The sequence below is a fragment of the Salvia splendens genome, chromosome 20 (genome assembly GCF_004379255.2).
Source record: "Salvia splendens isolate huo1 chromosome 20, SspV2, whole genome shotgun sequence".
NCBI lineage: Eukaryota > Viridiplantae > Streptophyta > Magnoliopsida > Lamiales > Lamiaceae > Salvia > Salvia splendens.
This window is the reverse complement of record NC_056051.1, coordinates 9040868-9112956: the sequence shown is the minus strand read 5'-3', so window position 1 is coordinate 9112956 and position 72089 is coordinate 9040868. Positions and strand designations below refer to the sequence as shown.

The 72089-nt window shown below is 39.3% G+C and overlaps 1 protein-coding gene and 1 long non-coding RNA gene across 2 annotated transcripts; both read left to right on the top strand.

Annotated features, from left to right (window-relative positions):
* The first annotated feature begins 46148 nt into the window (after positions 1-46148).
* On the top strand, positions 46149-48392 carry LOC121781428. The gene has a single exon (XM_042179166.1). The coding sequence runs from the start codon at positions 46149-46151 to the stop codon at positions 48390-48392; it is 2244 nt and encodes a 747-aa protein (XP_042035100.1).
* Positions 48393-61624: 13232 nt separating this feature from the next.
* Positions 61625-62975, top strand: LOC121781251. Its single transcript, XR_006046163.1, has 2 exons — positions 61625-62595; positions 62790-62975. It is a non-coding gene; the product is annotated as an uncharacterized LOC121781251 (long non-coding RNA).
* Positions 62976-72089: the final 9114 nt, after the last annotated feature.

Sequence of the window (72089 nt, the reverse complement as noted above, 5' to 3'; positions counted from 1 at the left end):
TGTCTTCATTTGATCCTGTAGTGATTTTATATGCCAATTCATGAGATATCAACTCTTGTTTAACTGACTGTATCTCGAAGTTCCTCTTCCCTATCACCTCTGAAGGAGACTGACTCCTTGCAGCTGTATGTACTTCACCAAGATTTCCAGCTGGTTGTGCTTCACTATGACTAGAACTCTCCTGCAACTTCATCACAACCGTCTCCTGCGCAGCCTCTTCCATCCACACCTCTTCCTCAAATACTTCCACATTCTCATATCCACATCCAGTTGTTAATTCCCTCTCTTCGGAAATCATCACCGTCTCATTTTCAGTCTCTTCCATCCAAACCCTCTCCATCACTTCCACAGTCTGTGTCGAATTCATCATCCTCGTCTCTTTTTCAGTGTCTTCTATCGCTACCTCCTCCTTTACTTCAAGATTAGCATAATAATTTCCTCTAAAATTCACACAAGACTCTTGTAATCGAGCCAAGGAAAGTGCGTGAGCAAGTGATTTAGGCGTGAACAGTCTAACCAATTTTTGTATAGGATCCTTCAGTCCACTAACAAAAAGACACACAGCATAATGGTCTTCTATGTAGCCAACCTTTTCCAGCAACATATTAAAACGATCGTAGTAGTCGGAAACCATACCTGTTTGTTTTAGGCTCCTTAATTCGTCCATTGGATTGGAGAAATAGGGGCTACTATTGGCATGCTTCAATTCTGGAAAATTTGTGATACACTCCAACATAAATTTCTCCCCCTTTTTTTAGATTTTGGGGAAGCATTGGAGAAGCTGATTTCTGGACATTCCGAGCAATGAAGTTACTGATTTCTGCCGGGAAACGTGGTATACATTCCTCCACCGATTTATCCTTCGGCTCGGATTGGTGTGTCGCGAAGCATTGAGCACGCACGTTTAATCCGATCGAAGTAGCCGCAGAATTGCCTCCACTACCAGCCTTAAACTTCGCCATCAACGCAGTGTTTTGAACATCCAGAGCAGGGAAATCATCCCGCAGCTCCTTCAAGGTTCGATCGTACCTGCGATCAGCTTGATGACGCCTCCGAATTGACTCGTCGAGCCTCGAGAACAAATCGCCCATAGCGTTGCGAAATGTCTCCTCTACCCGCAGCAGATCTGCCGATTGAGATTGGATCGACATTGATAGGGATCGAACAAGGTAACTGATACCACTTGGTGCAGACTAGGGCGGCTGGGGTCTGAACAGCCACCGAGGAAGGCACCGGAACTTGACCGGAGAATTCACCGGAAGTTGCAGAGTATTGAGAGAGGAAGATAAGAGAGAAAACGATATTCCATTTCATTAATTGATTACCTATTGAAGAAAAGTACAATGCTATTTATAGAGGATTAGCTATTTTACTTAATAACCACCTAATTAACTAGCTAATTCTGCTGCTAACTAATTCCTTTAACTGCACTTAACCAAATCTAACTGCCTCAACAAACTCTACTCCTTTTCATGCACCATTCATCAGCACATCCTGATCGCTCATGGAGCCGAGCGAGGTGAGGAGGCTGGCCATGGCGGTGGACATGAAGATGAGGCTGCTGATCTTGGCGAGGCGGTCGGTGACGGAGTACATCCGAGTGCTGAGATCCACCGGCAGCTTCATCGAGACCGCGAGCAGCGTGAATGAAGTTGCGTTGATCGAGAAGTATCGCGACGGAAACCAGTGCTTCTTCCGCCAGAGACCGTGGAGAGTGTCGGCCGCCATCGCCGCGGCGCAGGCGAGAGAAGCGGCGGCAACGTACAGGCCGATCCATGGCAGCGGCGCTTCTCGATCGAGGAAGCCCTCTCGGGATCCTCCGCGGATCCGTCAAACGGCATCGGTAGCACGAATAAATGAAAAAGAATTGATTCAGTTTAGAAATGATAGTACTGTTTGGTTATTGAAAATAAGCTCAAATTCAGGTGAAGATTGGAAGAGTAAGCCATGCGATGTACGACGAATATGATATTCCACGTGAGGATGTGGCAACATATTTTAATACCGAGACAGCGTAAAATCTGCGTATGCATAAATGGATTGATTTCTTCTCATATATACTAATGTGTTTGACTTGATTAATTCACTTAAATTATGGCCCACTTTTTGAAATTATTAACTAATCATTCTACTCAATTTTGTCACACTCTTCTTAGAGACTATGACACCAATATGTAGTAAAGCTAAATCGAGTTTATTTACCCAACTGGAGTAGTTTTCATTAGATGGCGTACTTCATTTTCGGGCTCACTAGATGACACTAAAAACACAGAACTCTGCGACCCCATGTCATGGAAATTATAAAATTACTGTTTTTAAAATACTAGTATTCAATTATTAGATGCAATGTCATGGAATATTTAAGTAAGATAATTTATCTAATGCGTGTTAGGGCATCCCTAGACACGTGGCTTTGTCAACGCAACCTATTAGCAATCTTCCTAATATAATTGGATACACACAACAACATAAGAATTAATATGATTAATCGACAATGATAAGCCAATTGCTTCTACTTTAAATGTTCTGAGTCATCATGAGGTAAATGTTGGTCCTAGTCTCTAACAAGAGAGTGACAAAATGCTAAAATAACATAATAACATAATATGGAAATGAGGCTGATCTTAGTGGAAGGTGAGATTCATTCCTTACTTCCTTCGACAAATATTAACTAATGGAATAAAAATAATATTAAGTAATTAATTTAGATTGGTTCGTGGGATAAGTCTAGCACATTAGTCATTGATTGATTCTCATGACAAAATCTAACACACTTAGAAATCTTTTATTTTATTTTATCATACTTTATGTTCTCATTATTTATCTAATTTATTCTTTTCTACTTAACTCAATTCATATTTATTCCTTAAACTGTGCACATAGATTTGCTTGCACAAACCAAACCGGACCAACAATTCCAAACAGCTGGACGGTTCAGCAGTCACACAGTTCGGTTCAGGTTTAATGAAATGCTAAACCAGAACCGCCGGTTCAAATAAAATTTTAAAAATATTATTTATTATTATAAAAATTACTCCCTCCGTGCCCTTATAGTTGAGGCAAAACTTTTAGGCACAGAGTTTAAGAAATGAATGATGTGTGTTAAATAAATAGATTAAAAAAAGCAAGAAAGAGAAAAAAGTTACTATATATGGAAATGACTCAACTATGAGGAAACTTACCAAATTGGAAAAATGACTCAACTATGAGGGAACAGAGAGAGTAATTTTTATATTTAAAAATCAATTTTCACAAATAAATAAATACTACAAGAATTTCATAACCTATGAATTTTAAGAAACAATTCTTGATTGTTTCTCTTCTATAGAGACATTGAATATTTTATGTTTCACTTTCAATGTGGGACAAAATATGTTGAAGTATTTTCTTTTATAACTACATATTTATATTTATTCATCTTTTTTCCTATGTGGGATACAAAACATTCTCTTGTCTTCTATTTTTCTTTATTTTTTATATTTTATTATTCACTATTTGTATCTTTATTTTTGTCAGAATTCTTTTTTAAAGACAAATTTATAGATAATAATAGCTCAACTAGAATAGTTTAATTAAATTTGAATGTTGCATGTTGCTCATATTTTTATATTTATAGAATGTGGACGTGTTCAAATAATTGGATTTAAATGTAGATATTGTTGGGGTTTGGTGCCCCTTGCACATCGGACGACCTATACATAACAAATAAATTAGATACAGATCTATTTGACCGATTATGCGATTAATCAATTCACATGTTAAATAGATAATTGCATGCTAGAACGCAAATAATTCATGCTTAAAAAAGTAAATCCTAAACATGAATACTACGGTTTAGAGTTACCGATTAGATTCTCCAAAGAATTGACGATTGCTCGCGCCTTCTCCACGATGATCTTCAATACTAGACCACGAATCTTCTGACTGGTTCCCGAATTGTATCTCGATATCAAGGAGGGCTGATCTTATCAAAATACTAGGACTCGGATAAAGAAGACAGAAATATTCTCCCTGAGGAGGAGCTGAAAAATCTCATGGAGGAGAGCTGAAAATTTCGAGCTCCTCTACTAATTAGAGAGGGACGAAAATTTCATAATGAATAATAATAATATTTCTGTCTCATTTATTCTCCTATTTATATTAAGTTCTTATTGGGCTCAGTCAGGGATCTATGGAAGTTTTTGGATAGGGCATCTCCCAATTAGCTTTTTTCTAATTAAATTGAACCCACAATTTAATACAAGCTTATATTGGAATATTACAAGCAGCCACTACAGAAGTAATATTGCACTGCCCATCCAAATCCAAAATTATAAGTAATTCGGGCTTCCTTGTTTAATTGATTATTTCCCGCACTTAAGATAGAAATGTCCATTAATTAATTAGTGTCTGCTATAGACTTAATTAATTAACATCTTATTATTCCAAGAGTGGACTTAGCAAGAAACACTTATTTATTATTCATGGAATAATTAAATTCCAACTGGTCAGTTTCTGAAAAATAAAAATTTGTTCGAGCTCCCCTTGGGGACATTATCAAGCCAGACTCACCAGGTGCGCGATTCAACATAATAACAATCCTAGCACCGGTAGATATTAATTACCACTACCCAATATATCAGGATTAATGGGTTGCGAAAAACCCACACCATTTGATAATTCAAAGTAGTGCATAATCAATAACGTACGCTCAATGCTAACGTATGTTGATTAAGAAATAGTTGTTTATCAAGACCTAGTCTTTCAGTAGATAGCATGAAGACATGTCTTGCTGTTAGATCCATTCAGTGCTATACCACACCAATGTCATCTTATTTCAATAAGGGTTAGAAATAATCGGATTGACATTGCAACCTTTCGCGATAGGTAGCCAAATCCCATATAGGTTGTGAAATTCTTCTTTCTCTTTTGCAAAGCATTGCATAGAACTGACCGTGTTACCTTAAAGTGGACGACGCCCACAACCGGTCTACTAAGCAAAAGACTTAGACTTTGTTTGCTTCTTATACATTTAAATGTTTGTAAAACATCTTATAAACGCACAAGAAAACACAATGTAATAATATTAGTGATTCTATTCGTGCGAAACTGCTCGAATAATACTGAATCGAGTTAAAAGTGGATTGTAGAGTTTTTCGTATACAAGCAAGATTACAAAACCTAACAATCTCCCACTTATACTCAAAACATGCTTTCGAGTATATCCACTGCCCAAAAACTCTCCCCCTTATACTCAAAGCTGGTCTTGGTGCTAGATATATTGAACTACCATTCATTTCACATCATGTTTGAAACATGTTGCCACAAAGGCATTTTATGTGAAAAAAATCTGCTTGGTTGTTCTCTGATCATATCTTTACCACCATAATGTCTTTGCAGCGTACTTGATCTTTAATTAATTTCATCTCTCTATATGATTGCTTAGATTATGATCTTGTGTGTCCCTTGAGTAAGCCTTCGCTAGAGTAATTAAAAATAATACTCATATGCATACTCAAACTTACGATCAAAGCTATAGGAAGATACTCCTAAGGTAAACACATTGATAAGGCTCATTTCATGCATCGGTTTAAGGGTAAAATGTATGCTACTTGATCGGTTTATCGCGCAAAACAAGTGTTAAATGTGCAGAAATGCCACTTGACCAAGGCAACAAGGCCTAACTGATCAAGCAAGTACAAAAGGAGATAAAAGGCCAAGAATCAGGGGAGTTGATCAATGGGGAGTGATCAAGCAGTTAGGCGGGGACCGCTGGCTTCTAGAAGAAGAACACGTGAGGAAATGAGCTGGATATGGCGCACCATTCTGTTATCAAGGATGACGTTCTAGAAGGGGACACGTGCTAGCTTAAGAGATACAAGGACGGAGCTGAGTCAGGAATCTGTTACTTAAAAGCATCATCGTTCTAGAAGGAAGGGCACGTAGCAATCAATGAGTCGCTCATTCTCAGCATGAGCAAATATTCCCTGTCAAGATCGTTATCCAGCTGGAGACCGAATCGAGCTTATAAATAGAGGGTGTGCCATCACAAAGAAGGAATCCGACACTTTACTTTTCGTCTAGTCTAGCTTAGCTTAGATATCTAGTTTAGTTCAGCTCTCTAGCTTAGTTTAGTTCAGCTCTTTAGCTTAGTTTACTTCAGTTCTCTAGCTTAGCTTAGATAGCTTAGTTAAAAGGGCGACCGAAGGGAGCGCTGCAGAATACTCATTTCTGTTAGCGTTATCTTAAGTTTCCCGTTGAGATTCTTCTCAGTTCTTACCGCTTTCTTAGCTTCCGAAGTGTTAGCTTAGTTTAAATTTCACGCTGTACTCAGTTTTAGTTTAATCAAAGTTATTTTCGTTTACATTCTTGCATTTACTTTTCCGATGTTAACTGCAATTCACTTGACCCAGTAGTTAAAGTTCCATTGATCAAGCTAGCTAGTTAAATTCTGCCTAGAGTAAAGACAATAGTTAAAAAACCCCCAAGTTAAAGCGTGGCAGCAGCCAACCCCCACTGTTCACTACTCACACACTCAACACACCAACTTCTCTGTGGAATCGACCCCGAACTTGCCGCTTTACTGTTAAAGTTGTGAAAAATTGGGAGTTTATAAATTACTTTGGCAAGGAAGAAAGAGCGAGAGCAAGACTGCAGTGATTAAGTGGCAACGACAATTTGCTAACTGATCCGACCGGTTCGGTTATCATTTCATATAACTTGATCCGCATTCTAATCGCGTTTTCGCCTCTTTCCAAGCCCCGCCAAAATGTCGGCGTTGCCGGGGAAGCATGGTGTTACTTTATGTTTGTGCGTATTGCGTAGGTGTATATAGTCTTATTTCCTTGTTTTCTCATTTTTTTTTTGGTTTTTCACTATTGATGAGAAGGTACCAACGCGGTGGACACTAGAATCATCCCTTTCTATACAGAGAGACTAACGCTCATTGGAGAATCCAGGAAGCCGGAGTTGTCACCACTCGTTACAGAGCCGCATTAGAAGCAGCAGCAGCCGCCGAGCAAAATACACAACCTCCACCACATGAACAAGCAGGAGCAAAGATGGCCCTTGTCCCTGACGACACGGGAATTGGCTCTCTACACGCTCATGATGAGAGAGAGCCCACACATGCCATCGCCGCTACTCCTGGGATGCGGACCATCGCAATCAAATCAGGAGTACTGGCCGTTTTGTCCCACTTCTACGGCCTTTCGAAGGAGTGTCCGTATGCTTTTCTGGAGGAATTCTGCCGATACTGTGATATTCAGCCCGTGCCAGCTGGATTCACATCCGAAGATTACAGGCTTAAGGCTATTCCCTTCGTTTTGAAGGGGGACGCGGGTGTCTGGCTGTCTAGGCTACCAGAAGGATCCATCAGGACTTGGGCCGAATTCCGCATGATATTCCTCGATCGTTTCTTTCCAGCATCAAAGACGAGTGCCCTCAAACGGGAGATTACCGAAGCCAGACAGGAGTACGATGAGCCCCTCGGTCAATACTGGGACATATTCCAAGGGTTGCTTCAAGCATGCCCTAACCACAAGCTGGGAGAGAAGGAGATCTACTCGATCTTCTATGGCGGACTCACGGTGGATAGGAACGACCTCAACCTTGCAGCACAAGGGGACTTCTCGAAAACCGCATTTAACCAAGCTAAGAATATTTTGGAGAGGCTGATTGAGGCTAAGCGGTCGTACGAAACATCTCGAGGGCAGTTCATGAGAGGAGAAGTGCACGCAGCAGAGGCGCGCAACGATGAAAAGCTGGAGGCTCGATTCGAGCAGATAGAGAAGAAACTGCTGGAAGCAGTAGAAAAAATGGGGCCGCCTCCACCACCTGCACCGAAGGAGACACAGTATGTGCCGCAGCCACCACCGCCAGAAGAGCATCACTACTATTACTGCGAGTTTTCTCCTGAGGTAGAGCAAGTAAATGCCATGGGCTACTGGAACGCAAATGACAACTGGATCCAGGGGAAGCAATGGGATGCTCCATGGAGGGACCACCCCAACTTCAGATGGACTGATCAGAATCAAAGCCAACCACAACTAACCGCGACACAACAGGTACAACCCTCTGACGGGCAGTCCAACTGGCTAGCTCGAATCCTGGATAGACCAAACACTGGAGGAAATAGAATGCAGGGAGGTCAGGCAGGTTGATCAAGTGGACCTCAAGGGAACTAGTCAAGTGGAGGACAGCCTAACTGGTCAAACCGACAACAGGAAGGAGACTGGGGGTACCAGCATCAAATCCCTCAGTTTAGCAATCAAGGAAGGCAGCCAAACAATCAACTGATGAATTATGTTCCGCAGTACCAAAGAGGAAACCAACAATGGAACTCACAGTATTTCCAAGGGAACCGGCAAAATCATTTCCCCCAGAATCAGCCAGAACAGTATGGATCGACTGGCTACTACCAGCAAGGCCATGGAGGAGGCCGATTTAATTAGAGGTATAACATGCAGCAAAATGAAGGCCCAGGAGATGCGATGATCCCGTATCAGCCCCAAGATGCAATGAGAAAAATACAAGAAGCCCAGAGAGAGCAGAGGGTTGCACTAGAAATGCTGACTAAGTAGTTATCTCAAGTCCCCATGTCACTGGGTGAACTGAGGGGTAATGAAGGGAAGATTCCAGCTACAACGCAGTAGCCTAATGGGAGAGAAAATGTCAACGCAGTGTCTGTGAGATCGGAGGAAGTCTATCGGAGCTCATCTGCGAGTTCTCCTGTACCCACAGACGGACTGACCCAAGAGAAAAACAATGAATCCAGGTCCCTTGGTCAAGTCTCAAAGGGAGAGAAATCCAGTACCCTTGGACAATTCGCTGAAGAGGAGAAGAAGGTTAAGACAGAAAATGTACCTGAAGAAATCCAGAGGAATAATCTCCCATCAAAGAAGGCCGACCCAGGGGTGTTCACGCTCCCGATTTCTGTCAGAAACGTTCAAGTGGGGCACGCACTATGCAACCTAGGAGCTTCTATAAATATTATGCCGTATTCTATATACGAAAAGCTGGGGGACGCCAAGCTTGTCCATACTAATCTAATCATACAACTAGCAGATTGGTCTTCTATCTACCCAGAGGGAATTCTGGAAAATGAAATCGTCAAGGTTAACAAATTTGTGTACCCCGCCGACTTCTTCATCATCAAGATGACAGACCCAACAGTGGATGAGTCCCCTGGAGTCCTTTTGGGACGGCCCTTTCTATCTACAGCCAGCACAGTCATCGACATCGGCAATGAGACGATGCATCTAGATTTTAATGGAGAACGACTTACATTCGGCATCAATGAAAATGTAAGAAAGCCACATAACGGTGAGAGCATGCAGTCGGTGGATACAACCAACCACCCAGACCTGCAAGGACAGAAGAGAAAATTGCTGGAGGAGCTGGGGCTGAATCAAAATGTAATTGAAGGAAAAATATCAGACTTGATGGGGATCGACCCAGGTCCATGCTTGCGTTCCACCATGTCTAAAGAAGAAGTGACGCCCCACTGTGATCAGCAGCGTAGACTCGATCCCACTGTGAGAAACGGAGAGCTCACGGTGGGGCAGAAGGAGTTACTTTTCCAGTATCAACCCAAGCTGATGCTCGAGAGGAGGAAATCAAAATGGGTAGACCCTCGGACCACCGCTGGATCAAATGAAGAAATCAGACTCAAGGGGGGCGATCATGACTCGCCACCCTTATTGATGAATAAACATGGGGTGAAACCTTATCGAGATAAAACCAGGGTGGGCATGGTGGAAGATATTCCACCACTCATGCCTAACTATCACCATTAAGCAGGTAAAGGGAGTGATCGAGTAATCATGGGTAGTCTGCTTGATCAAGGATTCGTTCAAGGCCTTGTAGTTAGTGTAAATAGTTTTTTATTTTTTTATTATTTATTATTTATTAAGTTTTAATTAAGAGTCAGAAGTAAAGAAAAGGGCGTGTGCAGCCATTGGAGGGGTGTCAGATAGCGCCAACTGTCATAGTGAAAAGATGTCCTGAAGAGAAGCGTGTAGGAGAAGCCAGTTGGCGTTCTGAAAAGATGCGTCTGTACGCAAAGAGTCGCAGAGATTTGAATAGTCGCGGGGATCCCAACAGCCGCGATATCAATATAAAAGGACGCTTTATGATCCGTACCTTACTTTTGCCCAACTACCTACAGTACTACTTTGTTTGCTCCCGCCTATTTGTCAAACCCTTTCTCAAATCACCATTCACTCCACGGAAATCACCTACCAACTACCTCAAACGTCTTTCAAATGGACTCTCCTTCAACCGGACAAGACGGGAGAACGCTGAGGAAAACGGCCCGCCGTAGTATTCCGGTATACACACCGGTGGAAAATAGCGAATTAGAAGAGGCGCAGGACTTGCGCTATTATTCTGAGCGTAGACGAAAGGGAAAGTAGGTGGCCAAAACTCCTACAAAAAATCCAAGGACAGCCTCCCCTACTGCGGAGATCAGGGAACCTATTCGGGTACCGTTCACCGAAGGAGAAGAGGTAGCTGGAGAAGACGGTGGAGAAGAAGCAGAGGTTGACAGGTCAGGAGAACCTGCATACGAGAAGACGGAGGTGTTGGTCACGGAAAAACTCTTGAAAGAAATGGCCCGTTTTCCCGACCCGCAGAAGACAAAGATTATGCGGAACGCGGGGCAAAAGGGAAACATACTAAGTCAGGAAAGCGCTACCACCCGGAATCTCTTCAGGAGATAGAATCAAAGGACGATTTCCTGTCCTACATACGCACAATCGGGTTCAACTGGTTGCTCAATCACAGCACAACGAAGGTACCGGTTGCCCTGGCGAAAGAGTTTTTCACTTCTTTCACGTTCGAACAAACGACAAACGTATCTGCTGAGTCTATCTCTTTTCGGTTATTCAACGAGGAGGTATCAATGAGCATTCGAGAATGGTCTTTGAGGATGGGGCTATTCACAATAGATGGGGATATCCACGGCCTTTGGGACAAAAGACAGAGACATGCCGGGATTCACCCCGCAAGCGGCTTGGGACTTGCTTACTGAGGGGCATGGTGGACGTTTCAAACCCAGCGTCTCGAAGGGAATCCACATCGCCGACCGAATCCTTCGTTTTGCCCAAACCTTCATCGCCTACAACTTACTGGGGCAGGTAGCTGCCACCCTCACCACAGCTGAACTCTATTTCGGCTGGTGCATGTTCAAGGGGGTGAAAGTCCACTTGGGGTACTGGCTGGCCCAAGCCTACCATTCGCTGACTACCCATACATCATGCCATCTCTATCTCTGCCATCTGCTGGGTGCCTATCTACAGAGGAATATAACCATTAAAATACCTATGCCCGCTCCTATCATTCTAATGTGCAATCCCCCAGAGCTATTCAACTTGATTTTCTTTTTCAATAAGGGACTCTTGTACATGAAGGGCGATGCCGTCCACTTCTACGATGTAGAGGATGAAAGGACTGAGGCAACCGTCAGAACTGGAAGAAGGAGCAGGGCAGAAGCAAGTATACAAGCTGCAGAGCAGGGCAGCCCAGAAGCGACAACAGAAACTGACAGAGATAGCAGGGCTGAGGCACACTTTGGACACGGAGGGGAGAGTCTCGACGGAAACGGCAACGCCAGAGTGGAAGGCAAACATGGCAGCACTAGGGAGCTCCTTGAAGGACGAAATGACCGCCATAAGGAGCACCATAACAGAGAAGACGGCGACCATGGGGACCAATGTGACGGAGGCACTGACGACCATAAGCGGCGACATTGCAGAGGAAATGGCCGCTATAAAGAGCAACATCCAGGAGATTCAAACAGGTATCGCGTCCCTAAATTCTGCAATTCACAGCTTTAAGGAACCGCTAGGAATCAATACCGAAAGGATGGCCGAGGCTTTGCTGCTGATGATGAATATGGTAAAGTTCGTCCAGCAGCAAACGTTTCAAACCCAGTTGACCACTCCTGCAGAGATCCCCGGAGCAACTGCCCAGGGAACTCAGTCAGTCTTTCCTTCCCCAACGGCCCCTCTAAGCAGCAACATGCAATACTCCTCTACTGAAACTGCACAGACGACCATGTCTGGTGATCCCCCACTCCCGCTTTCCAAGCGCCCGAAGGCGTTACCAAGGAAGTCAGGTCCCTGAGGGACCGGAAAAACAGTTGAAGTACCCCCCCGATCTCTACTCATTTCAGTTGAAACAATTTCATTTTATTTTTGGTATGTATAACTGATTTTCTGCTCCATATGCATGCTGTTTTTTCTGTTTGTTGGCATGTTTTGATTAATGGCACTATCTCACACTTAACCCAGTGTCTGGTCTAAGTGTGTGAAGTTTCCCTTGTTTGTTGTGCTGTTGCCTGTGCCTAACCCTTTTTTTCACTGCATCCAGTCCCTCAAGGACGAGTTCATATACAGTGGGGAGGGGGGACGGGTTAGTTACAGTAGAATCATACATGCTATAATTTTTCAAAAAATAACAAATTCCAGTTCTCTACTCATTGGAATTGATTCCCCATGCATATTGTCTAATTCTGACTCCCTTATAAGCTCGTTGTACGCTCACTTGGATGGCGAACCACCGCAAGCAATCGTCACGACCCTAGGACAAGAAGCAATCTACGTGGAGCCCCACATTATGGTCGTCCTGCATGTGTTCTTGGGAAAGAGTTGTGACAACCCATACGAGTTCTTGCATGAATTTTACAAAATCTGCAAGGCTCTAAAGCGGCCAGCAGGGTCGAGCGAAGACGACTATAGACTGAAGGCCCTTCCCTTTGCCCTTAAAGGGGAGACGAATACTTGGTTCAAGAGGCTGCCACCAAATTGTATCAGAACCTGGTCTGACTTCAAGATGATGTTCTTGGATTAGTTCTTCCCAGCGGCCAGGACAAGTGCACTAAGAGATAAAATCCAAGGAGTTGCACAAGGTTATGATGAGACCCTGAGTCAGTACTGGTCAAGATACATGGGTCTGTTGGACGCATGCCCAAACCACCACATGTTGGAAGTAGAAATTTACTCGACTTTCTATGAGAGGATGAATGCGGAGAGCAAGAACTTACTGAACTCATCAAGTGGAGGAAGTTTTTCCAAACTATGAGTTAGTGAGGCCAAGAGAATCATGGAAAGACTTCTCTATGCGGAAAGAGCCTATGACAATCCACATACTCTCCCGTCCAGAAAAGGTATGGCAAATGTTGCAGCAGTAGGAAATAATGATCAATTAGAGAGTCGGTTTGACAAGCTCGAGAGGGCACTTTTGTCAGCAATTGAGAAGAGTAAACCGCAAGTTCCTCCAGTCAATGCCACCATGGTAACTGCCCAAGAGGATCACTATCCAAATACGACTGGGCTTTGGAATTCAAATAGGAACTGGTATCCTGAAAAGCAGGAGGACACGCCTTAGAGAGAACACCTGGACTTTAGATGGGGAGAGGGAAACTCTAACCAACCCAACACACCTCAGAATGCATACGATGGACTCCAAGCCCTAGATTCACAGCCGAACTGGTCAGGAAGAAACCAACATAATCCGCACCCACCAAATCCATATCAAAATACCACCTATGTGCCACAATATCAGATGGGAAACCAGAAATACCAATCCCACTCACCCCAACATTGCCAAAATCACCCATGCCCAAACCTAACCAGCATCACCACCCCAACCAGTTCAGTCAGTACCCTTTACACCAAAATCAGCCAAACTACCCTTACAATCAAAACCATCCCATCTATCAGTCGCATCCCAACGACCAGTATAACTTCCATCACCAGCAAAATCCCTACCTACACCACCTGAATCCCAATCACAGTCAACCCCACAACTCTAACCAATTCAGCCAGTACCCCTCTCATCAAAATCAGCCAAACTATGCCTACACCCATACCCTAACACCCAGTATAATCCCCACCATCAGCAAAACCCTAACCATTTCCTACACCAAAACAAGTCAGGAAGATCTATGGAAGAGATGATGGGAGAGATGCTTACTTTCCAGCAAACCATGAGGAGTGAATTTCAGTCGAATAATGAAGTGGTGCAAGGCATGCAAAATGCCCAGAAAGAGCATAAGGAAAATATGGACATGCTGAATAAGCAACTGTCCTACCTGGCCAGTTCGATGAACGAGATTTGTGGGAATGCGAAAAGGCTCCCAGTTACGGTGCACATACCTGACAAGGCTAATGTGAGCAAGGTGACATTGTGGTCAGGAACATCCTACAATGAGCCTGAACCGAAGGAGTCATTTGGGACATACTGACCAAGAGGATTGGTCCTGATGAAACTGAACCAGTTGTTGAACCTCAAATCAATCAAGGTCCGGAAGAGAACTCAAGGGAAACCACTAAGGAACCTGATGAATAGGATATTAAAGAAACTATTTGTCAGAAGTCAAGATTCGCTAGAACCACTAAGGCTCACCAACTGGCTGAGAAGAAGGCAGAGAGAAAACAAGGCTGAAGCGCGCATCGAGGCAAATCATCAGGCGTAGGATTGAGAAAAAGAAGGGGCCCAGCAAGGTTCATGATCTTGTAGAGATCTCAAGCGAGGAGGACAAGACTCCTTGCAATAAAAAGAAGAGCAAGGACACTGATACTGGCCAGGAAGATAGTGGACCTCCTACAAAACCTGGGGAGGACCCAAAACATGCTACAACCAAGTCAGAGACCCCTGCTGTTGCTGGACATCCGTCATCGACCCTTACTATCCAGGAATGGGATTCTCCTACAAAACCTGGGGAGAACCCGAATGCAACTTTCGCCCAGCCAGTACAGGAGGCCAACATCGACAATCCACTTGCCATCCCTGCTGCCCAGAAAGAGACACCAGAGACACCAATACCAGAAACTGACTTACAGGAAAATCAAGACAAAGAAGGAAATACAACCAAGAAAGATAGAGTAAAGACAATGGGGCAGCAAAGCAAAAGAAGGAGACCAAGAAGCCCAGGGTGGTCCTATCGACCATTATCATCAAGAAGCTGGGACAAGTGCCCAAACTGATCGGGAGCAAGGTCCCCAGCAACCATCATCTGCGTCCCATGGAAAAGAGCAAAATCAAGGGGACTTTCAAGAATCATAAGAAAAAGAGTGACACCCCTGATGTGTACCAACAAAGGAACCCGAGAAGGAAACTGCACAAGGCTCTTGACCAAAGAGGATCCAGAGGAAAAGATGACCGACCCTACAAACTGACTAGTTAGCTTTCTTTTTATTTTCAGTAAACTTGAGTTTTTTTATAGTTGTGTTGTTTCTATTTTTTGTACATGTTTTAGCATGCGTATACCCTCATTCATAACACTTAGTCTATTCCATAGTCTAAGTGTGAGAAGACGAGGGTTTACAACGTTATATGGATTTAGGATGTTTAGAAGTTGTCTTTGTTTTGTGTTTTTTTTATGTGAGTCCTATACCTTCTCCCACTTAGCCTATTGCATAGTCTAAGTGTGAGAAGTTTTTGTTGACATAGTATGTTTTGCATATTAGTTCTTGTTCCACATTGTCTATGTGTTCTCTAGAGGATGAAGTGGGAGGAGGAGATAATGGCCAGTATAATTGTATATATGTGTTGTCATGTGTCGAGTCAATCCCTAGTAAGTCGGTTTAGGTTAAGTTTTGTTTTTTTAGGACATGTGTTAAAACACGGGCTTAAAACACAACTAATCCAATCTTAAGGCGAGATGATCGATGGAAATAAAACACACCAAGAGTAGAAACCACATTTCTTAGATCCAGGCTAGTCTAGAGGATGCAAGTATGAAAAAAAAGCCCGATTAGAAGCCAATTGTGAAAGCCCTCATAAAATGGTGAGTTAAAAGCCTAAAGTGGAACCACTTTCCGCTAAATATTTAAAAAAAAAGAAAAGAAAAGAGTGGCTGCCACATGATGCCTAGGGTAAGGTGACCACGTGTAGCAAGTCCTGAAGGCATTAGGAAACCCCCCATGCATAATAAAAAACCACCCTTAGAACCCCTCTTTCTAGCCAAATCTATACCTATATATAACCCATTAGCCACTGGGACTGTGTGTGCGAGGCATAAGGCAAGAAGGCGACTGTCCAGGAGGATGTACAAGAAAAATCAACTGGGGAAAGAAATCGAGAGGTAAGGAGAAAATAGACCAGGAAAAATTCCATGTCCAAAAAAATAAGAAGGAATAAGGGTGGCAAAGCCACATTAAAAAAATATGTTGAAGAAAATGGTCGAAAACACTTGACCACAAAAAGAAGGAAGAAGGAATAAGGGTGGCGAAGCCAAAAAGAAACTACTGACCAGTTGGAGGTCAATATCAGGAAACGCCCAGCCAAAGAGAAGCAACAGCTAAAAGCCCAGATACACAGTTCTCCCACATCAAAATAAAGTAGTAGTTTTTGAACCTTAGAGCCTTAGGAACACCCACCCCAAACACTACAAACTAATAGCCCCATTACAAGCCTTAAAGCCCTCTAGGAGCCGCACGTGAGATCTAAGTCCGAAGCATCTGTGGTTAAGCAATTTGAGAGAATATTCCTAACATTTCTGGTGAGGAATGAGTGACTTAGCGAACCTAGCTTTTGGTTTATAAGAGTGGCGATCTTGACAAGCGGATAGACTAGCCAGTGAATGGGAGGGTGGTAGAATTTCAAAGTTGTTTACAGCCGGATCAATTCAACCCAATGGGGAGGATTGATTGAAAATATAGCCTGTGTAATGTGTTTATGAGTTTTTTTTTCTTTTGTCCATTTTCTTGTTTTTTGTTTTCTGTGAGTCATCTATGTGTTGAAGAGTCTTTTAAGTTTTAGAGTCTTAGGTCGGTGAGGGGAGGTAACCAGGCTTGCGAACTCAACTCAATTTTTTATTTAGCTTGTTTCTTCATACTTGAGGACAAGTATGTGTTAAGTGTGAGCAGTTTGATGAGTCTCATTCTCGGCCTTGGTTACTGGTCAGTATAAGGTGCTTTATTGGATAATATCTGCAAAATAGTTGCTAAAGTGTGCAGGTTGAAGTACTAAATCAGGAGGAAAGGTTCAGAAGGAATTCGAGTGAAAAAGCTGCAAAAAGTGTGCAAACTGGTTAGTATGAGCAGAAAATACGCAAACTGGCCAGGATGGATGCTACAGAACTGGACACGAGAAGGAAGGACTTGCTTTGAATAATCACCTATCTAAAGAAGGGTAAAATTGTCATTCCACATGATGAGAAAGCCCTAGAAATTAGGGCAAACCACCCTATAAATAGTAGCTGAACATAAAGAAAATGAGGAATTTTTACACCACTTCACTTAGGACTTATCATCACTACTACATCACTTTTGAGGAGAATAGCTGCACTAGCTCTTAGTTTCATCTAAATCCAGCAGCCTGACTTGAAGATTCCGGCTACCTGCCGGCGAGGAGCATCATGCGTGATTCATTCCAGCCGCCGTAGTTCCAGAAATTCCTCCAGTTTCTATTTCCGATGAGCCAAACAATATTTTACTTGCTTTGTTTTTAAGATTTCTTAGTGTAAGTACTTATTTTTGCTTGCCTTTGACTTGGATTCCAGTAGCTACTTAGTTGGAACATCTTTTGGGTGATAATCTTGAATGCAATGAAGTTTATTGTGGTTTTATTTTGTGTTTCAACTTGCTTATTATTTCTTTCTGCCTAGTAGCTAGATCTGGTAGTTTTACGTTGATTTCTGTTGTTTAAGTGCTTGAATCTGCTTTGCTTAGTTAGATCTAGGTTTTCTTGGAGTGTTTACAAGTTTTAATCGGGTTAAGTTCCTCAAATAATGCATGGGAATCATTTCTGCTTGCTTCTGTCACCTTGTCCCGCTGACCAGTTTGCGTAGATCTCAGTTTTCTTAGCTTCCGTTCTCGATTTCAAGTTAAATATTGCATTTACGAATTTTCAAGCTTGATCATTCATCAATGGAGTTTGTTAGATTTTGTTTGTTTAGCTTGGTGAAGAAGATAATGTCACAATCAAAGAATGAGACCACTTGTGTTGCTTTTTGCTTTTGTACTTGCACTTTTTTAGCTTTTCTGCACACCCAGGAGACAGTCTGCCAGCATGTCCTTTGATTCTCTTTACCTTTTGTCTATCCATTTTTAGTAAGTTTCGTCTAGTAGCTTCTTACATGCACACTCGTACCCTAATTTACACACGCACTTTAATTTCTTTTAGCACGCATCATTTAGAGCCCACCCTGACCTACTGGTTAGGAGGGGTATAGGTTCCATTTCATTTTCCGACTAGGTAAAACTCAACCCCAAAAAGCGTGGTAGCTAACCAACCGCTCCCAGAATGTCATCGCAAGTGTATCTCGCCTACATCCATCTCTGTGGGATTCGACCCTTACTCCAATATACTAGCCAGTAGAAGTGGGTTGAGGTATTTTCTTGTTGATAGGGAAGATAGACATAGACCCAACGACACAGCTAGGTCTAGGTACCCTCCTGGCCTGTTGACACACACACACAGAGTCATAGTCTCATCTTTTCCCTCTATCACAATCTCAGGTACTGAAGTTGATCTAATTACTGCACAAGTTTCTAATGGTATGCCTTTTTGGTAATGTGGAAAATCCGATATCTATCTGTATCTTGAGAGTTATCAAGCTGTCAGACTTTTAGTTCTTTTCTTGATCTTCATACAAGAATTCTATCTTTGAAGATTACAGAACTTATATCCTTATATCATTAGGGACAACCTTAAAACATACCTCAGTACGCAACTCCAATTACTTGGACACCTTTCCAACACGTGCTGGAACAACATTACACCTTGAGATGTGCTAGACTAGAGTCACTTTAGTCCACAACTCGTGTTTTGTAGAAGGTATTGATATTGATAATTTCTTTAAGGTGTATCTCGTTATATCTAACGTTTATCCCATCAATGATAAGATTTTAATGAGTATAACTCATCACTTAATCAAACTTGTCTTAGGAAGACTTCGATTCTTTCTTATATAACTATCTCATTCTTAAGAAGAATGCTTGGATTCGTCAATGGAGATTAGACTCCCACTACTGATCATAACCCTTCGCTCGTCTCCTTATGGTGTCAACCATTGAGGCTCGTTAGTCTTTCTATGTTGCACTTCTATAAGTTTTCTGAATCTCTTGATAAATCAAATAATTTTAACTTACAGTGCATCAAAAAGACATTCTCAACTCTCAAGCTATATAACAAAATGTTAAAATCTTGATAGTTTAGATCAGTTTGAATAATTGATAAGTATTTTCTTGGCCTTAAAACTAAGAGTCATAACTACTTATCGTTCATTGTTTTAAGAAGTTGATGTGTTGTTTGATACTCAATCTTGTTGCCTTTATTGTTAGAGTTTGTATACTAGAAATCACCTTTCGAGTGATTGAATACTGTAAAACTCTTTATTTTATTTTCCAATGGATGAAACATATTATTTTTGTCATAATGTTGTTATGTTTTACATTTAATGGATGTTTATTGCATGTTTAAATGTATAAGTAACTTAACAACGTCTAAGTCTTTGTTTTAGTAGACCAGTTGTGGGCGTCGTCCACTTTAAGGTAACACGGTCAGTTTTGAATAAAGAAATAAGAATTTCACAAGCCAGATAGGCCTAATTTACCTATCGTGAAATGTTACAATGTCAGTCCGCATATTTCTAAGCCTTACTGAAATAAGATGACATTGGTGTGGTAGAGCACTGAATTGGATCTATCAGCGAGACAAGTTTTCATGCTATCTACGGAAAAATGAGGTCTTGATAAATTATTTATTTCTTAATCAATATACGTTAGCATTGAGCATACAGTATTGATTATGCACTACTTTGACTTACCAAATGGTGCGGGCATTTCGCAACCCAATAATCCTGGTATATTGGGTAGTGGTGATTAATATCTAGCGGTGCTAGGATTGCTATTATATTAAATCGCGCGCGAGGTGAGTCTCGTTTGATAACGTCCTCAAGAGGAGCTCGAAACAAGGCCTTATTATTCGGAACATAGCTAGTTGGAGTTTGATTACTCCATGAATAATAAATAAGCGTTTCTTGCTAAGTCCACTCTTAGAATTATTAAGATCTTAATTAATTAAGTTCATAACATACACTAATTAATTAATGGATGTTTCTATCTTAAGTGCGGGAAATGGACGACAAACAAATGGAAACCCGAATTACTTATAATTTCAGATTTGGATGGGCAGTGCAATAATACTTCTGTTGTGGCTGCTCGTAATATTCCAATATAAGCTTGTATTAAATTGTGGGTTCAATTTAATTAGTAAAAAGCTAATTGGGGGATGCCATATCCAAAACCTTCCATAGATCCCTGACTGGGCCCAATATATGACTTACTATAAACAGGAGAATAAATGAGATAGAAAAGACAATTAATTATTGCACAAAATTTCGTCCCTCTCCTAATACCTATTAGGGACAAAAAATTCTCCTTCAGCTCTCCTCCGCGAGATAGAATTTATGTCTTCTTTATTTAAGTCCTAGTATTTTGGTGAGATCAACCCACACTGATATCAGCATACAGTCCGGGAACCAGTTAGAAGATCCATGGTTTAGTACTCAAGATCTTCACGTGGAGAAGACGCTAGCTATCTTCGATTCTTTGGAGAATCCTCAAGGTAAATTAGCTAATCCGTAGAAAGCATGTTTTAGGTTTCAATTACGCTAAAGCATGATTTAATTAAAGTTATGAGCATGATACATGAGATAATTGCGCGAATAGAATTTGTCTAAATAATCTGCTAAATAGATCAGAATTATTATGTAATTGATTTATGTACGCTTTCGCTGCCAACCCCTTCACTTATATTGCTTTAATACTATGATGTCTTAAGCATCAACCGTAAAACAATAATTGAGCATTAATAGCTCCCACTGCAACAGATGCCTAACTGATTAAGATCTCTTACTTAGAAGTTGCATTGTCATGTAAGTCATTGTCCTTCTTAAATGAGGTAAATCCAACTTACAAAGCATCTTCACTTCGTTTTTAAACAAACTTTGATTACAATTCAAGCTCCTTGATTCCCATATCTAGTCTTTTGTTCAAGTGAACTAGAATTTAGGAAAAGAGCAGCCTTTATGAATTGGTCATCTATCTTGTTACTTTCCTCTAATAGTAATATAACGACTATCATTCTGAAGGTTTTCTACTTTTCTGTTAAACCTTCTTGTAGTCATTTCTTATTACTTTAGGCGATGACTTGAGTCAGATAACTATTTGAGTGATCAGAAGATTTCTCAAAACATTCTGTTACTAAAAGATATTCCAATTGAATCATCTTGACAGATTCGTCCAGAGCCTTTGTCCTAGCGGCAAGGAGCTTAGACATTATTGCATGAGGTGCCCAGTTTGAGCCCTCTTGACATCAGTTGTAATTTCCTCCTATCTATAGTATAGTACTTTATTTGTAATTTCCTCCTTATATAGGAGTTAATTTAAAAAAAAACATCTTGACAGATTCTATTGATATTCATCTTTCATCGTCATTAACCAAGACTTGTCTCACTACTTGAAGGAAAATAGCTTGACCTTATTCCTTAAAGAACTTGTCAAGTACATGCATAATGCATTCTACAAACATTTTTCGTGGAATTATGTCGAGGAAATGGAGGACATGAATCATTGAGTATTGTCAAAAGGATCGGTAAAGAAGAAGAAATCGGTAAAGGAGGATTCTCTTTTTATTCATTCATATGTGTATTTTACATTAGGCCCTCATATATAGGATTATGGTAGACTATACAAGGAAGAAAACAATTAATTACATTGATTTGGTATCTCCTATATTTTGTAGAATATAATTCTCCCACATCTTCGGTAATTTGGAGAATATCCTCCGTGATCCTTGTGATCTTCTCCAACACTCCCCCTCAAGTTAAGTAATGGGATTCCCGATACTTAACTTACACAGTACTTCTCGAAAGGACTTCGAGTTCACTGCCTTTGTCAATATGTCCGCCAGCTGATCTTCGGATTTGACATAAGGCATCTCAACGATCTTAGCTTCAATGTTGTCCTTTATGAAGTGCCTATCAACTTCCACATGTTTCGTACGATCATGTTGAACTGGATTTTCCGAAATGCTTATTGCCGCCTTATTATCACAGAACAACTTGCATGTTTGGGATGAAAAAAGTTCCAACTCCTTCATAAGTTTCCGAAGCCATAGTAACTCGGTCAATCCACTCTTAATACCTCGAAATTCTGCTTCTGAGCTAGAAAATGCCAACACCTTTTGTTTTTTACTCCGCCACGTCACAAGGTTACCTCATACAAAAGTAAAGTAACATGCTGTAGATTTCCTATCGTTTGGGTTTCCTGCCCAATCAGCATCAGTAATTCTATGTATCTATAGGTGCCCATGCTTCTAAAAAAGAATCCCATGTTCAACTGTCCCCTTCAAATACCGAATAATCCGTAAAACTGCCTCTCAGTGCTCCTCTTGAGGTGCGTGCATGAATTGGCTTACAACACCTACGACATATGCAATATCTGGCCTTGTGTGCGATAGATAAATTAACTTCCCCACCAATCGTTGGTATCTTCCTCTGTCGGTCTGTTTTGCCCCTTCCTTTATCTGTAGTCCGTGGTTTTGAACCATTGGAGTATCTGCGGGTTTACAATCTATCATCCCAACTTCAGCAAGTAAATCTAGCACATATTTCTTCTGATTGATAAAGATTCCCTTCCTCGATCGCAGTACTTCTATTCCCAGAAAAGATTTCTCCTTAACTCCTTATCAGACACGTGATTTTATCCCCTCTTCGCTTGATAAACAACGTGTGGTCGGAATTGCTTTGCTTGTACCCATACTTTTTCATTACCTCTGTGAACCTGCCAAACCAGGCTCTCGGGGACTGTTTTAGCCCATATAGAGTCTTCTGCAGTCTACATACTTCTCCTCCCTGAAACTCGTCAGTGAACCCAGGTGGGGGCTCCATAAAGACTGGTTTTGGTAATTCCCCATGTAGGAAGGCATTTGTCACATCAAATTGATGAAGTGGCCAATCCTTGTTGGCAGTGATAGAGAATAGAACCCTTACAGTGTTAATTTTTGCCACAGGCGAAAAGGTTTCGGCGTAGTCGACGCCGTAGGTTTGGGTGTATCCCTTTGCCACGAGTCTGGCTTTATATCTCTCTATTGTGCCATCTGGCCTCCTCTTTATTGTGAACACCCATCTACAACCAATAGTTTTGACTCCTTTAGGTAACTTATCCTTGACCCACGTATTATTCCTCTTTAGTGCCTTCATCTCGGTAAGCATGGCTTTTCTCTAGTGTTTATGCTTTATTGCCTCATCGGCTGACTGCGGGATCTCTTCTTCGTCATATAGGGCAGCCTCGAATGCTCTTGCCATTTTTGCTAGATTTCCTTGTACAAAATTTGCCACTCCGTATCTGCTTTTCTTCCCAATCTTCTCAGGGGAATATCTTTTTGGGGGAATTCCTCTCGTGCTACGTGGAGGAAGGACATATCTCCCAGTGTCACTGTCAACTGTGTTGTCTTCTTCTGATATTTCTGCATTTACTGGGTCAGTATCAACCGTATGGACATTCGGTGTAGTAATTACCTCGGATATCGGCGGAGAAGGAGCTTGGGATAGTGGCTGAGAAGACTCGCTTGGCAAGACATGCTCGGCGGTAGTGACAAGTGATTCTGTTAGATCCTCAATCGAAGAATTTGGAAGTGGCACAACCCAACTTAGATAGTCCACGGAATTGTCGGACTCATTCTCCCCCTGACTACCAAGGCGGGTTTGGTAGAAAAATTCAGTCTCCAAGAAATTACAATTCATGGTAATGGTGATTTTTCTGGTGTTGGGATCGTAGCATCGGTAGCCCTTTTGGTTCACCCCATACCGAAAGAAGACACATTTGGTTGCACATGGGGATAATTTGGTTTTCTCCTGTTTGGCAATATGGACATAGACCGTGCAGCCGAAAATCTTGGGTTGAAGGTTCAAGTGTTGGGGAATTTTTGACAAAGAGGATAGGATATCAAGTGGGGTTTTTTTTGTTTAGGATTTTAGTGGGTAGACGGTTCATAAGGTAGACAGATGTGGCTATAGCTTATGGCCAAAAATGTTGAGGGACTTTGGATTCAATCATTAGGGCCCGGGCTATTTCCAGAATTGTCCTATTTTTTCGTTCGGCAACCCCATTTTGTTCGGGTGTATAAGCACAAGAAGTTTGATGGACCATCCCCTTTTCTTGGAAAATTTTTGTCATAGGCCCATTAATAAATTCCCTCCCATTGTCTGATCTAAGAGTCTTGATTGACATATGAAATTGAGTTTGAACCATTTTTAAAAACAAGACAAACGTATCCATAACCTCAGACTTATGTTTCATGAAATAGATCTAAGTCATCCTAGTGCAATCATCAACAAATATAATGAAGTATCGAAAACCATTCCCCCCCAGTAAAAGGTGCAAGACTCCACACATCAGAATGTACCAAAGAAAAAATAGATTGCACACGAGTATTTGAGAGTTTAAACGACTGTCTGTGGCTTTTAGCCAAAACACAGATTTCACAAAAGAAATCAGTAGGAACAGATAAGTTCGGAAAAAGCAGTTTAAAGTTACCAGGGGAAGGATGTCCTAGTCTTCGGTGCCCCAGCCAAATTTCTTGTTTCGTGGACCCGTGAGCCAGCAACGCACTACCAGTTTGAGCTATCTCATCCACATAGTAGAGTCCACAATTCTCAGTGCCACGCCCAAGTATCCTCTTCGTCCGAATATCCTGTAAAATGCAGAAATTTGGGTGCATCAGGAGAGTACAATTGAATTCTCTCGTTACATGACTGATAGACATCAATCGTTGAGATAAGGTCGGAACATATAAACAGTTCTGGAGACGCAAAGTAGGAGATATTTCAACAGTGCCAGATCCTTCAATAGTGATTAATTCCTCACTAGTTGTTTTAATATAAGTCTTGGTAGTCTTATTGATATTAGTAAAGTCATTTCTGTATGGGGTCTTAGTATCTGTTGCCCCACAGTAAAAAATCCAACCCTTCGTCATATTTGCCTGTTTATTTACGTGAAATGATGCGGAGATTTTTTCTAGGGGAGCAAAAGGATTTTCCTACTCAAAAACACATATACGGTGGCTAATATTCGAAATTTTATTACAATGGGGGTTAACATGCAATTTTGAATGTTCTCGGAGACCTATGTGCAAATCAGGGGGTTGAAATTTTAATTTTGAAAAGATAATGGGGGAGTGGCGTGATTTAAACAAAGGGGTAGGGCTTGGTTTTACACCAAACCCGTTACCTCCACACGTCGGCGCCGCTCCTCCTTCCCTCCCGGCGAAATTGCCTGCTCCCCGGACGTTGCCGCCGTCGGTTGGGCCCTTCGGGTTCTGAGCTGGTCCGCGATTGTTCGTCCCCCCACGGTTTCCAATCTGATTCCATGGTTGACCCTCCTCGGTGACTCCGATGGCCATTTTTGCTTGCGGCTGCACCGCCCTCGTTCTTTGTCTCTCATCCCACCACTCTGGGTACCCGAGTCATTTAAAACACGTCTCGTATGTGTGCTTGGGCTTTTGGCAGTGGGTACACCACATACCAGATTTGTCAGGTCGTCCTCCCGACCGGTTGGCAGCGACGGTGGAGCGAGGCGGTCCTCCGTTCCGGTATGGTGGGCGCTGATTCTGGGCAACAAATCCACTTCCGATGCCGGTGTCCCCAGATGATGTGTTTCCGGCTTCTCCGCCGATGGCTTCGCGGGTGGGAGATGACGATGCCGGTGGCATGATTTGACGTCGAGCTGCCTCCGTCCTCACCCACCCGTACGCTGACTCAACTGATGGGTAGGGTTCCTCCTTGAGGATGTCTCGTTTGATTGAATCATATTCCGAATTCAATCCGGCTAGAAATTTGAATAGCCGCTTCTCGTTTGAATGGGCTCGGTATTGGTTGACTCCCTTGTCGCAGCACGTAATTGGCTGCTTCTGACATCGATCGACATTGATCCACAGCCCGTGGATCCTCCGGTAATATGTTTCAAAGTCCATACTCCCATGTTTGATCGTTATTATTTTCTCCTCCATGTCGTAGATGAGATATTTGTCCGCCTTGTTCTCGAACGTCACAGCGAGACTATCCCATAGTGCCTTTGATGTTTGGTGATGGGAGAAATCGGAGATGATTTCGTTCTCAATGTTGTCGATGATCCACGAGAACACCACCAAGTCATCCACTTCCCACTCGTTATATCCCCGACTTCCGGGTTCTGGGGGCTCTTCCCGGATGTGCGTGTAGGCGCCCCTACCTTCAATCTTGACTTTCATAAGTCGAGACCACAATGGGTAGTTTTTTCCATTGAGCTTAAACGTCACCGTGATGTTTTTGCTATTTTTCAGTTTTGATTGCTGTTCTGGATCGGTTTTGGTATCTTCCGTATCTGACATTTTTTATGTAGGATTGGTTATTCTGGTTCTTGGCTAAGAAAAAAAGGTCGGGATTGGTATTCTCCGGCTATGATGATAACTTTCTGAGCCGAAAGGCAGCCGGCTCTGATGCCATGTCAAAAGGATTGGTAAAGAAGAAGAAATCGGTAAAGGAGGATTCTCTTTTTATTCATTCATATGTGTATTTTACATTAGGCCCTCATATATAGGATTATGGTAGACTATACAAGGAAGAAAACAATTAATTACACTGATTTTGTATCTCAAAACATTCTGTTACTACAAGATATTCCAATTGAATCATCTTGATAGATTCGTCCAGAGCCTTTGTCCTAGCGGCAAAGAGCTTAGACATTATTGCATGAGGTGCCGAGTTTGAGCCCTCTTGACATCAGTTGTAATTTCCTCCTATTTATAGTATAGGAGTTTATTTGTAATTTCCTCCTTATGTAGGAGTTAATTTTAAAAAAATCATCTTGATAGATTCTATTGATATTCATCTTTCATCGTCATTAACCAAGACTTGTCTCACTACGTGAAGGAAAATAGCTTGACCTTATTCCTTAAAGAACTTGTCAAGTACATGCATAATGCATTCTCGAACATTTTTCGTGGAATTATGTCGAGGAAATGGAGGACACGAATCATTGAGTATTGTCAAAAGGATCGGTAAAGAAGAAGAAATCAGTAAAGGAGGATTCTCTTTTTATTCATTCATATGTGTATTTTACATTAGGCCCTCATATATAGGATTAGAGTAGACTATACAAGGAAGAAAACAATTAATTACATTGATTTGGTATCTCCTATATTTGGTAGAATATAATTCTCCCACATCTTCGGTAATTTGGAGAATATCCTCTATGATCCTCGTGATCTTCTCCAACAAGTATAACTCTAAGTTTTCAGCTATGATAATATCATCCATTTACGTTTCCAGTCTACATAATTTTGGCTTTCAAGTTTATTTTCTTTAAGGATCGCAGACAAAATATTGAATGAAGATTTGACAAATAAACTTATTATCACATACTTATGCTCAATACAAAATCGCAAATAACCACAAAACAATTATGTATCTTGCAACTATAAAATTAAAATTCTGTGCCCTCAAGCAGAGGTCAATACGCATTAAAATTTTAGTATTTTTACTGGTTACAACACCGACGAATAGTCCAGAGACCGCAGCACGGCATGGCCGCCAAATGTTGCCTAAGCACGACCATCAAATTTAGCTTTATAGAATCTTGTTTCTACAACACACTCCCATAACTATGCTCATGTGCTGATAACAAAACCAAGTTATCTCATATATTCTGTTTGAACTTCTGAAACTTGTAATTGCTTAGGATTATTGTCCCCACAGCATGGGTGGCGATAATATTAGAAACTACTTTCGAGTTCATGCTATTTATATTTGAGAAGTCCGCCCTTACGAACTTGCTATTTCTTAGGATTATTGTCCCCACAACATGGGTGACGATAATATTAGAAAATGGCTTCAAAAATTTGTAGTCCAATCGATGGAGACCATATACAACACACTGTTGTAATTATCGCTTAGATATTTTTTATGGTTTTTTTATAATTATCACATAAGCAGATAAAATACATAATCCACTTAAAATAGATAAACACCAAATAAACAGATAATTCCATCTAATGCATGTCATTTAAACACACTGGACAATTATCAACAATTATTTAATCCAGTCAAGGGAAATTCAATTAAATAATTAAGTTTTTCATTGGATAATTATTATCCAAATTCATTTAGGATTTGTCAAGATAGAGTTAACTATCTTAATCTATTTAGGATTATTCTAGATTTTATTTCGATAAAATCAAATCCTTCAATTCAAGATAACGTTGATCTAGGATTATCATTATTTAAATCGTATTAGGATATTACTAGATAGAAACAATTCCATCATCATCCATAAGATAAAAATAAAATCCTATCAACCAAGATTTGTACAAATCTTAATTCTATTTAGAATAGAAGTGTAGAATATATCAAACATTACTTAGGATTTCTTAGATAAATAATTTATCTAAATCCAACTAAATAAGGATTTTCTTATATATTAATTAATATCCTAATCTATCGAGGATATAAATCCAAAATATAAGTGTCACTTGAATTAATCTTTATTCTAATCCATCTAGGTTTGTCTTAATAGATTTAAATCTACACAAATCCATAGGTTAAAAATAAAATAAAATAATATTAACATTATTTGAATCTATCTCACATTTATCTAGGAAAAAATCTATATAAATATATAAGATAAGAAAAAAAATATTATTTTATCACTATCCAAATCCTTCTAGAACTCATATATGAATAAATCCATATAAATTCATAGGATAAGAATAAAATAATATTATCGTTATCTAAATCCAACTAGATTCATCTAGGAATAAATCCATATAAATCCATAGGATATAGATAAAAATTAGATTGTCATTTTCCAAATATAACTAGAGTTCATCTACAAATTAAATCCATATAAATCCATAAAATAAGAAAAGAATCTAATTAATTCATGATTTAATTCATAATTAAATCTCGTAAAATATATAAAATCCACAAGATATATTCAAATATTAATTCTAAATTAATCTTGAATTATTTTCAAAATTGATTCCAAGGGTTAGGAAACTCTAATCTAAATTTGGAAAGTGAAGTCACATGCGCCGTTGCGCGGGTAGCGTCGCGCATAGGGAAACCCCTAATCTATCACTCCGTCAGACTCCCACTGATCCGTTGCTCACGCCTGCAGCGGAACTCCACCGAAACTGCACCTTGGACAGCACTCGTCGCTGCTGCGTCGTCATCGCTACTGCAACGTCGTCGTCTCTGCAGCCACCGGCGCTGCTGTTCGGAACAACCCTGTTGCTTCCGGCGCTGTTCCCAACCCGAATGATTCACGAAGCGGTGATACAAACGAATTGAGTTCTTGCGGCAATCATGTAATTACAACATATAACTATTTGTATGATTATATGTATTTGCGGAATCAATTTAAACAAGGAATTCAATTCCTAAAATATGCAGCGCACTAATTGATTCACAGTAGCTGCCGCCGACACATCGAAGTAAAATCACATAAACACGCCAACATGTTATGAAAAATAATCATTACAAATTATTCACGCCTAATAATTTCCTTAGTAATGATTACATAGTTTGGGAAACTAATTCCTTATCATGGTTGGAGATATAGCTTATAAAAAAAAACCCTAACCAGGCGTAATGCAACCCGAGAGAAGATAAATAAAACAGAAACGAAAATTACAGTGGAAATTCGAAACTGTAAAGATGAACTTAGCCGAATCGAGGAAGGCCTCTTTCCGCAAGACGAGACACGCCCCGGTAGTATTCTCGGTTTTGGCGTGTCGTCCCCAAAGATAAAACGGCTACATCTCGTTCGTTGCAACACCGCAGTTGGAACAAGCTCCGGCAAACAGGAAGAGGAAGAGGGCAGAGCTTTCGACAGAAAAAACAATACAGAGAGGGGGAGAGAGTTTATGCTTGTGAATGTTGTATCTAATGCAGTGGAATGACTAGCCTATTTATAGGTCAAGCCACCATGCAGGGTCAACCAAGCCATGAAGGCTCATCATGGCAGATTCGTAACCGTCGGCGGTTACAGGCGTGTGGCAGGAGTGTGCCGTTCACGTGTGGAGCGTGTGGATTTCTCACGTGGCAGCCGTGACTGTGCCACGCTTGACGATGTGTCAAGCCACTTGGATTGCTGACTCGGCGATGGTCTAAAAAGATTAGTAATGGTCCAGACCCAAGCCCAAAGACCAATTGCCAAGATCCAAGTCTAAGTCCAAGTCCAAGTCCAAGATCGAGATCGATATCGAGACCGGGCCCAGGCCGGGCCTAGGCCCGCGGCCCGCGACCGCGATCACGAGCACGGGCTCAGGCACGGGCGGGCGCGCGTGTGGGCTCTTTCACCCATCTTGATCCACTATAATTATTAAGTAACATAAAGTCACTTAATTTAAACACATTAAAAGATGTGTCACTTCTCCAATGTGGGATAATTAACACTAGTTAATTATTCCCTAAGCTCAAACTTCAAGCTTTAATTAAAAGCTAATTATGCTCTGCTTTAATCCACTATTTCTCACTCACTGGAAATCGGATTAGAGAAAGTGAATATACTACATTTATCTACGTAAAATGTAGATCGACGCTATATTATTTAATTTCACAAAATTAAATGTCTTGTCCCATTTATTGTTCGGTCAAAATCCATTGACCGGGCATATTTAATCCATGATTTTACACTCCCCCCACATGAGTGGAAATAGCCAAATGCATATGCATGCAGACACAAGCTCAACCCTCGAGAGGTATATAAGCATAAGGATAGATAGTTGTTGGCTTTGAACCCTCCATAGTCGATACCATCGGATACACATGCGGCTTAGTAGCGCGATGCTTTGAACTAATCCCCCATGGCGTGCACCGAGACAATGGTGTTAACGCTTAAACACCTCAACCTTATCCGTTCTTACGTTTTGAGTCCATTGCGGTCTTGGACACCACTTTGGATCCATAAGTGCGTTTTATGAAGCGACCACACTTCGCACTTACATAGGTGATTCTTAGTCAAGTACCTTGCCATACTTGGTCTCTTTGAGAACTCCATCTCTTTGAGATTCTTAAGACCATTAAAAGTCATAGACTTATCCTTTACCACTAGGCAAGTTCTCCAACACTCTATTGCTCTTTAGGGAATAGATGTAGTTGAGTGTTTCTCATGAACTCTCATAGCTTAGTTTTCCCATTGAACCAAGTTCTTGGGATCTCCAGTCATCATGGTTGGGTTACCACTATGACAGTTCTTTAATTTGTGGATTTCAAACCCATTCCCTCTAGCAACTTATTCATTTGATCACGGTTTAACCCTTTGGTTAGCGGATCCGCTAGATTATCTATTGACTTCACATAGTCAATTGTAATCACCCCTGTTGTGATCAAAAGTCTCATGGTGTTATGTCGTCGACGAATGTATCGAGACTTCCCGTTGTACAATCCATTATTCGCCCTTCCAATAGCGGCTTGGCTATCGCAGTGAATCATCACCAGAGGTATAGGTTTAGACAAACATGGAATGTCTTCGAGGAAATTCTTAAGCCACTCGGCTTCCTCACCAGCTTTGTCTAAAGCTATGAATTCGGATTCCATGGTTGATCGGGCTATACAAGTCTGTTTCATGGATTTCCACGAGACAGCAGCGCCCCCGATGGTAAAGACATATCCACTAGTGGAAAGTGAGTCTTTATTATCGGATATCCAGTTTGCATCATAGTACCCTTCAAGTACCGGGGGGTATCTTGCAAAATGCAGCCCATGATTTTGAGTATGTTTTAAGTATCTCAAAACCCTTACAAGAGCTTTCCAATGCTCTTTGCTTGGATTACTCGTGTAGCGTGCTAGCTTATTCACGGCGCAAGCAATATCGGGTCTCGTACAATTAGTCAAGTACATAATGCACCCGATAACCTTCACATAATCTTCTTGTGCGACAGGTTCGCCTTTGTTCTTGCTAAGGTGAACATTTATCTCTATAGGCGTCTTAGCCGGCGTGCTGTCATAAGCATTGAATCTTTTTAGCACTTTCTCCACATAGTGAGATTGTGTTAAGGTGATTCCCTCGGATGTTCTTAGAATCTTCGTTCCAAGAATTACATCGGCTAGACCCATGTCCTTCATGTCAAAATTTCTTTTCAACATGACTTTAGTTTCGTTAATCATTCGGGTACTACTGCCCATGATTAACATGTCATCAACGTAGAGACATACTATAACATATCCGTTATTAGTATTCTTAATATAGACACACTTGTCACACTCATTGATTTTAAATCCATTTGATAACATTACATTATCAAATTTTAAGTGCCATTGGAGCAGCGCTTGTTTTAATCCATATAAGGACTTAACTAGTTTGTAGACCTTATTTTCTTGTCCATGTACTACAAAACCTTAAGGTTATTCCGTATAGATCTCATCCTCGAGTTCACCATTTAGAAACGCAGTTTTTACGTCCATTTGGTGAATCTCAAGATTGTGCAATGCATCAATCGCGAGAAGCACTCTTATAGAAGTGATTCTCGTTACAGGTGAGTACGTATCAAAGAAGTCATGTCCTTCCTTTTGTTTAAAACCCTTGACTACTAGTCGGGCTTTATATTTATTAATTGTTCCATCGGCCTTAAATTTCCTTTTAAGGACCCATTTACATCCTAGAGGTTTAGCACCTTCGGGAAGATCAACCAACACCCTAGTGTGGTTTAGCAAAATTGAGTCAATTTCGCTTTGAACAGCTTCTCTCCAATGCAGCCCGTCTGGGCCTGCATAGGCTACTTTCAAAGACGTTGGTTCTTCATCCAACATGAAGGCAATGTAGTCGGGACCAAAGGATTTTGGTGTTCTAACCCTATTGCCTCGTCTCGCTACTGCCTCATTAGGATCAGGCCTAGCACTCTTGCGAGATTCAGGCTCTTTATCTAATGACTTAGAGCTTGTTATTTCATCCTCAATTCTTGCTTCAGAATTAGTTGCTACATTTTCCTGATTTTTACAAGGAAATGTATTTTCAAGAAATACAACATTTCTTGATTCAATTGTTGTTCCAACAGTCACAGTCGATATTTCAGACTTATGAACAACAAATCTGTATGCACTACTGTTAAATGCATATCCTATGAAGATACAATCAACCGTTTTAGGTCCGATTGTAACTTTTTTGGGCGGAGGAACCATTACCTTTGCCAAGCAACCCCACACTTTGAGGTATTTGTAGGATGACTTCCTTCCTTTCCACAACTCGTAGGGAGTGACATCCTTACCTTTAAGTGGAATTTTATTCAAGATATAGTTAGATGTCAAAATAACTTCCCCCCACATGTTATGTGGTAATCCTGAACTGAGTAGCAGTGCATTCATCTCTTTTAGAGTTTGATTTTTGCGTTCTGCAACACCATTAGATTCAGGTGAATATGGAGCAGTTGTTTGATGAATTATACCACTTGGGTTGCATAATTCCTCAAACGGGGCTACATATTCGCCTCCTCTATCGCTTCTAATCGTTTTGATTTTACAACCAAGTTGATTCTCAACTTCGTTCTTATAATTTTTGAACGCTTCTATTGCTTCATTTGTACTTCTTTAAAGATAAATGTAGCAATACCTTGTGCAATCATCTATGAAAGTGATAAAGTATTTTTTACCACCTCTAGTTTGCACCATCTTTAAATCACATACATCCGTGTGAATTAATTCAAGGGGTTTTGTGCTTCGTTCAACCGAGTGAAACAACAACTTAGTCATTTTTGCTTCAAGACAAATTTCACATTTATCTTGGGTATCCACTCATTAGCCTTTAGTAAATCTAAATTCACTAATCTTTTAATGGCTTTTGAATTTACATGTCCCAATCTACAATGCCACAAATTTGAACACTCAGTCAAGTAAGAGGAAGTAGATGCTTTATTATTATTAGCCAACGGCTTTGCAACACTGCTAGTTGCCACACTAAACTTGAAAAGTCCATCGGTTACATAACCTTTTCCGAGTGACTTTCCAAACTTATACAGTACAAACCTATCAGACTCAAATACAAGTTTAAACCCCTTATTAACTAGTATTGATCCTAATACTAGGTTCTTGCGGATGTCCGGGACATGCAGCACATCCTTCAAAGTGATAGTGACGCCAGACGTCATCATGAGAATCACGTTACCAATGCCGAGGACTTCGGAAGATGCTTGATTCCCCATGTTGATCTTCCTTCCTTCAACAGCAGTGTAGGAGGCAAACTTGCTCCTATATGAGCAGACATGAGCAGTAGCGCCGGTGTCGATGTACCAGCCACCCTTGTTAAAAACAAGGTTAACTTCTTCAGTGACCACAACAATGAGGTCGTTTTCATCCCAGTCTTTGAACTCCTTCTTAATGACGTGGGATGTCGGCTTCTTCTTCTTGCTGCGACAGTCTTTGGCAAAGTGGCCCACTTTGCCACATTTGTAGCAGTCGCCTTCAAACTTCTTTGTAGCCTGCTTTCCCTTTCCTTTGTCATTTGGACGATTTGGGCGAGGGCGTTTGTTGGAGGGGCCGCCCCGCTCCAACAGGTTGGCTTTTGCATCAAAAGAGCCCTTAGCCTTTTGATCGTTTTTTCGCACGTCTGCCTCAATGCGCAGCTTCACGATCAAGTCTTCAAAAGTCATCTCCTTTCGCTTGTGCTTGAGGTAGCTTTGAAGTCCCTCCAGCTAGGTGGAAGCTTCTCAATGGTCGTGCCCGTTGTAAAGTTGTCGGGTAACGCCATTCCTTCGGCAGCAAGTTCATGGATGATCATTTGAAACTCCTGAACTTGTTCCATGACTGGTCTTGTATCGACCATTTTGTTGTCAAGGAACTTAGCTATTACAAACTTCTTATTTCCCACATTATCACTGCGGTACTTTCTCTCTAGGTTTTCCCACACTTGCCTAGAGGTGTTTACAACTGAGTATACATTGTACAAACTATCATCTAAAGCATTTAGAATAAAGTTTTTACAAAGGTAATCTCCTCTGCGCCATGAATCATAGTGGGCCATGACCTCGCTGTTCGCCTCTTGGTCACTTGGCGCGGGCGACTCGTCTTCTGTGAGGAAGTTCACGACGCCCAATGTTGTCAAGTAGAACAACATCTTTTGGTGCCACCTCTTGAAGTCCGAACCTCCAAACTTTGGCGGCTTCTCGGTGGGTGGCATCATTCTTGGTGCCATTGGTGCCGGATTGACCCCATGGAAGGAGCCTATCCCGTTGCCCCCGTAGGAGCCAACAGTTGGGTTGGGCATAGAACCCCCCAAGTTCGTGTTGGGCATAGTGCCCCCCACATTCGTGCTGATCCTGAAAGATCCAACACTAGTATTGAGCCCAAAGGCATCAACACTCGATCCATTAAAGGATCCGAAGGAACCACTAAAAGTGGAACCAACCAAACCACCAAAGGTGGAACCAGTGGACGCCCCAAAAGGGTTTTCCCAAACCCATGGGACAGTTGATGAAGCGGCTGGGAAGCCAGGGGTCGGCATAATCCAGATGGTGGATGCATTGGCAGGTGCACCGGTGGATGGAGTCGGAAGAGTGACGGCGGCGTTGGTGGCCGGAACGGTGGATGCGGCAGTGGCCGGAGTGGTGGCAGAGGTGGTGTTGACGTTGGTCGACATTTCCAGCAAAGGTTTAAGTTTCGAAAGTTTTTAATTCGTTTTCTGAAAGTCTAAGGTCTTCTGTAGTGTATATATCGTCTTGCGATTGTTGGAGATATAGCTTATAAAAAAAACACTAAACGGGCGTAATACAACCCGAGAGAAGACAAATAAAACAGAAACGAAAATTACAGTGGAAATTCGAAACTGTAAAGATGAACTTAGCCGAGTCGAGGAAGGCCTCTTTCTGCAAGACGAGATACGCCTCGGTAGTGTTCTCGGTTTTGGCGTTCGTCCCCAAAGATAAAACGGCTACGTCTCGTTCGTTGCAACACCGCAGTTGGAACGAGCTCCGGCGAACTGGAAGAGGAAGAGGACAAAGCTTTCGACAGAAAAACAATGCAGAGAGGGGGAGAGAGCTTATGCTTGTGAATGTTGTATCTAATGCAGTGGAATGACTAGCCTATTTATAGGCCAAGCCACCATGCAGGGTCAACCAAGCCATGTAGGCTCATCATGGCAGATTCCTAACCGTCGGCGGTTACAGGCGTGTAGCAAGAGTGTGCCTTTCGCGTGTGGAGCTTGTGGATTTCCCACGTGGCAGCCGTGACTGTGCCATGCTTGACGATGTGTCAAGCCACTTGGATTGCTGATTCGGCGGTGGTCTAAAAAGATTAGTAATGGTCCAGACCCAAGCCCAAAGACCAAGTGCCAAGATCCAAGTCCAAGTCCAAGTCCAAGTCCAAGTCCAAGTCCAAGTCCAAGATCAAGATCGAGATCGAGACCGGGCTTGCGGCCCGGGCCTGCGGCTCGCGATCACGAGCACAAGATCGGGCGGGCGGCGGCGCGCATGTGCGGGCTCTTTCACCCATCTTGATCCACTATAATTATTAAGTAACATGTGTCACTTCTCCAATGTGGGATAACTAACACTAGTTAATTATTCCCTAAGCTCAAACTTCAAGCTTTAATTAAAAGTTAATTATGCCCAACTTTAATCCACTATTTCTCACTCACCGAAAATCGGATTAGAGAAAGTGAATATACTACATTTATCTACATAAATGTAGATCGACGCTATATCATTTAATTTCACAAAATTAAATGTCTCGTCACATTTTTTGTTTGGTCAAAATCCATTGACCGGGCATATTTAATCCATGATTTTACAATCATGTCGCCAAAAACCCAATGTAGAGGCTTGCTCGTCGTCTTAAAAAATCCTTTGTTATTCGTTCATATAAAATCAAATACACAACGAAGAAAACTCATGCATTCAACCAATTCACATAACATGAAATTAATCCACATTATTAGAGCCAAAAATTGGCTCTGATACCAATTGCTGGGTTTTGGTGCCCTTGCACAGCGGAAGACTTGTACATAACAAATAAATCAGATACGGATCTATTTGACCGATTATGCGATTAATCAATTCACATGTTAAACATATAATTGCATGCTAGAACACAAATAATTCATGCTTAAAGAAAGTAAATCCTAAACATGAATACTACGGTTTAGGGTTACCGATTTGATTCTCTAAAGAATTAACGATTGCTTGCGCCTTCTCCACGATGATCTTCAATACTAGACCACGGACCTTCTGACTGGTTCCCGAACTGTATCTCAATATCAAGGTGGGCTGATCTTATCAAAATATTAGTACTCGAATAAAGAAGACAGAAAAACTCCTCACGGAGGAGGAGCTGAAAATTTCGAGCTCCTCTACAAATTAGAGAGGGAAGAAAATTTCATAATGAAATTCTCCTATTTATATTAAGTTCTTATTGGGCTCAGTCAGGGATCTTGGGAGGTTTTGCATATTGTCTCCCCCAATTAGCTTTTTACTAATTAAATTGAACACACAATTTAATACAAGCTTAGATTGGAATATTACGAGCAGCCACTACAGAAGTAATATTGCACTGTCCATCCAAATCAATTATTATAAGTAATCCGGACTAGCTTGTTTAAATGATTATTTTCCGTGTTTAAGATAGAAATGTCCATTAATTAATTAATGTCTGCTATAGACTTAATTAATTAACATCTTATTATTCCAAGAGTGGACTTAGCATAGAACACTTATTTATTATTCATGCAATAATTAAATTCCAACTGGCCAGTTTTCGAATAATAAAAACTTGTTCAAGCTCCTCTTGGGGACATTATCAAGCCAGACTCACCAAGCGCGCGATTCAACATAATAGCAATCCTATTACCGCTAGATATTAATTATCACTACCGAATATATCAAGATTATTGGGTTGCAAAAACCCGCACCATTTGATAAGTCAAAGTAGTGCATAATCAATAACGTAGGCTCAATGCTAACGTATGTTGATTAAGAAATAGTTGTTTATCAAGACCTAGTCTTCTGGTAGATAGCATGAAGACATGTCTTGCTGTTAGATCCGTTTAGTGCTATACCACACCAATGTCATCTTATTTCAATAAGGCTTAGAAATAATCGGACTGACATTGCAACTTTTCACGATAGGTAGCCAAAAGTCATCTAGGTTGTGAAATTCTTCTTTCTCTTTTGCAAAGCATTGCATAGAACCGACCGTGTTACCTTAAAGTGGACGACGCCCACAACCGGTCTACTAAGCAAAAAACATAGACTTTATTTGCTTCTTATACATTTAAATGTTTGTAAAACATCTTATAAATAAATGCACAAGTAAACACAATGTAATAATATTATTGATTCTATTCGTGCGAAACTGCTCGAATAATACTGAATCGGGTTAAAAGTGGATTGTAGAGTTTTTCGTATACAAGCAAGATTTTATCATGCTCGAAATATTCTTTTCAGTATACCAAACCTAACAGATATGTTGCTCAAATTTCTCAATATATTGATTTAAACGTGCAAAAAAACACAATCAAACTTATAAGTTGTAACTTACAGTCTCGTTGAAATTTGTATTAATAAAATGGCAATTGTCATCCTTATTGTTTGAATTTTATTTATGCAACTTTTATAGACAAATAAAGATTTAAAAGTAAAAAAAATTAAAAAATTATGAACCGTCGAACCGGCCCAGGACCACCGGTTTTGGCCAAAAACCGGCGGTTCTGAACCGCCGCCTCAACCGTTGGTTTTGGGCCGTGAACCAAACCTGACAAATACCATCCTGGTCGATTCAGGTTCAATAATTTCATGAACCATGAACCGCCGGTTCCAAACCGGAACCGATGGTTTTTTAACTGTGTGCACCTCTACATGCACAATAAGGTCGCAAAATGCGACCGCCTACTGCAGCCAAAATCAACCGCATAATTTTATATTAATATTTTGATGGGATGAAACCCTACATACTGTATTTCGTGACCCTGACAGTTCAAAATACCTTTGTCTATGTATTTCGATGGGATGGAATTCCACTGATGCAACAACGTGGAATCCGGGTGATTTGTCGATGAATTTCATGACTCGGGGAATTCAATATATCTTTGTCACATATTGTCTTTCAGTGGGATGAGATTGGAATGATGCAACATCGTAGAATCCCAACATGAAGGAGAACATCTCCACGCGGGTATAATTTGATTAATAATGTTTCCAATCTATGTTATGCTCTTAATATTTTGTAATTCAAAAATTAAAAGAAAATAACATTACAAATGATAAAAATTGATGAAATGAGTTGTGAATGAAAATGAGGCTGACCTTATTGCAGGTCTTGTGATTGAAATAAAAACTGTTGTGGCAGAGAAAAAATAGACTGCGATTGAAAATGAGGATGATTTTAAGGTATTTATTGTGGATACTCTTAATCTCGTGCTCAAAAGAAATTCTCTGATACTAATGGGACATGGTGAATACAACTTCGTTTCCCATTAATTGTCCCATCTTTTACTGGTCGGATTTTAAAAATTTTTTTAACTTTGTTAGGTGGGAGAAAAAAGATAATAGAATGTGCGTCTCACTACTAAAATTAATGAAATAATATTATATCTTCTTAGCTTATGATTAATTGTGTATTAGCAGAAATATAGGAATCGAAAATCTTATCATTACTTAAATACCCTTTATAGTTTGGTAGCTATGATAATGGTAGATTAGACTCTTAACCTACATTATTGATTATTTGCTAGTATAGATTATTTATTTCTAAAACCTATAATTAATGATGGGCCTGATATAATAAACTCTCATATTATAGGTAAATAATCTGGTCTCAATGGTCTGATTATTTATCTTCATCAATTTTAAAACATGACAAATCTATTTCTTACACAATACTTACCCTCATATTAACATATTTTTTTACATAAATATCCTTTGTTTTTAGTTCTCTACATCCGTGTAATCCATTTAAATTTCATGAAAAATTACTTTATATTATTTGAATGACCATAGCATACGTTAGGATATGAATAGTCTTTATGTAAATTAGTTCATTGACTTATTTAATTAAATGACAGAGTACTATTTTTTCTAAGGAGATATACTCACAAGTCACAAGCAAGAGTTTCAAGATTTGTTTCACATATACTGGGCTATGAAACTATGTAAGATTAGTTCAAGTCTTCAACTAATCATCCAAAATTTGTTAAAATCTCCAACAACTTCTATTAAATAAGTATAGATTGGTGGACTTTGCTTATTAAAAATATAAATAGTGAAGTAGAAGATCCATTTCTCTGTAACCTAACTCATTCATTATTGCATTCTTGAAACCTTCGGATCCCTTGGCTAATAAAATTATTTTGATATACCAATGCAAAGTACTCCTTCCGTCCGCAAATAGGAGTCTCGTTTTCCATTTCAGTCTGTCCGTGAATAGGAGTCCTAGTTCTCTTTACTATACTTAGAAATGAATAATGGAGACTTGAAAGTTGAGAGAATGGATTAATGGAGAAGGAGACCGCGCAACGGAGATGGAGGCTAGAACACACAGTTTTATCTAATTTTATAAATAACTGTAATTATTATGAAAGTTAATTAAAAGGATAATATTGTCTTTTATCTATTTTATTCTACTCCATCCATTCCATAGTAATAGAGTCATTTTACCATTTTAGTACGTTCTATAGTAATAGAGTCCTTTCCCTTTTTGGTAAAAGTCAACACATTTTTCCACACCTACTTTACTCTCTCTTACTTTTTTTCTCTCTTCATCTCTCTACCTTTTTCATTTTCCACTTTATTGTCCCATTTACTTAATTCACCTAACACAATCTTTCTTAATTTCCGTGCCGAAAAGAAACGCCTCAATTACTATGGAATGGATGAAGTATTATTTTGGAATCCTATCAAACAACATAAAAAATAAAACAAATATTTCCTATAGTCTACCAAACGTGTAGAATAGATTAGTAATTAAATTTATTAAGATAACCAGGACTCTTATTTGGGGACGGGACGTATTGAAATGGCAAAAACGTGTATAAAGATAATTTAACTTATGATTGTTTAACTAATCTACCAAACTATGCCTATTAACTGGCATAACCTTTCGCCACGTGACAAATTCTAACGCCACATTCGATCAAATGAGAGAGTCAGAGTTAGAAATGGTTAACAAATCTTTTAGTTAAGTAGGTATGGATGTAGTTTTCGGAAACTATGTTGAGAAATAAACACAGGGAATCACGAATATGAAAGAGAATGAACACAAGAAATTGTTTACCCAGTTCGATACAATGTGTATCTACGTCTGGGGGCGATGCCAAGCCAGGGATTTCACTATATAATTTCAGAATAAGCATAATTTAACAATGAGGGAGCACCTCTATTTATAAGCAACTAGAGAGCCCTAATTCTAGTCAAACTAGGAAACATATATCACAAGGAAAAAATACTTCAAGGAAACAAATCCTAAACATGGTAGGAGATAAATTAGGCTCCATAATTAACAATCTCCCACTTGGAGACTAACAACTCCTAAACAACCATTTCCTCGTGATCTCATCCCTTCATCCGCTTAGCATCGCCTAACCTTCTTTTCAAGTTCCAAGGCCAATTGAAGCTATGCATAGCTTCAATTTCTCTAAGGTCACCACCTTAGTAAACATGTCTGCAGGATTTTCACTTCCAAGTATCTTCACAAGTTGCAGGATTTTCATCTCCACTAGGTGTCGGATGTAATGATACTTCAACTCCACATGCTTTGTCCTAGAATGAAACGCTAGATTCTTCGCTAAGAAAATAATACTCTGACTATCACTGTAGAGTATGCTACTCTTGTTCTCCTTCTCAAGTTCATCTAAGAAACTCTGCAACCACACCATCTCCTTGCTTGCCTCTGTCGCAGCTACATATTCAGCCTCCGTAGTAGACAAAGCAACGGTCTTCTGCAACTTAGAAGTCCATGAAATAGCAGTACCACCATAAGTAAATACATACCCGGTTGTGCTTCTTCTCCCATCAAGATCATTGGACGCCAAGTCTGCATCCACATAACCTGCCAGCTCAACATTCTTGCCATTGAAACATAAGACACTTTCTGTAGTACCTCTCAAGTATTGAAGGATCCATTTAACTGCTTCCCAATGTTGCTTGCCCGGATCACCCATGAACCGGCTCACTACTCCCACTGCTTGTGCAATATCAGGCCTCATACACACCATTGCATACATAATACTGCCAATTGCTGAAGCATAAGGAATTTTCTTCATTTCAGCACGTTCTTCTTTTGTACTCGGCAACTCCTTCTTTGACAGCTTAAAGTGACTGCCTAAAGGCACACTTACTGGCTTCGAATTATCCATGTTGAATCTTTCCAAAACCTTACCAATGTAAGCAGCTTGCGAAAGATACAATTTTCCTGTCGCCTTGTCACGCTCGATTCTCATGCCCAAAATTTGATTAGCCTCTCCAAGATCTTTCATAGAGAATCGTTCAGACAATTGCCTTTTCAACTTATCCATCTCCTTTTGATCACCTCCTGTAATCAACATATCATCAACATATAATAACATGATAAGATAGCTCTTGTCAAACCTCTTGTAGTAACAACAATGGTCAGCGTAGCATCTTTTATAGCCAATCTCCATCATGAATCCATCAAACTTCTTGTACCACTGCTTTGGAGCTTGCTTTAAACCATACAAGCTCTTCTTCAACTTGCACACAAGATTTTCCATTCCTTTTACTACGAATCCTTCAGGCTATGTCATGTACAACTCATCCTCCAAATCACCATGAAGGAATGCCGTCTTTACATCCATCTGATGTAACAATAGATTTTCTGCAACTACCATACTCAACACTAAACGAATAGTAGTTAGTTTCACAACAGGAGTGAACACATCTGTATATTCAGTACCATATCGTTGCTCAAATCCCTTGACAACCAGCCTAGCCTTGTAGCGCTTGCTACCATCAGCTTCACATTTGATTCGATAGACCCACTTGCAATGCAATGCCTTTTTCCCTTTAGGAAGTTCCACAAGCTCCCTTGTGCCATTTAGGAGAACAGAGGCAAACTCATCATCCATGACAATTTTCCACCTTCGTTTATCAGGGCCTTCTCTTGCCTCTGCATAACACTCGGGCTCACCACCATCAGTAAGTAACAAATAGAAATTAGAGGGCGAGTACCTATCAGGTGCACGTCGCTCTCTAGTCGATTTAGGCAGCGGAATAGTCGGTGGTGGAGTGCTTGGTTTTTCTTCAAGCACCTCTTCAGCATTCTGACTCTCCTTGCTCCCACTCGAGTTTGAGATATCTAGCTCGACCACTTGTGGCTCAGAACTGCTGGGACTCGACGCCTCCAATCTATCCTTGTACAATACTTGTTCATTGAAAATGACATCTCTACTGCGAATAACCTTACGGTTCTGCTCATCCCAGAGTCTATAACCGAACTCATCGCCTCCATAACCAATGAACGTACACTTAATAGATTTAGCATCCAACTTACTTCTCTCAACGGAACTAACATGAGCATAAGCAACACAACCAAAGATACGTAGGAAAGATAGATTTACCTCTTTTCCTGTCCAAACCTCCTCGGGTATCCGAAACTCCAATGGAACTGATGGACCTCTATTAATTAGGAATGCAGCTGTGTTGACTGCATCTGCCCAAAAACTCTTTGGCAATCCACTTTTCAATCTCATGCATCTTGCTCGCTCGTTCAACGTTCTGTTCATGTGCTCTGCGATTCCATTCTGCTGTGGAGTTACTTTCACAGTTTTCTCCATGCGGATTCCATTCTCGGCGCAGAACTCCTTGAACTTTGCAAGTTCATATTCTCCTCCATTATCGGATCTTAGACACTTCACCTTCAGCCCGGTTTCAGTTTCAACAAGGGCTTTCCACTTCCTAAAGCGTCAAACGCATCGGATTTACTCTTCAGAAAATAAACCCATAGCTTTCGAGTAGAGTCGTCGATGAAAGTCATATAATATTCAGAGCCTCCTAGGGACTTCACAGGTGCTGGTCCCCATAGATCCGTGTGGACCATTTCCAACTTCTGTGTCTTCAATTTTCTGTCTCCTCTTGAGAAACTTACCCTTTTCTGTTTCCCAAACACGCAATCCTCACACAGGCCAACTTCAACAGTTCTCAGGCCAGACAGTAAACCTCTTGAGCACATTATCTTCATCCCTTTCTCGCTCATGTGGTCAAGACGACAGTGCCACAAATCTGCATTATTTGCCTCACTTGCAATATCAATGCAATCTTTGGAGTTAGTTGTGGTATACAACGTACCCTCCTTCTTACCTCGAGCTACTATCATAGCTCCCTTGGTAATCTTCCAATTGTTGCAGCTAAACGTCACGGTGTACCCTTCTGCATCAAGCTGCCCAATCGAAATCAAACTTCTCTGCAATCCAGGAATGTGTCTGACTCCATTCAGTTTTATCACGGATCCATTGGACGTCACTACCTTCACGTTTCCCTTTCCCACGATGTCTAAGGGCTCGTCATCAGCCAGATGTACCTTGCCAAAATCGCCAGAAACGTAGTCTTCCATTATCTCTATATTGCTGCAGGAGTGGAACGACGCTCCAGAATCCAATACCCACGATTCCATCGGACTACTGACACTCAAGACCAACGCCTCGCCATCGTCATCAGACATGGTAGCGTTTGTTGTCTTCTTGTTCTTCTGATCCTTATTCTTATAATTCTTCGGTGCCTCACAATGATTTCTAAAATGCCCAAACTCATCACAATTCCAGCATTTAACTTTATCCAAATCCTTCTTGGATTAGCTCCTTCCTCTGGAATTTGATCTTCCACGATTTTGCTTTCCCTTCGATCTGCCTCTCTATTCTGTATTCAGTGTTGATCCCGAAGTAGAAGATTCTGATTCTCTCTGGCGAACTTCCTCACCAATCATCAGATCTCTTACTCTGTCAACTGTTAGGTTTGTCTCTGCAGCAGTAACTGCTGTCACTGTGCCAGCCCAACTCTCAGGCAGAGATGATAGCAAAATCAGGGCACGAATTTCATCATCGAATTTTATATCAACCGAGTTCAGTTGCGAAGTAATCATGTTGAACTCGTTGAGATGTTGTTGCACCAGCTTTCCCTCTTGCATTCTAAAATTAAACAATCGTCTAATTAGATGTACCTTGTTTGCCGTTGATGGTTTCTGATACATGTCCTCCAAGATCTTCATCATCTTCTTTGTCGACTTTGCTGCAGTCGTGTGATAAGCCACATCCTTGGACAACGATAGCCTAATCGCACTCATCGCTTTTCTGTCCAGCAGCTCCCACTCCTCCGTTCCATCTTTTCGGGTTTGGTTTTTAAAGGCTTCCAGAGATCTTTACCGTACAGGTCATCCTCAATCTGCATCTTCCAAAATCCGAAATCAGATCCGTCGAACTTCTCTACAGCAATTTTCTCATCGATCCCCATCATGATTTCTGCCTCTTAAACCCTAGGCTTTGATATCAGTTGTTGGGAAATAAACACAGGCAATCACGAATATGAAAGATAATGAACACAAGAAATTGTTTACCCAGTTCAATACAATGTGTATCTACGTCTGGGGGCGATGCCAAGCCAGGGATTTCACTATATAATTTCAGAATAAGCATAATTTAACAATGAGGGAGCACCTCTATTTATAAGCAACTAGAGAGCCCTAATCCTAGTCAAACTAGGAAACATATATCACAATGAAAAAATACTTCAAGAAAACAAATCTTAAACATGGTAGGAGATAAATTAGGCTTCATAGTTAACAAAATATGCCAATCCAAAATCGAATCAAGCATTCGTCCGATTAAAGCCATAATACATTCCCAATTAACTACAAAAAAAATTCTCAAATTTACTTCTACGATAGAAATGAGTGCATGCACTCGATTTTCCTCTCCCATTTTCTTATCTGTTTATTCAGAGATTCCACACCAACGCTGCATCAGATCGAAAAATTAGCCAACAAATCCATCAGTGTGCGATTAAGCTCCAGATTGTTTCTTCTCTCTCACCGGAATCGGCCGTCGTGTCTATTGCTGGAATCTGAGAGAAGAAGACGCGAATCGCTGCGAAGAGCATGAAATTCATCTCCTTCCGAGAACACCTCGGCGTCCGATTCCGATCACTTTGTTTGATCTCAAAAATATCTAATAAATTAAAATCAAATGTCGATGGATTGTAATACCTGCAATTACTACTGCAACAATGATTACATGGACAAAGTCCAGGAGGAGCTGAATAAACCTATGCCTTGGATCGGAATGTACATCGCAGCCGCGTCCGTTGTTTGCTGTTTGTCTATGGCGGCAGATCTCTTCAGCGGCTTACACTGCAAGCGTCTCTGGTTTCCGTGTAAGTATTTCTCTCTCAACGCCATCTCCTTAACATTGCTTGCTGTCACCACCAAGCTGCCCGCCGATCTCACCAACGACATGAGAGGGGTTAATGACAAGCTCGCTGTGATCACCAGCATCGTTTTGATGGCGATTTGTATGGCCAATTTCATGACTTCGTTAGGATCTGTGGATAATTATGAGATGTTAGTAAACCTAACAGCGTTAGCTATTTTAGTGATTACTTTGACTGCAAATGTCAGCATTCATATCTATATGATGCGTGGATTTTCCGTTGTTGACTCTATAATGGCAGAGGAAATAGTTTCAGTTGTACTCATGCTTTTTCTGCTTGGGACTCTGTGTTCTTTCTCTTTGATGGTGCCAAGTGCTAAGAGATATTTGGAGGCAGAGTACAAACAGATGGAGAAGATCGTTTCGAGTAAGCCTATTGAGTGGGGGGATTACACCATTGACGAGCTTAGAATTGTGGTTAAGAGGTATTGGGTGATGTCGGAGACAGGCTCCCTTCAGTTTGTGTTGGCGAGAGCATCCATCTCCGTCACTGCAAGCTTGGTATGCTCTTTGCTGGTTCTCACTCTGATTGAGGCTCATGTTCGCCTCCATTTGATTGACAATGATCCGGGCTGGACCTACACCAACTACGCGTGGTCCATGAACTGGATATTGTACACCCAGTGTGTAGGAGCAGCGTTTGGTGCTGTTGCTCCTCTCTTCAGATGGATGTTTGCTGCGCATTTCAAGCTCTCAGCGTTGGGGGAGAAGAGGGCTAGGGATGAGCTTTATGTTGAGACCTATTGGATTTCAAGGTTGGTGGAATGGAGAGAGTCCTCTCTTCCTTTACATATTCACAGCTCTAAGTGCAGGAAACTTGTTCATGATGCAAAGGGGTTACTTCTGAATATCTGTATCCGGACTCAGATTTTGTTTGTTTTAGCCAGCAAAGTGATACTACTAACTTCTTGTAAATTTGGAACTTCAGTCCTTGTGTGTTTCTACCGTTTGAGTCATTTGAGCCGAGCACCAAACGATATGGAAGGGTGCTGCGAGTCAAGGGCCGGATCAGAGCTGGATTTCAGCCGTTATGTTCTGTTGCTTGAAGGCGAGGCGGAGCTGCCTAAGAAGGTCTTGAACAACCTATTGAATGAGCTTGATGTACTGATTGAAACAGCTGAGCAACAAAAGCCCAAGAACCTAATAGAGCTTCTTATGAAATCAAGGAACTTCAATGGAGTGAAAGAGTTTGACAGCAATCAAGTCCCAAGCCTGCATTCACTTGAACCCCCCAACTGCTGGTCTCTTCCTGTGGTGACACTAGGAAGCATAGCCATAGCGCTCCCGAATATAAACCCCAACAGGGTTAAGAAGCTGATACGCGGGATCAGGGAAGGCCTATCCCTCGTAGGGCTCATTGAGAAAACACTCAACAGAGTTAGAGACCCAAAAAGCATTAGGAATGCAGCAGACAGGGTGTGGGTGGGGATCGAGCTATACGGCCAATGGGAGAACAAGACTGGGAACCTGAAGGGGACAACGGGGAAGGAGATCCTGCAGAAGCTCTCAGACACAGCGAAGAAGACTGTGGTCGATTTCATGGCGAGCACTGATGATTTCTTGATGCAGAACCCGGGGAACTGGCCGTCTAAAGTGACAGCTGCTAACTCAATGTACAGGGTGAGCCAGACGATCTTGCTATCCCACAACGATGGGGATGATCAGACGAATGATGCTTTGTTTGAGAGATTGTGTGTGATTATCTCGGAGATATTGGCTGCTTGCCTAACCAATTTGGTACGTGTGATAAATTCCAAGTGTCACAAAAATGTGGTGAAGGAGAGGCAGGAATGTACGAGCCAAGCGGCTATACTTCTAGGTGAGACGCTAGAGGTTCTTGAAATTCTGCAGCACCGTGATCTTCCGGGCTTGCGCTCGGAAAATGCAGCCGATATTGATGAGTGGAGGGCGTTTATGGAGAACGGGAATGAGGATTCACCAATCAGGAAATCGGATGAAGAGCGTGTGTGTATAGAGATGGAGGGATTTGTTGTAGACGGATTGTGATGAATATTTGAACCATACTTAAGACAGTTTTTGGTAGCATAAGATTTCTTTATAACAAGATAAATTGCATCTGATTTGTTTTGTAGCATGAGATTTCTTTCAACAAGATTATTGCTGTAGCACCCCGAAATTTTTTGACTTCTTTTGTTTTATTAATGTGGATGTTGATTGAGAAATTCATTTGTGGAATTTGATTTTCTATGTGATCGAGTAATCATGTGATTTTGGTTGTTGCGAGTTATGGAAAATATTGTGATTTATTTTCCAATATGTGAATTTAATTAAATGGGATCATGCATTTTTGTTCTAGCCATTTTATTGAATTTTTCGGCCCTCCTATTTATTGGAAATAATATTTTCTCTCTTGGATTTAATTAATTATTTTGGGATATTTATCCAAATTAAATCCAAACTAAATTATCCCTAAATTATTCTACATGATTTTCGACATTTGCCCCATTCCTTGGAATTTTCGAAATTCTCCTATTATTTAGGAGAAGGAGTTATTTTGCAGATTTAATTGGTACTTTATTTATTTCATTCATTGAATTAAAATCCAATTAAATCTTACCATGTCTTTCCTCGCCCTATTTTAATTAGGATTTAAAATAGTTCCTTGTGGAAATAATCCTCAATTTTCGATCCACCCCTTGTTTTTAAAGGAATTAATATTTTGTTCCTATTTTGTGGGATTCCTTCTATCCAAATAAATATCAAATTAATTCCTATGCCTAATTCATTGAGGATTTAAATATTTTTCTTGAATTACTCCCCATATTACACGCCCCCTCCCTCCTTTTCTACTTGGAGATTTTTAAATTGTCTTGTTGGGATACTCAATATCTTTTTACCTATTTTGTGAGTATATTTCTCTCCAAGTAAATACCATAACTTTCAAAAATCCCCCCCCCCCTACACGCCTATTTTTATTAATTGTGGAGCTTATTCATTGACCTCTATTTTATTCTTTCACAATTTTAATTGTCTTAATTAAGTGTGGGAATAATAATTTAATAAATAAAAGAAACCCTAACCCCTAGCCCTCATTTCACACGCCTCCCTCCCTCTCCCTCTCCTCCCACACGCCTCTTCTCCCTCTCACTCAATCCTCCACCAATTCTTCGTTCTTGCTACGTTTTGGAGTTGGAAACTCAAAGATCCATCGAAAAATCAACCAATTGTCATTCCTACCGATTGTTTCCAAGAGAAAGGTATAATTTTTGATCCACCTTTCCCCTTCTTACCATTGAATCCATAATTTTTGAACCCCTCATGCATATAGTTGAGTGGAGAATCGTAAATCTAAGAGTTAATTGGTTGGGAAGGATGGTTGCACAAGAATATGTGTGTGTGTGTGCGTGTATGTACATGTGTGTGTTAGTGTGTGGATGAATCAATTGTGAATGTTATGTGTGATTAGGAAAGCATGGCGGTAGTTTCGTTTTTTAAACATGAATATGTGTTGGAAGCATGAATATGTATGTGTGAGTGTATTATAGACAAACTAGGGTTTGTGAATGTTGAGCATGAAAACTGTTGTGTACGGACAGTAGGTTCCGACGCATTTTTGACCAATAAAACGATCTTATTTCGACATAAAATTTTATCTGGATGAAATTTCAGATGTCTTCTGTATTGTGTCAAAATTTCAGCTTCAATTGATGACGGACGAATTTATAACTAATTTTTCAATTGAACTGCGCAGTCCTGCCAGAAATTGTGTTTCGTCCAGTGAGTTTCGTTTTTGTTTTGACCGATCAAAAGATATGAATTTGGTGTGAAATTTTAACTGGATGAACCTTTATGTGTCTACTCTGTGGTCACCAAATTTTAGCTTCAAATATTATCGGATGGAATTTTAATGATTTTTACAAAAAAGATTGCGTTGTTCTGTCAGATTCTGTTTTGTTGAAATACTCTTCGTTGACAACTTTTGAATAACATGATACATGTGTGAGTAAGGAACCTATCCTATGATGTGATTATGTTATGTGTTGCACATTGATGTATGCTAAAGGAAACGTTTCGGTTATGATGGTAAACGATTAGAATGGGCAATGTGAGAAAACAATGAAAGTAACGATAGGGCATGCATGATTAATATGTTGATAGAAAACTGATTGTATTATGTGTTATGATGTTGACAAGGGTTGTTGTGCGTACGTGGGTACAAAGAGCAATGGTTGCATTTAAGTTGTGAACTGTGTGGTATAAACAAGCGAGGTGGGCTTTATTTTACTAAACTCTTTTACGCTCTCAAAAGTACGATTATGGTGGAATAAGGGTGGTTTAAAATGTTATGTCATGCCATGTTTGTTTTGATGATGAGATTGTTGCCTGATGCCTAGTTTGTTGAGCTTGCTCCAACAGGCTATAGGGTTATGTTAGACGAATTCGAGTCTGAGTAGGGCCGCAAACTATCAGGCTGTGTACATAGAGGGGATCGTGAGCCGTCCATGCTAGTCGGCCGGTCTCGTGGGTGAAGAGTGTGGCCACACTTTCGTAGCACTATGGTAAGAGGATGTGAATGATTGGTTGTTGAGAAATTGGGGAGATTGTTTTGCCTGGCCAGGCTATGAAACTGTTTTTGTGATACTCGATATTTCTTTTCTAAATGTAAAACTCGAGTCACTATGGTATGGATGACATAACTTTTATCAAAATGTTTTCGGCATGAGCCCAATGAGTATATTAAGTACTCAGCCCTGCATGTGTTTTCCCTATGTGCAGGTTGAACGGAATGTTGCGGCGGATGTTGAGTCGGGCTTTAAGAATTTATGGATGCGTCGTGTCTGCATACATAGGCGTCATCCTCTGACTCTCTTTAGATAACTTATTTTCGCTGCCTCGTTTGAAATTGTTTTTCTAAAAGTCTTCCGTTTTACCCCATACTGTTTTATGACATTAAATACCTTGAGACATTAATCCGCTGCTTAACTATTTAAATGATTAAAATATTTCTTCTGAAGTTTGATCGATTTTCTTGTTAAATGTTGCCTTTTATTGTTTCCCCATTTTCTTCCCCGTTTCTTAGTTCGTCCCCTAGTCACGAGTTCCCCGTCTTTGCTATTCTTAGTAAGGGCAGTCGTGACAATTGCATCATGTACTACTTGTAATCAACTTATGGTTTCCACCTAATCTCATCCATGAACATAGGAATCAATTTTGGCACAAAGATCATGTGTATAAAATGAATGCCAATAGTCCTTTTTGTTGAAATTAAAATCAACCTCCACTGATCTCGTGATAGAATCGACTACTAAGCTCGACGGCGAGGGGATTACCCACAAAATGTTGTCGGTATGGACGAAGGTTCAAAAGTACCAAATTTTGCTACCTTGAACTAGACGCTACAAGGATGCCATCGGCATGAGTGTGCACACGTTTCACGCGACATAGATTGTCATTGAGATCGGCGCGCTAGCTCAGAAGAACCTCAACGTCGGGGGATGGATGAGCGAGTGCTAAAACCACAGTAATAATCGAGCAACCACGGGAGAGCATAAGACCGGAAATAAAGTTTCCTACAGTTGATCCAGGATTCTCAAGGATTGAATAATTGTGCCCGGTTTTTGCATAGCCTATTTGGTGGATTAGCTTTGTCATGCAAAAGGAAATGAATATCAACACAATCTGTGGAAGGTACGGCCAATACTTAGTAACTTAGGTCACGCGGTAAATGGTGGAGTGCAAATCAAACATAGACATGATTTGAGATTATTAATTTAGGGAACACTATGGTGACACCATAGTTAAAATGACAACCTAGGCAAGCAATCTGCAATACAAAATCTGAGCACTAGTTAAAATGACAATCTAGATAAGCAATATGCGATATATATGCAATCAATCTACGATACATACACAAACAACTCGGCATATGGTTCCAAGCAATATGCGATACGAAATTAGAGATAATCAAGCAATCTGCGACACATATGCAAGTAAGCCTGCCACGTGGTATGCTAAGGTTGAATTTGCTCATAAATCTAACGATTTTCATTGGTGGTACGTTGCCATTTTAATTCTGGTTGTCGTTTTTGTACATACCGAGTGCATCCTCAATCACAATTTATTTAGGACTATTTTATACTCCCTCCATCCCATAGAAACATGTCATTTACGATTGTCATGAGTTTTAATGTGTAATTTTAGTAAAGTAAGAGAAAACGGGAAAAAAGTAGTTGAAATAGTATATTGAGTGACGAGATCCATAAATGATAATTAGAAAAGAAGAAAATAAAGATTGCCATAAATAAATATAAACAATTTCTATTTATAGACAAAGAAATATGGTCTATTTTAATTTAATGAAAAAGTAGAATAATACCAAAATTAGATTCTTTATCTGTTTCATAATATCATTCATATGTGTTTCATTTGGTAATGTCTATTATGCCTCATTTATATAGGTCTCATCCATATATGTCACAATTATCCTCTGTCCATGAAAATTTATCACTTATTTTCATTTTCGTTCATCCATAAAAATTTATCACCTTTCACTTTCATAAACACGGGTTTTGCATATTTTTAAGGCCTAGATTTGGCTCGTTTTCAATGTCAATCATGCAAATTAATTTCTTAAATTGCATATGTTATACATTTTGGTATTTTGACGTATTTGTTGATAAATGATAGAAAAATGTGTAAAAGTGTCATGGTGCAGCAGTCACTGTTCGAGCCGATTCTGGTGGCGAGTTTGAAGTCAAATCAGTGCCTACTACATACCATTCTCTTTGCCTTCGAAAGAGCTTCGCGTGGGTATCTTGAACATCTAAATCGGAGTTCTGTGGAGAAGTTATGGCTATTCTACGAACGTCGCGCATTGCAGTCAAAGCTGATGGAAATAGGCGGAAATTCAAAGAAGGAAAGAAATTGTTAGCCAAATCTTTCCTGTTAATTGAAGGGCTCGAATTGACCATCTTTCCTATCACTTGGAGGATACTTTTTTACCTATTTTAAACATTTTTCAAGTCTATATATACCCCATAACCCAATTCATAATATTCATCTCAGAGCCTTCAACCCTCTCCATCTCTATACTTCTTCCATCCCATATTCCACATATTATTCTTCCATCTTACATTGGAGCGGATCTCTGCAGCTCTAGGCAAGAGAGGAGTAAAGATTGCATAATTCAACTTTGGCTTTTGTTATGTTTTTCTTCATGTCTAAGTACTTTTTGTTGTTTTTACTTGTCTATGAATAGTAAACATTTTTTGTAGAATTTTTAGTAAATATGCTATGATTTTGAGTTATTTATTCAATTGTTTTTCCTTGTTATCTCTTGTAGTTATTTCAATTTCTCTTGTGCTTATACGTTTATTTGATTGGTCATCTTATTAATGCATGTGGATTCTACTGCAATAATCGGGAGATGAGAATTGACGTCTTTGCCAATAAAATCAGGAGATTTAAACCTTTGAATGGAGCAAATTTATCTTACGAGCTTTTAGGAGTTATTTCCTTAGTTCTAGGAAGGAGACTTCGGTTCTAGGTAGCAATCTACAAATTGTATCACACCCCAACCAACCCCTTTGTCGTATATTCTAATTATATAAATATGAAATTTTTAAGCAAATAACCTACATGTAAAATTCGTAAAACACCCATATAAGATAAACTCAGAAATCAATATTAATTTGTTTCATATTTCAAAACATTTTGAAACTGTATTAAGACTCTCCCACCACTCTATATGTTATACATTGGTCTACATGCAAAATGACGAGGAGGAGGTTGCTATAATACGTCAGCCGCCAACCCTGATAACACGTGGAGTTTCTAAAACTCATATCAACCAAAATATCAGCGATATCTTTGCTTGAAAAATATTAGTGGTTTATATGAGCCACAATTCTATGTATATAAATTTCACCATTAATTTCATGTCACAGAAATATCACGCATCTTTAACTATAATATATATAACTAGAAACAATAAATATCATAAACAATTTCATATTCATATGCACATGCTTTTATGATCATTTTTAATATCATGTGACTAATCAAGTTTGGTATATGCCTGGAATTTCCATTGTATACGACCCGTAGGTCCCTTATTTTTATTTGAACTTTCCACGAAGACCACTCTTTGTATTGACCTTTCCACGAAAGCCGCTCTTTGCTCTTTTGCTTTGACCCGTAGGTCTATTGTCATTGTATATGACCCAAAGGCCATTGTCATTGTGTATCAAATCCATAGCAAGACAGTCACATATCCTCTTTAATCCCATGATTCGAATGATTCCAATACCATTGCACCATTTACATATTCATTGCACCATTTACATATCCATATATTCCATCAATTAACTCCAATACTATAGATAAACATATTCATTGCACAAATCACATATCCACATCATATTACACCATCAATATTAAATAACACATAACCATTTCAGGCTCATATCATATAATTCAAATATTCACTCCAATTTAATACATAACAATCAATCATATAAAATATGTAAAATTAAAAGTGTGATTTATACACAGCCGAGTAAAACAGATAATCTGGTCGAGCACTTGTTCCTGTTTCTCAATCTATTAGCATTTGATCCTATAGAAACATAAACATTTAAATTATATTTTCAGTTCATAACAGATCTAATTAGTTATCAGATGTCTAATGTTTATAGTATAATTATAATAAGCTCTTAGTTTATGATATTGAATACTAATTGTTTACTATAAATGCAAAATTAGGGACTTGATGATGAATTCAAGAGCAGACCCACCTATGACGCTCAACCACGTTTATTTTAAATTTTAGAAAATTGAATAAGCATTTCTCCTAAATTAATCCATCTTTATATACTTAACGAAAAATTATAGTATGTCCATTATCTCATTGTGATGTATACACCCAGTGACACAAAAGAGAATTCCTAATTTCACTTGATAACATGGCTTCTTAGAAAATTCTCCTTTTATGTTAGTATATTTGAAAATCTGCTTTAGACCTAATAATAATAAAAAGTGATATACTTGATAAATTTAAACTCAAAAGGTATCCTACACTTTACATAAATCTAATTAAGGTGCTGATATACCAGATTGTAACCTAAAACATAATATTTGAATATGGAATTCTTATCAAATATATATTAGAAGCAAGATTCTACGTATGAAGCAATTTGAAATTTGGAAATTAGAACCTTGTTTACAGGTTTGAATATAATATGTCATAATTTATGTATAAGACTTTTTAAAACTGAATGAGCACCTTAAGCTTACCTCTCTCTATACACACCAAACAATTATACAAGAGCTCCTCTTCCCCATTCTCGTTTAACTCCTCGGAAACTTTTCTTTCTCTATATTTTCTTTTATTCTTTCCTTCTCATGACACACAAGTTATATATACATATATTATTAATTTGCCCTTTTTATTTATTTATTTTTTTTGTATAAAAATAACCGACTTAGTGTGAAAGGGATTAATCCCAAGTCTTATTTTAAAAAATTTATTCCTCTAGTTACATAAACATAGGACACTTTTCTATGACACCTATCACTAGTACCATTTAAAGAGTTCAATACTCGAGAGTTCATTTTTCTTATTTTACTAACCCATTGACAAATAAAATTTTCATTAATATGATATATAATAAGTGTATATTTATATATGTATCACACCAGAACTAAATAAATATATAGATAGACATGTGCGTACTATTCATTTCCTAAATTATCATAATTGGTTTTAATAATTAAAATTAATGATTAGGATAGCTACTTCGTATGTTGTTTATGATTACTAATCTTAGTAGAATATCTTTTAGTAAATTTAGTATGCAAATACAATATAAATGTGTAGGGGAGCAATCGCTAACTACAACTAATTTCAAACCATAAGATTTGTAGAAATCTCGTGGTTTATAAATTGTCATGTGTAATTTCGTTTTATTATTATTTAAATTTAAAAAGATACGAAAACTATCAAAATTAGGGTTGTGGACCAAAATGTCAATATAGTGTATTAAACATATCAATACTATTCATTGAATATGTCAACACAATTTAGCATTGACATTGTATATGTATTATATTGACATATTATGATAGCTACATTGACATTGAGCTGTTACTTCAAAAATACGAAAATAAAAAAAAAAATCAAATTTTAACATCGGAACATATGCAAGTGAGATCTCGTTAGAATCCTTATAAAATTATCTTTAAATTGATATAAGTTGTGTAAAAAATAATTTAAATTGAGATAGTTATAATCATTTAAAATTTGTAGATATTTTTGGAAAGTTAGTTATAACTAACTTTTGGTCAATTGACATTAATACCCCTAATTGAAATTTTATGTGTATTGTATTGATATTCATGAATGAATGATCTTGTGTATTGATTTTATGATCCAATGTCTATTATTTAGTTGTAGTTAGCAATTTATGAATGAGTTAGCAATATAACACACCCCTAAATATGTAATAATAATAATGATGATAAATCTGGGACATGGATGTCACAAATTGTATGCTTCGAGAGAAGATATAGTTTTACATTTGTAATAGCTTAATAACTCTACACAACGTAATTCAAGGAAGTCGATTGGATATTACCTTTTGATTGAGGTTCCTAAAACTCTACATTCCTTAGCATGCTTTGTATTATTTGTTTTTATATTTTCTGTTATTTGTTTATTTATTTATTTATATCTAGTTTATAAATCTAAATCCAAAAATCTCATGTCTCCGGATAGTATATGACGCATAGTATATAATAGACAGTTGCAATTTTATTCCCTGTGTTCGATATCCCGATACTGACCTTTAGTTATACCAGATCTACTTTGTATACTTGCAAGTATTTTTAGTGCTAATAAATAGTGCATCACACTTTTACCATTTTTGGAGATGGACCTCACATTCCACTAACTAATTCTTACTCACATTTTATTATAAAATTAATATAATGAAAATAGTACCTATATACCACTAATTTTTTCAACATACTTTCTATAACATTTCTCAAAATCCGTTGTTGAATATTGGACCACATCCTTGGGCTGAATTATTGGTAAAGCCCAATGAGTATTAAGTTGGCCCATGTCATGTTGTGAGCCCACTTATACACTCCACTCACATGACGTTTCAGATGGCCGCCACGTGTGCACTCCAAGCGAATGACTCATGCTAATTTTGCATTCAAAAGCGTCACCCACAAGTGTACAGGCTAAGTAGCATATGACAAGCTAAAATTATCGATCCTCCAAGACTAAAAGCCGGTTTGAGTATTACGATGCAACTTTGAACACTATCTAGACTACTAAAAGGGTTTTTGGTTTTCATTAACTAAGAGCAAAAAACAATTAAACAAGTAAAGAAAATTAACTAAGCAAGACAAACAAAGGATGATCTTTCACACAAATTTAGAAAGGTAGGGATATAGATTCGTTAGTATGGATCACGGGTTTCACCTAGAGATCATGCTAAAGTCGGTATAATTGATTAGACCCCCTCTAGGGTTTCACCAATGAGTATTAAGTTGGCCCATGTCATGTTGTGAGCCCACTTATACACTCCACTCACATGACGTTTCAGATGGCCGCCACGTGTGCACTCCAAGCGAATGACTCATGCTAATTTTGCATTCAAAAGCGTCACCCACAAGTGTACGGGCTAAGTAGCATATGACAAGCTAAAATTATCGATCCTCCAAGACTAAAAGCCGGTTTGAGTATTACGATGCAACATTGAACACTATCTAGACTACTAAAAGGGGTTTTTGGTTTTCATTAACTAAGAGCAAAAAACAATTAAACAAGTAAAGAAAATTAACTAAGCAAGACAAACAAAGGATGATTTTTCACACAAATTTAGAAAGGTAGGGATATAGATTCGTTAGTATGGATCACGGGTTTCACCTAGAGATCATGCTAAAGTCGGTATAATTGATTAGACCCCCTCTAGGGTGAATCTAACACGTAGATTAATCTCTAGTGTAGGAGTCTCCTCCATACAACTCGAGATTAACTCCTTAGAACAACGAACCCAAGCCATCTCTCTAGCTCATACATCTCTCGATCACATGTAACAAACGTAGTTGTTGATTACCTAACCATTCTAATCATGCAACTCTCAATGTCAATAATTAGAACAAGATATGATAACCCCAAATTTGTGTGATAACCCTATAACCAAATCTGGATCACACATATTTTTTAATCTTGTGGCTGAGATTCAAACTTAGATTTACTTCATAAAAAAGGCGCAGAGGGTAAATATGTCATTTCCCTCATTTAATTTCTGAAATTCGCTCCATTCTTTCACTCCACTGCATAAAATGATAGTTTTGGCGGATAGAATGATACTCTGAGTTGATACAATGATACTTTTACTGATTTGTAGGTATGTACATAAAATGATAGTTTTGGCGGATAGAATGATACTCTGAGTTGATACAATGATACTTTTACTGATTTGTAGGTATGTACATAAAATGATAGTTTTGGCGGATAGAATGGTAGTTTTGGCGGATAGAATGATACTCTGAGTTGATACAATGATACTTTTACTGATTTGTAGGTATGTACATAAAATGATAGTTTTGGCGGATAGAATGATAGTTTTGCCGGATAGAATGATACTCTGAGTTGATACAATGATAGATATACCACCTAGGGTTGTATTATATACCAAACTAGTTTTAAACACTAAATGCCAAACACATCATTATATAATAACGCGGAGTTCATTACAACTTTATTTGTAGTTCATTATAGGGAATTTTGAGATTTAAAAACAATGACATCATCATGCATAATTTAAAAATCTGAAGTTCATTATATGTTTGTTATTAGTTCATTATAATGAACTCCATGTTATCATATAATGATGTTGTTCGGCGTTTAAGGTTTAAGAGTGGTTCGGTATTGATCACAATCCTATACCGGGTTATACCACCTATCCTAAAGATATTTCTACGACTGCATTTAACTTTTGTGAAAGTTATTTCTAGTGCACACTACAAAAGTTCAAATCTCTCTCTCTCTCATTTTCATATGCTGTGCACCAAAAATGCAGCTTCCTTCGACAATTTCATTGATTATCTTCTCATTTCTTGTTTGGGGCAATGATGCTTCATAAAAAATATCCACATACATTATCCACATGGATAAATTCTCCAAACAAACGTAATTACATCTCTTTGCTGCTATTTTACCAAACAAGAGGAGGCATCCAATGCTAAAGATGATCAATATCCAACTCTCAACTTCATTATCTCTTCCCAAAACCACAAACTCCAAAAACTGTACACTTTATTTTATCAAAAGTTTTTTGGTGTTGTCACCTAATTTTGGAATATTTCTCCACATACAACATCACTTCAAATATTTAACTTGACCAGTAATCTGTTCTTCAAAAGGAAGAAAAATATAATTCATGAGATATTCTAGCATGACAAAAATATTAAATTTAGCAAGAACATTAGTGCATTACGTCAAGAGTAATGTTTATAAATCATCTTATATTATGGATTTTACGTACAAGAAGTTCGAAACTCACTGCGATTTCTACGATTCTTATAACACAGGGCACAATGAGTGATATGTATTGTGAACAAGAGTGAAATGTTTTCTGAAAAAGAGTGAAGTGTTTTATGAACAAGAGTGATGTGTTTTGTAAACAAGAGTGAAGTAAAATCAGAATAAGAGTGATGTGTTTTGTGAACAAGAGTAAATTATTTTCTGAACAAGAGTGATGTGTTTTGTGAAAAAGGGTGAAGTGTTTTCTGAACAAGAGTGATGTGTATTGTGAATAAGAGTGAAGTGTTTTCTGAACAAGAGTGATGCGTTTTGTGAACAAGAGTGAAGTAAAATCAGAATAAGGGTGATGTGTTTTGTGAACAAGAGTGATGTGTTTTGTGAACAAGAGTGAAGTAAAATCAGAATAAGAGTGATGTGTTTTGTGAACCAGAGTGAAACCCAATTTATTATCCGTCACAAATAAATGCCAAATCAAACCCCCTACCCATTCTATTTAATTTTAATGGTTGAATTTTGTCACATGCGGAAAAAATTCAACTACTATCTAAATTCGTATTTATATGAGTTCAAAATTTATGGAATAAAATAAATTTTCAAAAAGTTTCATGATATTAAACGCTGATATTCATAATATATTTTGGGATGATAATATTAGTTTTGCAAAAATATGGTTAGGTCAGGGCTATGTACAATTAGTTCTAGGATCGAGACAGATTGGTAAAATTAAATGATTACCATAAATTATAACCAAAATAAGGATACAGATAGCAGGCTTTCTTTTTTTCTCGATAAAGTGTAATTTAATGGATTGAGTTAAGTAAATTAAAGTATTTAATCAAATCTCGGGTTTCTACTCAGTTTTAAGCATAAAATCGTTCAACTTCTGCGGCGAAGAGAGAGAAAAAACTGGGTTTTCCCGTTGCTTTCTGAAAACTATCATTTTATCATTTTAAACTATTATTTTATCCCCTCAAACTATCATTTTATGATGCAAAAGTATCATTTTATTAGCCAAAAATCTAAAACTATCATTATTAAACAAAAATATCATTTTATCACTGAACCTATCATTTTACCCACTGAAACTATCATTTTATTCCCCGAAACTATCATTTTATCCAACCAAAGAACTCAAACAATCAATTTATCATGCAAAAGTATCATTTTACCAATTGAAACTATCATTTTGTTTCCATATTCCTCTTCTCATCGAGTATATTTTATGTGGACGGAGAGAGTATAATATAATATTTTGTTTAGATTTTTGGATTTTTGGTTTTTAAGAATATTTTATGTAATTACGAATTTCTCATTTCAGAATTTTGACAATTCGATTTTCGAATTTCTTTTATTAGAATTAGAAATTTCAGATTAGATCGTAAAAATAAGAACTGAAATTTGGGTTTAGGCTCAAATAGATTGTAAATACAACAAAAATGCCTGATATATCCATTCCTATTTAATTATTAAATAACGCATTGATAATACTTTGAGAAAATGTTGGGTGATTTTGAACAAAAAGAAATGAGATGTCCACTAAAGAAAAGCTCATGCAACTCTCAATGTCAATAATTAGAACAAGATATATCAAATTAGTAGCTAGACAATTGGATAATAAAAGCTCAATAACCAACAAAACCAACACAAAGAGATAGATAACATAAAACAAGGATTAACCTATGGATTCTATACAAACTTCACCACACCCCTAAACAAATCTAGCTACTCATGTTCAAAGATGAAACAAAAAGAAAAACAAAGCAAATGAAAGAAAACATGGATAGAAAATGGAAACTAGAACTCCCTATGGTAGAAATGATGGTGGAGAGTCTTCTCCTTCAATCTCTTGAGAGGGGAAGCTCCTAAGCCTTCAAATCCGCTTCAAAACCTTGCTTTCTTGCTTAATTTCGTCGTGTGGGAGTTAGGGCTCAGATGTGTGAAGTCCCCTTTTATACTTGGAGTGAAAATCAGGGTTAAATGAGTAATCAGTCAAAACACCCGGCCGGGTGATCTGTAGGTGGCTAAACACCCGGACGGGTCTTCTCTCTGGAGCCCGTCAATTCTTCCAAACACACGACCGGGTCTTTTTGGAAATGGAAAACACCCGGCCGGGTCTTCTATCTAGAATCCTGCTCAAAATCAGCCTCGGCTCGTTTCAACCTGTTTTCATCACAAAACTACGACAAACTCATTAACTCACTTAATTAGTGTATATGTGGTGAAAAACCTATATTAAACACCTTAAATCATCAAAATCATTATCTAATCACCCATAAAACAATCCTAAAATATGAGTTTGTCAGCGGATCACGAGTGTGAGCCGCTGGATTGAATGTCTGTTTGTGTGGTGTTAAACCAAACCTCGCCTCTCATTCACTCATTCTCACTCTCTCTCTCTTCGGATTAAGGCTCTTCACTCTCTCCGTCTCCTCTCTCCCCGATCGTCTTCTCCTGTCGTTTCTCTTGTTTTTCTGGTGAGATCGGCCGGTGTAATCCCTAGCAGAAGCAACTCATTCGGTTGCTTTGTGAAATCCAGCGCTAGATCTGACTTTTGGTTGGGTCTGCTATGCTGGAGCGGGGTTTCTTCGGTGCTTGCGTGAGATCGGAGAGTTTCTTGTATTCTAGTGATCTTTCTGTGAGAGGTTGATTGATTCGTATGTTTAAGACGGCCGTGGTGTGCAGTAATCGGTGAGACCTAGGATTATATGGTCTCTGGTGGTTCTTTTCATTTAGTGTCTTCTTTCTTATGACTATTAGTTGAGATTTGGGGACACCCTTGGGCCATATTTCCAATCTCTGATATTTCTTTAGTCTTTCACTTTTGTATCAGATCCTTTGGAATCTTTACTTGTTGTTACTAATCTGTTTGTCTAAGTATGCAGGTAATACTTTGGAATTGTAGCTTGAGGTTCAGAACTGGTTGAAGGATATGAATTTAGCCGGGGTTTAATATTTGTATCTTGTATTAGATTTAGATTGTGTAATTCTTACTACTTTTGTATTTGTTGTGCTCTAGTGTGAGATTGACCATCTCACTATTGCGAAATAATACAAAGAGGTCCTTATAATTGGTGAATCTTATTGATCTGATCTCTACTCGTGCCGGTTCAAATGGTGACAAATTATTAAGGATGGGTAATTAGTGAATCCTGTCGATCTGATCTCACACTCGTGTCCGGTTAAATGGTGACAAATTATTAAGGACAAGAGGGTACATTTTATTATATTTAGTATTTTATCCGATTTATTTACGGTATAAGATTAGTATACTCCTTCCGTCCATAAAAAATAGATAAATATTTCCATTTTGGGACATCCACCAAAATTAGACTAAGTCTAAAATTGAAAAGTTTTAAACCAGTACTTATCCCACATATCATTCTAAATGTCGACCCCACAATCCACTAACATTACTTCCATCACATTTTTATTCTCTCTTTCTTACTTTACCAATTAGACATTAAAACCCGTGCCGTTTATAGCTTTGTCTATTTTTTTTAAGTATAAAAAAACAAAACCACATTCCGAAACATTTTACATTCCACTCTTTAAGATTTATAGAAGTTGTGCTGACTGCTGAGTCAACGTATATCCGAACGAACAGATTATTAATATATTCTAGGGGTGGCAAATCGTGCGTGTCGGGTCGTTATCGTGTCGACACGATAACGACACGAACACGACCTGTTAAGAAAACCCCAAACACGAACACGAACACGACCCGCTACCCTCAGACACGAACACGACACGAACCACTTCCCGACACGATAACAACACGTATTGGAATGTGATTAAATATTTAAATGAGATATGACCATATGATACTATGAGAGTCAATTTAATAAATATTGAAAAATGAAAATAATAAGAATTAATAATATTAAAATATTATTTGTTAACAGATAACACGAACCCGACACGAACACGACATGGACACGTATTGTTAACGGATAACATGAACCCGACACGAAATTTTCGTGTTCTTAGTGGGTCGACCCGATAAGGACACGAACCCAATAAGCTCTGACTCAAACCCATTAATTTCGTGCCGGTTCGTGTCGTGTCAAAAATTGTCAGCCCTAATATATTCCAACCAAATTGTATATTCAATGTAGTAAATACTTAATTGTAAATTCATTTAGATTATACATAGTAGTAGTATAATTAATATGTAAATGGCCAGGAGAAACAATAGGAACACATATTATCAATTTATTTCATAAACCAAATAGTAAACATATAGGATTATGATAAATGCCGTATCCTGTTGAAATAGGAGTAACTACAAAAACACACCTTGAATATGATATGATCAAATTAGTAAGATGAAGGATTAACTGAAGCATGTGCGGTTTAAAACGCTACCTCTTTGCTGAAATAAATGTAATATATTGATGAAGGATTAACTGAAGCATGTGCGGTTTAAAACGCTACCTCTTTGCTGAAATAAATGTAATATATTGGAGATTTGAGAACGCAGGTTTCCACCTTATCACCATCCATATTTAATTTAATAATCGGCTAATACTGCTGCAGCGATACATGTAGGGTAAGTTTGGAAGTGGTACCCAATTATTGGTAAATAGAAGAAACTCAAAACAACACTAAGGGACGCCTTGGCTGTTTATGGTATCGGTGGAGGAGGGTTGCTTATTGGGATCATCGGCGGTGGCGGTCGGGGCGTCAGTGGATGCGGTGGCTCCACGGCCGGGATTGGGCTCGAGACGTAACCTTTGTACTGTGTATATGGGCTTGTCTCAACCATAAGCCCTTTCAAGTTTTTCTTCTTTTCCTCTTCTTGCTTCTTCTCCATCTCTCCAACCCCCTAAAGATGTTTTCATTGCTTATTCTTGTACCGCCGGTTTATGTAGCTTCATAAGGGCATCCACTATAGGGGCGGCGCGCCGGCCGCCCCGGAACCGCCGCCGCCGCGGCTGACTATAGTGGGTTGGGCGTCCGCCCGTAGCGGACAAATTTTTTGGGGCGGAACATCCTTCGCCGACTAGGTGGAGAGGACGCGCCGATAGGCGCGCTTGCCTATAGCACATCCGCCCGGCGCGGTGATCCGGCGATTTTTATTTTTTATTTTTTAATTTTTGACATTTTTAGAGAGAGGGGGAGATTGGAGAAGGAAGAAGGAAGAAGGAAGAAGGAGAGAAATAAGTAGCAGGTAGTACACGTTTTTGGATAGAGAAAGAAGTAGCAGGAAGAAGGGGCGTCAGTAATTTTGGAGACTAATCCTTTAAATAATTGACGATTATTTAAAATTAAATTTGTTTTTTTAATTGTTCGTTGTATAATTTTACCGTTTCCAATAAAACGAATATTTGGTCACAATTACCTCGTTTTCTAATTATTTACATTCCGATAATATTAATTAGAATTAATTTAAAATAAACGAAAAAAATGAAAAGTGGCTAAAAATTTTGGGGCTATTGGAAGTGTCCACCTTATAGCTGCGGACACTTTTTTTTGTGGGCGTGGACAAATAAACTGGGTCTGTGGACAAAAAAAGTGGAGGGGCTATTGGAAGTGTCCGCCTTATAGTGGATGCCCTAAGGGTATCCACTCACCTCAGACCACGGATCTGTCCTTATGAGGTGCAACCAACCAACCGTGACACTTAAAAAAAGTGGCTTCCGCTTCCAAAATATGTGGACGCGGCACCAGGGATTTCTGGAGTTAGTCCGAAGAGACTGGACACAACCTACTGGCATGGAACAAGGAGGAGTTTGGTAACCTGCACGCTAACCTGAGACATGCCGAGGACTAAGTAGGGGTGGCTCAGTCGGATTTTGAAGATGATCCCTCCCCCCTCAACAGAGCTACGATCAACAAACTTATCGCTGAATACATCCTCCTCCTCAAAATGGAAGAGAATTTCTGGAGACAGAAAGCCACCTTGCGGTGGCTCTCTGATGGGGATAGAAACACGAAATTTTACCACAGCTGGGTAAAGCAAAAGAGAACCCGGCTCCATATCCATGGGGTGAAAACTGGGGACAGAGTGATTACCGGGGATGCAGAGCTCAGAGCCACGGCTGTGGACTTTTTCCAAGACCTCCTTGCGCCGCCCCCTTTCCCCTTGGCTGAACCGAATCTGGACATTATTCAACAGCTCCCACATGCGGCTGGGATAGAGGATCTAATGACCCCCCCAGGAAAAAGAAGTCAAGGAAGCAGTTTTTGATATTTCGGGAGATACCGCCTGATAAGGCTAGTTTCATGCATCGGTTAGGGGGTTAAATTCAATAATTTACGGGGTCTAACACATATTTTAAGCCAGGTGTGTAGAAGGAATCACCAGGCCCATGAATGAAGGTAGATAATCGCGTGGCGAAGGATTTGGCGAGAAAGTGAGCATAATGAAGGAAAAATTGCCAGACGGAGGAGATCGCTAGCCGAAGGGCAGAACAGAGATTTCAAGAGAAGGTTTCTAGAAGATCGCCTCCACATCTATAAAAGAGAGAGCATGCAACATGAATGGGGGGATGACTTTTTGGCTCTGTGCTCACTCACACACTCTTCTACACACATTTTGGGGAATCGGAAGTCTAGGGGTTTTTGGGGTTCATTTTCGGTTTGAAGTTGTGTACCACCGTCCTTACGTAGGGCAAAGAAACAATTTACTGCTTTCATTTTAGTTTTTTGTTCGGATTTCTACCGAGTCTTCGCTGTTCGAAGCTCGACTTTCGTATTTGCTGAAATATTAATGATCTATCTATGGAACTTCTATTTTCTGTCATGATGATGCCGATGTTGAGTTTTGATTATGTTTGATTATGAATTTTGTGGTTGTTTACTTGAATGGATGCTTTTCGCACTTGATCTGGTGAATCGGAGTTGAATCGAGGTTGAATCGTCGTTGATCGGAGTGGATCTGTTGAATCGGAGCTCATGGAGTTGTTTCTGATAGCTTGGATCCGGAGTGGATTAAGCATCCGACGTGTGGATCTGAAGCTGAGTTGGTTGATTGTGTATGAAGTTGATGACTCGTTTCTGTGTTTTTGTTTCGCTTCTTCTAGTATATGTAGATCTGTTCTGTTTCCGATTATTCGCCAGTTTCCGACGTCCGAATTATTATATTTTGTTTGAATATGGATCATTACTCTGTTTTCTTCATGTTCGTGTTTGAATCAGGTAACAAGATGCAGGTCGTTGTCGGTAAAATTCATAGTTTGTTATTTGCAGCTTTTCATCGTACTTTACCTATTCTGGAAATGGTCCCCACTGCATGTTTGATCTCTGTTTAGTTAGTTTAGGAAGTCGTTAACTAGGTCGAGGAAGTTTGTTTGAGATATTGAGGTCAAGATGATGTCCCATGTCTGCATGATATTTTCAGTTTCCTAGGTCTAGTGTTAGTTTTTATTCCCCAGCCTAGTTATAATTTTCTTCTCAACCCAAAAATTGTGTGGCAGCAGCCAAACCCTTTTCCAGAATCTCTTAAATTCCTTCTTACGCATCCATCTTCGTGGGATCGACCCCTACTTCCCTATACTAATTCATAGTATAGCGGGTTGAGGGTTTTTTTAACGCGGAATTTGTGTGTCCGACGACCGAGACTTCCAGGATCCTCTGAGTTCCTAGACTTTGTGATCTAGCTGATTCTCAGGATTTGAGAAGCTTGACCTAGCACAAAAGCACACACATATTCTAAATAAATACTCAGAGCTTTCAGCGCCCCAGGGCCGGATGGCTTCTCGGAGACCTTTTTCCAGAGTTGTTGGCCAATCGTAGGGGTGGATGTCACCAGGGCAGTGGAACAGTTCTTCGAAGGAGCTTTCCTCCCGCGAAGTATTACATCTACCTCGATCGTTCTCATCCCAAAGAAAGAGACTCCGCGGACGTGGCAGACTACCGACCTATTAGTCTATGCAACGTGACTAACAAAATCATCACCAAGGTCCTCATGGCTAGACTTTCCCCCCTCCTCCCGCTGGTCGTTGCCCCAAACCAAAGTGGATTCGTCAAAGGGAGGCTTCTCAATGATAACGCCCTCCTCGCTCAAGAGATGCTCCACGAACTACCCAAATGCTCCCCCGCTCCAAACGTGGCACTGAAACTAGACATGGCAACGACATATGACCGCGTGCAATGGCCCTTCCTCATCAAAATCTTACGACGAATGGGCTTCCCCGAGGCCTGGATTAGCCTTATTGATCGGTGCATTAGCCGTTGTTGGATCTCGATCATTATTAACGGCGTTCCGGCGGGCTTCTTGAGGGGATTACGGCAGGGGGATCCTATCTCGCCGGCTCTCTTTGTCATCGCTGCGGACTACCTCTCGAGAGCTTTGGACAAACTTATCCTAGGGAAGAAGAAAATCTTGTTCAAGACAACATTACACTGCTCGACAATTAGTCACCTCGCATATGCGGATGACATCTTGATTTTCACACAAGCGTTCGTGAGGGCTATCCGACGTTTGAAAGCATGCCTTACTGAATATGAAGAGGTTTCAAGCCAACAAATTAGCCTCCCCAAAAGAAACTTCTACATCGCAGAGGCGCACGAGGAGTGGGCTGAATCCATACAATCGAGAGGCAGCTTCTCGCGAGGTACATTTCTATTCATGTACCTTGGGGTCCCCATGTTTCGAGGGGCTAAACGAACAAACATGTTCCTCTTCCTTCGGGAAAAAATCGCAAAGAGGATCAGTGGATGGGCACATAAGCACTTGTCATTCGGGGGCAGACTCACTCTCATCAAGAGCACCCTTGAGGCGATCCCAATGAACCGACTAGTGGCGCGATCAAGCAACTTGAACAACAACTTGCCCGATTCTTCTAGGGAGCCACAAGCGAAAGAAAGCGCACCCACTGGATTGGTTGGGAACAGATATGTCTTCCGTTTTTTGAAGGAGGACTCAGAGTGAGAAGTTTCAAGGAAGTCCTTCGAGCCTTCAATATTAAGTTATGGTGGTGCTTCCGGGAACAAAATTCCCTCTGGGCGATGCACATATACAACAAATACTGCAGGAACTTCCACGATACTCTATTGACCAAAATGATCCTGTCTTCGATGCCATTACATTTCAAACGTCTCACATTGTTTGTGTGTAGGCAATTTCGATTTAACACGTTTTCTTATTGGTCAAGAATACGCATATATAAGAGTTTTACTTCGCATAAGCTTTTAAAATATGACAATTACTGTGATGTTGTATAGAGCAAAATGATCATATCTTGATGCTATTACCTAATATAGATCGTAAATGAGAGTTTGTGGGAAATTTGGCTTAAAAAGGCTTGCTTGTTCGCCAAGTAAACCCAAATATAAAGATTTATGTTTTAAATGAATTTCCACAAGACAACAATGATTATGATGCTCTGTTGACAAAAATGATCTTTTCTTCGATGCTATTACATTACAGACATCACACATTGTATGTGTGTGGGAAATATCAATTCAAAACACATATACAAGAGTTATACTTCGAATATGATTTTAAAATTTAACAATAAACCTAAACGATCCTGTAAACCCAAATTTAAATAGTTAAGCTATAAATGACTTTCCACGAGACAAAAATGGTTATAATACTCTATTGACCAAAATGATCTTGTCTTCAATGCCATTACATAACAGACATCTCACATTGTATGTGTGTGGGCAATTTTGATTCAAAACATTTGCTTGTTGACCAAGTAAACACATATATATAAGAGTTATGCTTCGAATATGCTTTTAAAATTTGACAATAACTTTGATGTTATATAGACCTAAACAATTGTAGCACCCCGAAAAATTTGCGACTTTTGTTTTCATTAATGTGAATGTTGTATGGGAATTTCTTTTAGGAAATTTAATTGTTCTAGGTAATAAAGTTAATTGTGTGAAATAAGTTGTTGTGAGATATGTAGAATAAGGGTGAATTATGTTCCAATGTGTGGATTAAATTAAATGGGATCACGCATATTTGTTCTAGCTATTTTTGTTGGAATTTTCGGTCCTCTTACTTATTGGAAATAATATTTTCTTTCTTGGATTTAATTAATTGTTGTGGGATATTTATCCAAATTAAATCTAAAACCAAAATATCCCTAATTTATTCTACATAATTTTCGACCCTTGCCCCATTCCTTGGGATTTTCGAAAATCTCATATTGTTTAGGAGAAGGAATTATTTTGCAGATTTAATTGATACTTTGTTTATTTCCTTCCTTGAATTAAAATCCAATTAAATCTCTCCACATCCTACTTTAATTAGGACTTGACTCTTTCCATCTTTAAGACCATATAATTTTCGCCCCATATGCCTTTCATTTTCCTTGTGGGATTAAATTAATTGTTACCTATTTTATGGGAGTCTTTCCCACAAGAAATTACCAAATTTAAATCATATTCCTACTTAATTGGAGGATTTAAATATTTTCTTTGACTACTCCCTATTTTACACCCCCCTTTTTTCCTACTTGGAGAATTCTTAGATTATTTTGTTACCTTATTTATGGGATGCTCAATATCTTTTTACCTAATTTGTGAGTATATTTCTCTCCAAGTAATACTAAATCAATTTCTATGCTAATTAAATAGCATAGTTTCGAAAACCCTTTCCCCCACACTACACGCCTATTTTCATTTAAATTGTGGGATTTATTCATTGACTTCTATTTTATTCTCCCACAATTTTAATTGTTTTATTTAATTATGGGATTAATCCTAGACTATAAGTTGAAAAAAAACCCTAACCCCTCATTTTCACGCCTCCCTCTCCTCTCCCACACGCCTCCCTCCCTCTCTTCTCCCTCTCAACAAATCCTTCACCAATTCCTTGTTCTTGCTTCGTTTTGGAGTTGGAATCTCAAGATTCATCAAAGAATCGCATCATTCGTCATTCCTACCGATTGTTTTTCAAGGGAAAGGTATACTTTGATTCATCCCTCACATTCTTCCCATTGAATCCATAATTTTTGAACCTCTCATGCATATAGTGAGTGGAGAATCGTAAATATAAGAATTATTTGGTTGGGAAGGATGGTTGCGCAAGAATGTTTATGCGTGTGCGTGTATGTTTGTGTGTGTGTGGCGGGCTGCGAAAATGCAGTTTTTGATTTAAGTTATATGGAAGAGATAACTGAACCGGATGGATCAGTTAGCAAATGCCGTTGCCACTTGATCAAGTTGATCTCACTTTCGCACGCCACCAATGTAATTTATAAACTCCCAATTTTGCACTGCTTTAACAGTAAAACGACAAGTTTAGGGTCAATCCCACAGAAAAGCTAGTGTATCAAGTGTGTGAGTAGTGAACAGGGGGTTGGCTGCAGCCACGCTTTACTTTTGGGAGTTTTTAACTACTGATTTTAACTTAGGCAGAAAAGTAACTCACTACTTGCTAAAGGGAACTTTTACTACTGGGTCAAATAAATCCCAGACTGGAATGAAAATTAACTACTCAGAACAGTAAACACGATGATGAAAACGAAAGCAACTTTGATTAAAACTAAAACTCAGAACAGTACAGCGTGAAATTTAAACTAAGCTAACACTTCGGAACTACGAAAGCAAGTAAACCGAGGAGATCCTCGGCGGGAAACTTAAGAATACGCCGACATATATCAAGTATTCTACAGCGCTCCTTCAATCGCCCTTTCTAACTAAGCATTACTTTATTTAAGCTATCTAGGGAACTGAACTAGAAAGCTAAACTAAACTAAACTAAAGACGGAAAGTAAAGGATCCCCACTATTCTTTTTTCTTCCTTTTTTAATGTGGTGGCACATCCTCTATTTATAGGCTCGGCACGACCTCTAGCTGGATAACGATCTTGGCAGGGAATATTCGCTCATCCTGAGAGTGAGCGACGCATTGATTGCTACGTGCTCTCCTTCTAGAATGACGACACTTTTTAGTAACAGATTCGTGACTCAGCTCCGTCCTTGCGTCTCATATATCAGCACGTGTCCCCTTCTAGAACGTTGTCCTTGATAATAGAATGATGTGCACCATCCAGCTCTTTGTCTCACATATCCTTTCTGGAAGCCAGTGGTCCCCTCCTTGACTGCTTGATTACCCCCTTGATCAACTCCCCCGATTCCTGGCCTTTTTTCACCTATTGTACTTGCTTGATCAGTTTGGCCTTGTTGCCTTGGTCAAGCGGCATTCCTGCACATTTAACACTTGCTTTGCGCGATAAAACCGATCAAGTAGCGTACATTTTACGCTTAAACCGATGCATG

Excerpts from the sequence above, each read along its gene's own strand:
- LOC121781428 (XM_042179166.1), top strand. The coding sequence starts at position 46,149 with ATGGATTGTAATACCTGCAATTACTACTGCAACAATGATTACATGGAC.